This window comes from Vanessa atalanta, chromosome 7, assembly GCF_905147765.1.
Source record: "Vanessa atalanta chromosome 7, ilVanAtal1.2, whole genome shotgun sequence".
NCBI lineage: Eukaryota > Metazoa > Arthropoda > Insecta > Lepidoptera > Nymphalidae > Vanessa > Vanessa atalanta.
Window position 1 is genome coordinate 4,430,537 of NC_061877.1, and position 72,089 is coordinate 4,502,625.

The 72,089-nt window shown below is 30.6% G+C and overlaps 1 protein-coding gene across 3 annotated transcripts; it reads right to left on the reverse strand.

The window, feature by feature from the left end:
* Positions 1–3,889: 3,889 nt before the first annotated feature.
* Positions 3,890–56,162, reverse strand: LOC125065506 (protein tramtrack, beta isoform-like). 3 transcript variants are annotated; one of them, XM_047673167.1, is made up of 8 exons: positions 55,915–56,019; positions 18,842–19,002; positions 17,635–17,826; positions 16,838–17,486; positions 15,231–15,421; positions 14,464–14,550; positions 12,670–13,099; positions 6,631–12,577 (listed from the first exon to the last, which is right to left on the reverse strand). In XM_047673167.1, exons 2-8 carry the CDS (start codon positions 18,980–18,982, stop codon positions 12,426–12,428), a joined length of 1,842 nt encoding a protein of 613 aa, XP_047529123.1. In that variant the 5' UTR covers positions 18,983–19,002; positions 55,915–56,019; the 3' UTR covers positions 6,631–12,425. The 3 variants fall into 3 exon arrangements, with proteins under 3 accessions (XP_047529121.1, XP_047529122.1, XP_047529123.1); XM_047673165.1 differs by lacking the exons at positions 6,631–12,577; positions 12,670–13,099 and adding an exon at positions 3,890–6,509; XM_047673166.1 differs by lacking the exons at positions 6,631–12,577; positions 12,670–13,099; positions 55,915–56,019 and adding exons at positions 3,891–6,509; positions 56,030–56,162.
* Positions 56,163–72,089: the final 15,927 nt, after the last annotated feature.

The window sequence follows — 72,089 nt, forward strand, 5'->3', positions numbered from 1 at the left end:
GTTGGAAAATGGACAAGAGATTTAAAACCAATGGACTGTTCCGTAGATAAAAATTTGACATAATATTTGCCAAATAAAAAAATCTTAAAATTCCTATTAAAAAGTTTGACGTGTTAAAACTATAAAACAGGACTATCTGTTTAACAGTAATAATTATCTGAAATATACCAGTAAAAAAAATATATTATATCATATAACAGTATGTATTACACTAGCGTTGGCTTAAAATTAAGGAATTTATCCTCCAAACAATATTTTCTATTGTCTTTATGTTTATAATTTTATACATATCCAATGTTAAAATTACGTAATATGACATAAGAAAATCTTGCGAATTCAAGGTTTAGTATTACAGATTATAATAATTATTAGATAATTAATAAACTAAATTTAAAAGTTTTATTTTTCATTAAACATATGACGATGCTTGGAGAATAAATTCCCATTCATAGACATATTGAATTAAAAACATTTTACAACAAAAACCTTTTTTAAACTACCTATCAGAAGTGAGACTAATATTAAAATTTACCACAAGAATTTTCCCGTAGAATCTTTAAGCAATGATCTTGTACCATACGAAGATATTTATTTAACTTCGACATACAATAAAAAAAGGCCATAAAACAAGTTAACACACATGATCGAACACTAACGAGTCGAAATCAAATTAATATTAACTATCTAGCTGTTCCTGTTTCGTTATATTAAATACATAATAAATTAAAATAAGTAACGTTAAAAATACTAAACGCTATTTAACAAAAAAAAAAAAACGATTCTGCAAAATATAAAATAATTATGTACTTATTGTAATCCATTATTTCTACTACCAATTACATAAACCAAAGCTTTGAACGGTTGTTAATAAAAAAAAAACACTTTGGTTTTAGAGACTCCCATTAAGTCCAACGAAATCAACGATCTATAAATACTGGAAAATAATAATCTTATGTAATTATGTTCTTAAACCAAATTATTGCTGTTGTTGTTTGTATATCAAAATGTAATGTGATTATATTTTAATAACTATGGAAGCATCAATAAATAAAATGTCTCTGAAGAACAATTTCTATCACATATCATTACACATTGTAGCACCACGCAGTTAATAGACCCATCTACGATATCTACACTTACCTCTATTCATTGTTTGTATATGGTCATGTATAAAAATCAATACATCTGAAAAATAATTTAAGGTCCGTATATAAAACATTCTGTATAAGTTATGTTTAAAATTAAATAAACTCTCTTATTGTTTTATATCATAAACTATTGAGACTGCGTTTTGGCTTTTAAAAAGTTTAAAATCAATACCTATTAATTAATTATATTACTTATTGACTGCGAAATTTCTGGCCTACTTTATGTCTACCCGAAAATCAGTCTACGTTCGATCGTTGGCTAGGCTGTGGAGAGACTTCAGCTGTCAGACATAGCGCGGTTACAACTAATAGTAATATCACAATATTAGCAACCACCAAGTAAGCATTCGTTGTCTTTCTTCCGTTTAAATATTAGTTTTATACATCGACTACATTTAAATAGTACAACATATCCTAGTTCTCTCATCGTCTCCTGGTGATTGCTTTTTGAAAACCTTACAGAACATTTAAAAGACTTATGTCAATTAAGTTAGAAGTCTCGTCTATCGTTGCTATTCGATGTAAATTGAATTAGAGAAGACACATTCTTATGTTATCGAAAAAAAAACATAACGTGACGTAGAAAATTAATATTCGTTGTATTAAAAATTATTCCATTAAACATAACTTTTATAAATTATAACCAAACGCGATTTTATAATTGGACGGAGATAATTATATAATGTTAAACACTTTTAAAATTGTGCGCAAATCTAAATTAATAAACAGTGTCCTTACACCGATCCCATATAAATCTGATGCTTTAAAAACCTCTCTCGCACCTTGTGTGTTCAATTTAATAAAATAAAAAAAAAACTGAGAGTAAATAATGCCCATTGGCTCACAGTACGCGGTAAAATTATTACATTTGCTTATAATCTGTGGCCATAACACAGATAAAATAAATTCTAGCTCCGAAGAAAAGGACAATATGTCTTTAGTGGTAATCATTATCATTTTGAACAGAATATTCACTTAATCTAATATATCACAATTGTCCTGGTATAGCACATATTTACAAAACATTTGCTGTGCTCGATATATATTTAGAATCTGATTTTAAATTATACATTATAAATTACAGTAATAAGTTATGTGAACATGTATTATAAAGAAGACCACACCAATATTAAAGACTACTAGAATTCAAAATAATCACTCAAAGGTACCTCTCTGTCTGACTGTATTTTTTGTAATTCAATAGTTGCTATGTGTAAAAAATATATATTCCAAAACTATAGTATCGGAGTACATCTGTTTAAGAAACATAACATTTGTTTAGGTTACTTTGAGTGATTTTTACCTTATATAATAAGACACTAATTTACACCACAACATCAAGTAACTACGGCTGATATAATTATAAAAACAGTCAACATCAATTTCGAATGATTATTTTTTTTTTTTATAAATTTGACGTAATGGCAAATATCTACTTACACACAGTTTAATGCGTTTACATTAATTTCGACGGTATTTATCATACCTAAAATTTTACACGTAGAATTGGAAAAAAACGACAATACATCAGACTTTAATTTAGCATGTTACTAATGCCAAATTTATCAATATTATATTGTTATTAGAGTATTTTGGTAGTAAAAAATAAAAAATTCAGAGTATTGCTTCTCGTTTTATACTAGAAGTTTTCTACTACCTAAAAATTACTTATTATAATATCCCTCTGGCAAATTCAAATATATCATAATAAATACGCTTTATTTATCTGTATGTATAACAAAGAACAAAAAAAAAAAAGGAAACTTTTCAGATAACCTTTTCCCTAGGAGTTTAAGGCGAACGTGTACGTTATCTGTAAACGGTATAAATGTATTCAGTTATTGGTCAAATAGCTATTGTCATTATAATTAAGTATTTAATTGAAAAAATAACTTGGATTGAGCATAACTAAGGTGTTCTTAATAACCTCGTCCAGTTAGAAAAGGATATACGATGAAATCTTCATTGTATAAATCATAATGGTAAAACCGTGAGTTCGCTGTTTATTTACTGAGAAATTATTCCCTTGACTGACGACCAAGATGGTCGTTCGCAATTGTACTAATGTTAATGCAGTTTGTAGACAGAAGTTCGAGTATCTCCCTTATTCACGTTACTAAGTGAACTACACCTACACACTCGCGTGTCTAGCAGACTCGATTATCGGCGACGGTCTAAGAACTCTTCAATAATGACAACAGTACTAACTAAATAAATTAGACTATTATATAACCCTAACTTCAATAATAACGGTTACCAAACAGCTTTTTCGTTGCATTGACTATCAGCTTACAAGAAATACGAACATTTTTTTTTATATTATTCTATTTTTGAGTTTATCGTTACGTTACGTAACTAATGCCCGACGGATTTTTCGTGTTTAAAAAATACTGGCCCGCTTACTGGAACAATGACTATTATTCGCTACACAATACATATTATATTCCCTTAATTATAATAATTTAATTGACAATGAGTTGCACTCAGACGTGACACCTAGAAAAAAAAATACTTAAACTATTATTTAATTGAAAATTGAACGCATTCAAAATATATATGAAAATGGCCAGTTGTGTACATTCAAAATAATTTCAAATAAATATTTTTATTATTTATATTCACCTGTAATAAAATTATCGTTTATAATAAATATAATAATAATATATGACTTCAAATAATTTTTATTTTTAATCTGTGTATAAATATTTTATTTTGTTGTATAAAAATATAATGTTGTTGAGGTAACTTTTTTACTGTTAATCGAACTTTAGATGTAAATGACATAACACTATGGAAAAATCCAGTAACTATCAAAAAATCAACACAGAAAATTGGATGTTAAAAAAAATTAATACATTTAGTTCAACACTGGAAAACTAGATTGGCACATTAATAAAGACTATTATTATTGAAGAACGCAACTTTTTGTATTAATAAAATCGTTCCCTTAAAAATAACGTAAGAGATAAATATCGTGTAAATAAAATAAAATAATTATAGTATTAATGCCTCTGTCTTATTATAAAAATTACCATTTCAATACAAGTTTTAAAAGACGAATATTGGTGTCGAAAATCTATGATCGGTATTGCTTATGAATTTATTTAAACGCTATAAAATAGAAAGGATGATTTCACCTGAATGATACGAGTCGTTTTATTGCCATTAAACACTTAGAACTCCTACGTCGTGCACGGTTTATATCTATAAAGAATTATCACAATATCGGCAGTTAACTTTAGTTTTGAAGTATGAAATTAGCGATCTATAACGGAACTTATATTCCAGACGAGCGGACTGAGTGCGGGCAAGTATTTTTTTCTGTTCGGTTGATCTATTTGATCGTAACAGAAACTCGATGACATACCATTAATATGAACCTGCATACAACATTATATGTCAAAATGTGTAAACAATGTTCTCAATTAGTTTATCTACTTCAATGTTTACTTTATGAGGTACATATTTTGGCACAGAGAGATTACTTAAATCTAATATGAATTTAAATCTAGACATTTAAAATTACTTTAAATTACATAAAACATTTTCGATGTTTTAAAACTTGGTGACTGGTCTTAATCATATTAATCACAGCTTTTTTTGCATTCTCTTACCTACCTATCGTCAACACTACAATTTTCTAATTTCCGTTCCATGGAATGAGTTTTCAATCTTATTTAGAGTTTTCAAATTTTATTTATTTATTATTCGGCAACAAATAAAAAATTAGCTTAAATAAATTTATGTTACGTAAGATTTTTTTTGTTGTCAAAAAATATTCTCGTTTTTGAAAACGAAAATCAATTATACCGAAATCGTAATCTATTCAGACTCTCGCTTACTTCGAAAATTTGGTAAAATAATATAATTTTTAAATATAAATAATTTAGCCTTAATTTGCAAGCAGAATGTAGTGTGACGTATGATAAAGTTATCCTTTTTATTACTTAGCAGCAATCATTAGTTTTCTTTCCATTTATTAAACGTTATAGAATAAATATAGAAAATTATTTATTAAACTATAGACACCACTCCGAAAAAAAGCAATATGGTAAAATTCTATTTAGACCTGCTTAAATATATCCACGATAAAGTTGTAAAGATTCAAAATATTTTAAAAAATATTCCAATTTGCTGTTATAAAATGACTCGGTCATTAACTACAGAGGTATGAGAAGATCGAAAACAGGACGGCGCGGTCGATCAGCGTGCGTTGTGAACGTGCGTGGTCAAGTGCTTGGAGAGGTAGTCGGCCCGCGCGAAGCACTTTCCGCACGCCTCGCAGTGGTAGGGCCGCTCGCCCGTGTGGATGCGCAGGTGACGCGTCAGGTCGCTCTTCCCGCCGAATGCTCTGCCGCAAAACAAACACACGAACGGCCGTTCACCGGTGTGTTTCCTCACGTGTAGCTTCAAATTCTCCTTCGATCTCACACATTTACCACAGAACGGACAAGCGAATCTTCTTTCTCTGTCTCTCTGTCTGTCGTCGTTTTGCAGAAATCCGAGAATGCCGGAATGTGAACTAGAACTTTCGAGTTTACTATCGCCACGTGACTCGCTCTCGGAGCTGTCTGCCATGGAGCTGACGCTTGCGAAGGATACGGGGACGCGTCTTCTTTCGTTTGTGACGGACTCATCCCTTTTTGTTTCGCTATCTGCGCTCGAGTTCCTGCAGTCATTGGAATCATCGACGGTAACAATAGAATCAGTGGGTCCGTTCGAATCTACGGTACTGTCTTGTTCGCCATCGACAATGACATCGATAGGTGGCGTTCTGACGACGTCAGTTCTATTTTTCTTCTTCATGGATAAATCCATTTCTCCACACTGACCGATTAAAACTTCATTAGTACTAGTGACTTGGTCTATACCTTCCGGTTGGTCAGTGTTTTTAGTATGAAGTCTTTCCAAAGTATGATTGAGGCGATGTTTTTTAAAGGATTTAAGATACCGAAACTGCATGCCGCACACGTCACAAGTAAATAACTTATCAGCTGGTAATCTTGCTCGGTGGTTTTGTTCTCTATGCTTTACGTAAGCGGATCTATAGCGGTAGCTCTGTCCGCATTGTTCGCAGACGAACGGTTTATCATCGGTAGAAGACTGCGACGCGTGTTGAAGAGCGGCATGACGTTCTAAAAGCCAAGTCGAGGGAAAGGAAGCAAGGCAGACGCCACATCGGCGCCTTTCAGAATGAAGTAAATGGCGGCTCTGGTATGCCATACAATCATCGCTAAGATACCTGCGGAGACGGCAAGCTTGCAGGGCCAGAAGCGGCGACCACAGAGGCAGTGCTGTTGGACTACTGGGAGGTATGGGGCTTGCAATATTCGGAGACCCACATGTCATATCCAAGCACATCTGCAAGAAAAGAAAAAACGAAAACATAAAAAATGCACATAAAGATTGTTTAATATTCTGTGTTAAATGTCGTACGTACCTGAAATTCTGGTAATGTTGAGAAAATGAAATAAAAGAATAGTTCTGTAATGATTGTAGAGCTTTTATTTGTCAAAATTGTATTTTTACAGCTATGATATGCTTATATTTGTTTCAAAAGTTACAATGATCAACAGCGATGGAGTTGTGTACTGTTGCATTTTCAATTGACGAAATACCAATTCGATCCTCGACCTTTATGATATACTGTAACTATATTTCAACAAAATCGTACTGCTCTCTGTTACAACATTATGTCCTATTATTAATGATAAGGCAAAACAGATTTCACTAATCTAAAATGTCAACAATGAAAGTTAAATAAAACAGCTTAAGGGAAAAATAACCGCTGACGCTTCTATGAAGTAACAACGATTTAAGCTATATAATAATATAAATAAAGTGGACCTACGTTATTTGAACTTGTGCTGATTACAATTAATTTTACAGCATAATATACAAAAATTCGTACGAAAGCCCACAACTGGGTACTGACGTTTTGTAATATCGAAACATTGAACGGTCAGTCACCCAGCGAAAACAGTCGTAACTCAAACAAATTGTATATGTATATCATGCTCTTAATCACGAAACTTAGTCTAAATAAATTATATTAAAAAAATCATAATCATTAAAACAAATTGTACCAATATATAATAATCAATATACCTACAGGAACTTAGAAAAATTGCAATATAAGTTATATATTTATGTATGCCACTTAAAAATAGTAACATAATCACAAGTGACCAATGAACGCTCATTGCGGTTCAGGCTTTCCACCTTCCGGTCGGTGAAGCTTAACAGTATTATCTAAGATTATACAAATAAAACTATTGTCCTAGTATTGGTCATTAAAATAATTTTGCACTGGTTAATTTTAACTGTATAAATCACAAGATTGGAATGCGCTAACTACGGAGGTGTTATCTCGCGTGTATGCATTAGTCAGGTGTAACGGTGTATGCCATGCCATGCGGCATACGTGCGTAGTCGGGTATTCCCCGACACGTCCAACTGTAAGGCTCATGTTGTCGCAATTGTTAAAACAAAAGTCACCTGTTGCAAGTCACATATCATAACGCAACGTACAATTTTCACCATAAAATTACACATATTTCTCTATAATTCATTCCCTACATAAACTATGTATATTCCGTGATTTGCAGCCTTTATATAAGTCTTATATAGGCAAGAGGCACTCTAAATATAAAACTGTGGTCACAATTTATGTTATAAAAATGAATCTAAGTTGTATCTATCCAAACTTTTTAAACAACTTGTGCTAATCTCGACTTACATGCTTGATAGGTACTCAGAGAAAATATATCTACATAAAATTCACATAAATATCGTATATAACTATTTACTTTATTTTGTGCTAACGGCGTGTGAACTTCGCAGGGACGTGGCAACAACTGGCGAATGTTAAAATTTGAATAACTGCACTTAGGGGCCATATAATAAATACTATTGTATATAACAATCATCTTCTTCAACAACCTCATACTGCCTATATACATGTCAATACATAGAAATATGTATAATAATAATAATAATATTATTTCATTAATAAATAGTACCTCTGAAAGTTAGGAAACAAAAATAGCATTTAAAATTGCATTCAGTTCTATTATAAAAACTATTTCGATAAAAAATCGTACTTTGTTTAATCGCATCTTTACTAACCATTTAATTATTGCTATTAATTTATAATGTATATTGTAAATATTCAATCTTTCTTAAAACAAGAAGAGGAACATTAATCAAGGTTACATATTGCTATAAGTTTGGTAACGTTTGACTCCGAAAAATAAGATGAGTGCAGCTTTTCAAATAGCAACATTATGTGTTTCTAATTTTTTTTTTTAATTTTACTCCTTTTCCACCATTCTAGCTCCGGAAAGTAGCGCATCTACCAATCTATATCCTAAATATGCATTTACATGTGCCTTTTAACAGCAGACCAAAATTAATTTTCACAGCGAATAAATTCATGGTAAACTCTATAGAAATGTACGCAGATATATATAAAAAATCACCTCTATTTAAACAATAATATATAACATATTTATGAATGGATGTTAAATTTTACGTAAATTTCTTCAGCGAATTTAGAAATAATTCAAACTCTATTTTCTTAGAATTCCGAGTGATTTGGGCGTAAATTTTAACATCCATCCTCCCACTTGGAATGTTTTATTATTTTAGTATTAAAATGACCAGTTAGACTATGTTAAATGATATTCATGAAATTAAGTGCGCACAAATACTGCATAGTCCATGCCTAAATTATATATTTTGCGGCTTTCGAAACAGCCTCCTATAGACTACAAATGACAAAATTTTCAGTACGCCACAACATTTTGAAATAATTAAGATAACACTTTAAATATGCCGCGGTACTCATCGCTATGTAACATTCGTTAAAACTCATTGTCAATTACACATTAATTTATTCTAACATTTTTATTTTTGACGAAATATTAAACCGAGGACGAAGGAATGTTGAATTTTGTAAATAAACATACCAATTTTTAAAAGATTTTTTTTTAATTCCGTATTCCGAAAAAACCCGAATTCTAACCAAGAAAACTTATTTAATGCGTTATAATTTTAGGGATTTCGTAGGATAATCAGTCAAAATCCTATGACAACTGCAAAGGATCGGATGATAAAAATCTATGGAAGGCCTTCGCAATCATTCAAGCTATTTTTAGAATCGTTGCAAAAACCGACGTAGGTAAGTCATGAATAATCACTATATGAGCGTTGATTGGCTGTTGTGTACATGACGAATGCGCTAATTGGCTAACGACTTCATTAAAAGGTATTTTGTTATTCTTTATTATAAACCAACTCTTAAATTTATTGTTAGCCAATCTGTGTTCAAGTTTCCTCATTGTCTCAACTAGACGATTGCGAAAACTTGCCTTAATATCCGGTGTTTTGCAAACGCTCTAGAATTTTCGCGGTGATTCGATTTGTCCGAATATTCTGCGACAATTATATTAATCAATAGAATAAGTGTTAAATATTAACTATTATTTTCGAACAACACTATTTTTTGACGAAGTCAAATTTAAAAATGTGATTGTCATAAAGTAAAATTGTCATATATATATTTTTTTAAATATTAAGCCTTATTCTCTATGACATTGAATCCTAACTCTAAAAGCAATGAGATCTGATAAGAACCATCAAAAAAAAAATTTACAAAATATGTTACGAATCGGAAAATCTTTAAAGGAAAATACATTAAAGGATTTTTTTCCAAGAATGTAATTGTAGATTATCATGCTGAATTTCATTACTTTTGGCCTAAATAATATTAACTGCAATTAAGCTCGAAATACAATTTGAAACTGTCATAAATTCGAATGATTTCTATTTACTTTTAGACCAAATGTTTTTTTTTTTAAGTTGTTTTAGGAAGACGAAATGATCATACCACTGCGTAAATTTCAAGTGCATCGTTAAAAATGGGAATTAAGACTTTATATTCCTAGTGCCTGAAATTATACTGGCTCAGACGGCAGAACTAACAAGAACAGAGAGTAATGATATGGGCGAAATTTAAATAACGAGAGAATGGTTGATACCCACACATGCATACAAGAAACAATCGGTAAATTAATTGTAAATAAGTAGACATAAACACAAAAATAAAATCAAGATATGTTCAAATGAATATTCTTACAAGATTTAGTACTTTGATACTTTCAGGATATATTTATATGTATCGAAATCATTTTTATTTAATAGCTGAGAAATGACGCTATGGTTTTTTTCCTTTCATCTTTCTATGTCTTACAGTGAAATAATAATCACTAAAATTCTGAGATCGAAATTTTACTCCCAGATGTAATACCTTACTTTATATCACAGACCATTTCTTAAATTACCATAATACTTTAAAGGGTTAATCCAAATATTACATGATAAAGAAGAAATATTTCTCTATAATATTTAAATTTAGAACGAATTCAAAACAATTTTTTTTTTCATTATTTTCTCTATATCTTTCATTACACCAATGTTGCTCCGATTTCTTAAAATGATATGCACGATTTGAAATGATAAGGTACATCCTATTCTAATAGTAGTTAAAAAATTTCATCTACGATCAAATTGCAACATACACATACAGCCAGAGTACCGTCAGCATATCAAAGTTAAACTTAATATAAATAAAAAATAATAATCAGTCGTCCAAACGTAGTCTAAGCTTATTAGCGCGGCATAACACATAATTTAATTTATGAATGAAATGACTTACATGTTAACAATGTTTAGGCAAAAATAACTTCTATTCCAACCGTCTATAAAGCACATTATCGTGACCCAAAGCCATTACGATTTGCCGCGCTCAATAGAGCCACCATTCAATCAAGAACAAATCAAAGCTTTAGTAATATTTTTTTTCGGTTGTGACGTCGATGACAGTTCGTGGTTTAATTATACATATTTATGACAAAAATTTTCATTTATAATGAACACTGTCGTCTTAAACATGTATCTGTGTAAAATAATATGTTATCTATCTGAAATGAACGTTATAATCCATAAAATATCCCTGTATTTGACTCTGTTTAATTTCTTGAACACAGCAATTGTGAGATGACATTCAAATGCTTTTACTTTTACCATTTTTTTTATTATAAAATGTTGTGTATATATGTATAATATAACATGGAATACATATAGCATTTGAAACGTCGTATAAAAATAAGAATGAGACAGTTAATCTGTATGAAAATAGATAAAAAATTTCTACATGGGTTACCATGCCTCTGACATCCATAATCCTTTTAATGAAAGGCAAAATTATTCCTAGTTATTAAGACCGTAGTTACGGAGTAGCATATGTCGAGTGGACTTGGACCAAGAGGCATAGTGTTCTGTTCGAACTGAAACGGCGCTTAAAGCTTTGATTCCCATGATCACACATCCACAACCCTCCCCATTTAATGACCTACTGAAGCATTATACTCTAATAAATTTCCTAAAAATCCGATATTAGGTACCAAACTATATGTATTTACATTTTATATGTCGTAATATTGCTTTTGAATTACCTCGGGGAGCGTGCGTCGTTTACTTCGAAAGACAGATAAAATTACTAAAAACCTCAAATTTCTAATTTATACATACAAACTATCCTGAGTGCGATTTCCATAAACTCTAATAATGTTAAAGCACTCATCGTTAATTTCTCAATTTTGGTTAATAAAAAAATTCTGAGACAAACACTATAATAAATTTGCAAATGTCCAAAGATTACTTCAGCTCTAAAGGAATAATTTACATTAATCGAACGTAGTGTTCATATTATCGAAATCACTAAAAAATTAGTAATAGGCTTATATTCTTCTAAAATAAAAAGCAAAGCAAACGAGATCTAGATAATCTTAAATATAATTTTGAAAAATTTTACTCTCTATTAATCTTTGGCTATGCCAATTAAGGGATTGTTGCTAATAAAATTACTCATTAGTATCTAAGGTAAGTAAGGTAAGAAAAGCGCCTAAATGTTACAAAGTTCATGAAAGCAAAATTAAGGAATCAATCAAAACGCGCTCTTTATCATAAAACAAAAAAAAAACTCAAAAACGTAATACACTAACAAATTTTGTGAGTCAATTATCTATAAGTGAAATATCAAATATTTATTCATATCATTCAGATCACAGTTGCGGCGTTTAAATCACATTCTTAACTAATAACATATTGTCCTCCGTTTGTTCATTCAACTCGCACCATTGACTACTTCCAATAAAAACTTACATTATTGGCTAATATATTCTGATAAATTTGTGCACTATAGCCATCCCATACTCATTGATGTGGACTCTCCTCTTCCGTGTCGACGGGACTCGGCGACAGGAACTTCCTCGCGTACTTCGGATAATGTGTCTTCTCGTGCGCTTTCAATATCGTTGACCGCGAAAACGTTTTGCCGCACAAAACACACCGAAACGGTCGCTCACCTAAAATTCAAATTAAAAAAATCAAACTGTGTAACATTAACGATTGTTTGAACCAAAATAACACAAGATATTTTAATTAATGTTGTGCCTACCTGTGTGCACTCTACAATGGTCCTTCATATGATGCCTCAATTTAAACGCCTTTCCACAAAATTCACACTTAAAAGGTCGATCTCCGGTGTGCACTGGTAAATGCGCTATTAAAGATGATACGTCAGGAAAACTCTTGCCACAAAATTTGCATAAAACGACATTACCAGGCTCTACTGGACCGATATCTAAATCTAGGGGCGACTCTTCCGTCGGCATACTCATATAGGTCGGTTCGCTAAACTGCCCGATCATTGGTAATCCCATAGGCCTGCCCATTAAAGCGTCGCGATACTTCAAAGTGTCGAGAGTGTGTGTCGTCAATATATGCCTGGTTAGTTTGCTCTGATGTGGGAACGCCGCTCCGCAATGTATGCAAGGGTACGCCCTCTCCCCTTCATCAATTCTCCCCCTACCGGACCCTTCGTACTCCTGCAACCACAAAAAGAACATCAACTTCTTTTTCTCTTGTTCGTTCTTAGCAAGGACCAAAATGTGTGCAAAATCTCTACCACTACTTTCTAAATTGAGATGCAATCTCTGTATATCTTTAGTTTCACTATCTAAGTAAGAAGTTGACGCTCATTTTTGCCCAAAAAATGTGCAGGAGTGAACCCGGGAGCCGGCTACGCGTAATGCCTTGTTGTATAGCATAGCAACGCGCGCGCGTACTGAATCTAAGATTCGTACATATATCGTATGCAATAATATGGCCAAAATTTAAAATAAAACTGCCCAAAATATATGAAACAAAATGAATGTATGTAAAAAAATGATGGCCAACAAAATGAAGGTCAACTTCTTGACAGCAAGGCATAGTACTCGTTGTTAAAATAGCGCAGCACATCAATAAGCATGCAATTAAATACAAATCAACTTCCACAATAATCGCCAACCAACAACAATGATGATCAACTAGTACTCTTTTAATGCCGAAGGTTGGCGTACTCATAGATACTTATTCATAAACTTTGCTCTAAGTGGGAATTCTGTGATATATATATGGGTTATTATATATTTTTGAGACTGCTAAATGCAAATATTAATATGTTAATATAAGAAGGTAGATCTACCTTGGAATATATGGAATATTCTAAATTGAAATAAGTTTGAATATTTCAGGACTTTTATACTTTACTAACTATAAAGTATTATAATATTTAAAAATAAAAGTTGTAATGGGCATTTTATATTAATTTTTTAAGAAGGCTTTAAGAATGTATGTTATATTATCTACTGGAATAGCATAGTAAATGATATTACATGAATCAATAAAATAAAGCATACAATAAATTTAGGAACATTGATATTTAATTTTAAGCTTTTCAAGCGAATACTATGGCTCACCACTTTGGTATAATTTTATTAATGTAAAATAAATATATAAAATAAAATAACATGCAATAATGTGCAAAACAAATGACATGCATTAAATGTATTTACTTAAAATGAGGTTTTATAAAAACTTTACAGATTAAACATTGACATTGGGCAAAAATTAAGCAAAGTCCAATATATTTCACATGTCACATTCAAAATCTAACACTTTTGCATCGATTTTGAATAATAATTCCAACTTAGATTATAAGTATTTTTTCAATTCACATTAACAGTTATTGAATAAGTATATATATTTGATAAGGATAAAATAATAATACCACATTGGTAACCAAATTAAAAAAAGCTATATATACACTTAATAAGCAACTACCTAAAGTGAATTTTGAAAAAATATATTATACAAATCTACCACAACCACAGAATGTACAAAATACAAGAAAAATATTTATACATACAGATTCATGCTGCATCCGGTACTCCGGTGCTGACTCCACACTCTTCTCCTCGTTACTCCTATCCCAATCTGCTTCTTTTTTCAAGGACTGAAATTGTATTAAATTAACAATGTAAGAAATAAAAAAATCACACTGTTCAATTAACATAAAATATTAAACAAATATAAAACTTCAAAGGATGCAGCTCATTTTGTAGAAGGTTTGAGTACATAAAATTATTACATAAGTAGCTACACTTCGCAGTTTCACCAACTTTAAATTTAGACTTTCGATATGACAAGCTAAATGTGAATTAAAAATTATAAAAGCTGTCAGAACATAAAATAAAATATTGAAAGAAACACAATTAGCGCACTACAAAACAGTTCTTTTTTTAAATATTCTAATCATATACTTGAATGAAATAGATAGTGTAGAAAATAAAATAAAATAGAAGTGTGAAAGCCTACCCAGATTACAGCTCACTCATCATTTTTATTCTACTAGTTGAAATAAAACCAGTACACAGAAAAACTTTATATTGTTTATTTATATACTTTATTTTTGTCTGCCTTCATTTATTAAATTTAAAAAAAAAAGGTTTAATGGAAATGTTTTTATTTCGAGAAACAAAAATAATCATTAATTTTTAGGAAATGATCACACATTCAAGAGATTATCATGTTCTAAGATACAGACCTGAATATAATATTTAAATTTATATATTAAGAATAAAATAAGCATGGTTTAATAACTTGACCAACATAAACAATTTTAATTAATATTACCAAAGGTACTTGTTGAACAGGAGGCAACCCGGAGGGGCCTGCTATAGGTTCATTTCTTGGACTCGACAATGAACTGTGTGAGGGATGAGGCAATCCAGGATGCGGTAATGTGTTCAGCACACTGAGCCTTTGTTCTACAGGAGAGTAGCGCGGTCCCAAACCACCATGACTGTTTATTATCATATTTATGCCTGTAATTTGAAATTACTAACTTTATTTCTCTCCAGGATTATCTATGCTATATTTTAAATAATGCACCCGATAATATTTTTATTTATAGTATTACACCGTATAATATTATTCAATAACAAAGTTTCAATGATAATTATGAACTAACACTGCAAATGCAACTGACTAAATTCATTTTATTAAATAAAGAATTATTATTGAAAATGAGAATCTTGTAAGGATACCTACATTAGTAATAATTTGATTAATTGTTCGGTAATTGTCATAAAATGCATTTTAGGGACAGCCATATTATTTACTTTACACTTCTTTGTATAGAGAAATACAAAATGCATTTTTGTAGAATAATTCTTCCTAAAAATATGTAAACACATATTTGACACAATCACAATTGACAATCGACATCAACTAAAAGTAAACACGTTTTGAAACTGTCAAGAGTGTTTTTTAAGTTTTTCGTATCGGTTGCGTAGGCAACAGCTGTACATCATACAGCCTCACCGTCATCTTTTATAACCACATTAATTTACCCTATTCATAATAGATACTTGTTGTCTTATACGATATAAGACTATTGTGAATTTGAGACATATTCACGAGTATGTCTCAAATTAATTTAATTAATCATCAACAATAATTGGTGTCGCTTAATTATCAATAAAACTTTTAAGCAATATCACCATCACAAGAATATCAATTTCTTTTTTCTAATTGTCAGTAGAGAAATAATAGTGCTTGCTACTTATACTTAACATATAAGTAAAAGTGTAATGACAGACCAATTGTTTTATGGCTTAAACAGCGTTTGTTTACTATGTTACAGGCAACTAGTTTAATTAGCCATTCAATTAACAGCCTAGCCTCTTCACCAGCGGCACCGTTCAATCGGCGGCCTGAATAACATTCAACCAATTCATCTTCCGTTCATAGGATATGATAGAATAATTTGCTATAATCTAATCTGACCATAAAATTTTTCCGGGAGATTCATACAAGTCACCGATTAGTAAAATGGCTAGTCTTTTAATTAAAAGACTGATTAAACTATTGGCTGCGACATGAAGGTACATACATTAGTATGTGTCAAGTTAATTTTAAATAAAACCCCCGCCGTTATAATAAATAAATAATTTGTTTTTAATGATCTGTATAATTTAGAAAAAAAGCAACAACTTGATTGCAATCACGATAAACAACAAAGATTGCGTAACATGACACACTAGCGATCGTATAATGACTGTAAATTAGAAAATTATCCCGGTACAATTTTGTTTCTAACCTAATATAATTATGGTTGTTAAATTATCACTCTGTACGTGGCGATATAATTTAAATATAGTTCATAAAATACGAGCTGCATTAGTATCAAAATTATATTTATTAAAGAATTTGTATCGTCAGACACGATAGTGACATACCCACGTTCTCATTCGCACCATTGGACCTAATTGAAACGGAGTCGTCTTCAGGTGATGATGGTCGCATTGGTTCGTCGGGCGGCTCGTCTTTTGGTATAGGTGGATGCGTTAATGTTGGAGTTTCAATTGACGTTTCAGGCCTAAACCGTCTTACAGAAAGTAAGGGTGATATTCTTGGTGGAGAAGCTTCAACGGCTTCCCGTTGATCGCGAGCATCACGAAGATCTCTTGCATCCCTTATTTCACGCAGGTCTCTAGGCTCTCTATTATCTTTAACATCTCGTAATTCTCTATGGTCTCTAGAGTCTCTATGATCCCGCGGGTCTCGCGAATCTCGAGTTTCTCGTATCAAGTCTCGTGGTTCCCTTTCGCGTTCTCTGTCTCTTTCTCTATGCCCACCCAAATCTCTCGTTTCTCGAGATTCTCTATGACCTTCTCTTATATCTTTACAATCCCTTTCACGGATTTCACGACTTTCTTTTGCTTCCCTCCTTTCTTCTTTGTCGCGTGTGTCTCGCTCGTCTAACCTTTCATGCGATTCTGTACATTCCCTAATATCTTGTTGTTGGCACTCCTCCATCGGTTCCGGAACGTTCCTCGTGTCAATGCCGGCTGCGCTAAGCGTAGTCATTTCAGCTAGTCCTTTGACCTTGAAAATAATAAGAGTACGTTACTTTGATGTCAATATACATCACAAAGTTTAGTGCAATAAAAATTTAAATATTTAAAAATTATTAATAAATAAACAGAAAGAAGACAAAACCAATTATTTCAAAACAATTTAATAACTAATTCACCTGTAGGCTCTCAGCAGTTTTAAGGAGAGCAGGCAGTTGGCAATATTGGACGTTAACCTCGCCCTTGTACATGAAGTCTACGAGCGTTCGGAGCTCCTCCAAACCCACGTCCTTGAGGATCACGATTGGATGACGTGAAGGATGGTCCACAAATAGCGAACGGAAGTAAGATGAGCACGCTGATAGTACTACCTGAAAAAAAAAACTTATTTGATTAAAAAAAAAAATAAGTATATTAATTTAGATAGATTAAATATATTAGGTATTATTTACGTCACATCATTTTCGCTAATAATAATTAATTTTACTCAGCTTTTGCTCTGGAAAGAAAAGTATTAATTGTTAAGCAAACTAACGTGACAATAAGCATTGGTCAATATCTGATTGGTTTTTCCACGTTAGGCAGCAAGTGTGACTCACAAATCAAGTCAAACCCTTCAAAAGTATCAAACAAATGTATTAAATATTCTAAGCTTTTTAACTCATGACATAAAGATTTTTTTTATTCTCTATAATATTTTTATAATAACATCTTATTTTGTATGTCTTGTTTCCGAATTTTTATTTGTGAAATATGTTTTGAACAGGTGTCCCTTCAAGAGTTACAAAAATATTTCTATGACCTAAAGCTATGCACCAAAGCTAGCTACATAAGTAGGGAAATACAGGGAACCTTGCCACCTGGCCTGCTCGGCGCCAGATCATTCTATAACAAAGACTTATTGTATACACCCGCTTGACGTATTCACTTACGCTAATCATCTAATATTTGCCAATAAGCGACATAATTTTTAATTGGAAACCTTTTTGGCATTCATATCTTCCATTAATCTTATTATATGTGATGTACAATAATTTTCTTGATGTCCCTATGTGGTATACCGTATATAAAAGAAGACGCATTTGAAGTTCCAAATAAAAATAACTTATTAATAAACAAAACAACATGGACTTCCTATAAATATATTTATCAATTCGGTCACTGAAACTATGTCTAAATCTATACTGCCTTTATGGTCTTAATTTAACTATTTTTGATAGAAAAAAATGACGTACAGATGAGAAATACATATTCTCATTATATCGAAAAAGAAAAGAAAGATCGTTCTACAAATATGATTGTTTAATTGATTGCTTATAATGTAAATGGCAATTTTAACCATCACTATAGGACTTTCACGGACTTGTTACTTTTTTAAATACCTACCTTATGAGCCCGGATGGAGGCACCTTCGGAACAGGCGAGCGTGACGTCCACCAAGCTTTCGTCGTGTAGCAGTTGGCTGAAAACGCCGAGCAAGTTGCTCTGATGATTGTTCCACCTCAGGCAATAGTGCTCACTTCCCATGTCTGAGCTAGCTCCCGCCGCTGTCAAATGAAAAGATTTATTAGAATATCAATAGGAGTAATTGACTATCTGGCTTCCGTTAAAATCAATATTATATTTTGTTTTTAAAAGTATTACACAGTAGTCATTAACATTATTACTAATATTATTAATAATACACATTTATGGCAAATAATGACCGGTCTCTGTGCTTTTAAAGTTACGTCGTACATTCGACCAGGGACTTGTCAGGAACGCATTCTCTTAGCGACCAGAATTTAAAATGAGAAGCCCAATAAGCTATGATCGAAATTAAATTAACTAATTTTTTTTATCATTAGTTATGAGCCTCTACATTTTATTTTAGTATAAAATAGAAAAACGTATGATATTTTTTAATACAAAATGGACTAGGTCGGAAATTCCACAAAAATGTGCGAAAACTTAAAAATAACTCTTAGAAAGAAACAATTACGTAAATAAACTAATATTAAATCAAATATTTCATCGGATTTGGCTAATGAACAAGTGCTTAGTGTTACCAAAGTCTACGTAATAATCTAACCCAGTTTATAAAAGGTTAGAAGTTTCTCAGAGAAGGATTTTATTAATAAGAACGGATAGATAAATATGAAATATTTACGCACTTGTATAACAATAAATGTTTTTAAAAATGGAAGGGAATCATCATGTTATGGTGTATCATAATAAAGACATAAATAGATAAAAAAAATAGCATGTGCCTTTGTGTGTGTGAGTAACAATCAACGCAAGAATGATATCTAACAGTTAGCAGGTAATTGGTAGGTTTGGATGTTTGCCAAATACATCCAGCATATATTTTATTATCAGGCAAAGATAAAATAAAACTTCCTATTTTCTGATTCAATTATGAACAGTTCTGGTGTTTTTATTAAAAAGCATTAAGTACTACTGTTTATAACAGAAGGTGATTACAAACATAATTATAATTTCATCAAGATGTATATTTAAAATTGAAACAGATAATATTCGAATTTTAGTTGCAATCGATTTTTGAAAGATCTTTAAACAATATACAAGCAAATGATTCAGTTAATATTTGGAACGGAAATATAGAAGAAATGGCAGGCGTAGGAAGCGAACATGACGTCGGACTTATGGAAGATACCGCAAATAGCTGTATAATAGACCTTATCCGCTACAGATAGTACTTTTCTATTCTTTATTCGTAGATGTAGAGAACATCGTTACATTAAAAATATTTATGCATTTTAATATTGAACGTGACACGATAACTTGCCGTTTCCGAATTGTGGTAAGAAAAACGCTCGGTGCCATTTCTAAAGTCTCTCTATTCCAAGTCTAATGTTACGTCAACATTCAACGTCATTAGCAAGAACATTAAATACGAACTTGTTTGAATTAGTACATTATTTTTGTTTGAAAATCTTGTGCGTAATTAAACAATATACCTACAAGATTTTTGGATATGGTAGAGTTCTTTGTTAGTAAAAATTTAAAATTATTTAATGTGCTCTAGCTTGGAGATTATTTTACAAAAAAAGTTATTAAAAATTAAGGCGTATCCAGTATAGTATCTACTTTATTTGCTTCATGTCTGTGTTTTTTCTTCCAAATATGTATAATATACTAGGTATATATTTTTTAAAGGACCTTAAAGATAAAATACCAAGTTACCAATGCTCACAGTTAGTAGTAAGACGGTTATAGATCAACGGTCACACGTCCTACGCAATTTGCGATCTAAAATACTTTTAACTACTGTTGTGATTTTTAGATGATTACGCAATAATTGCATATGATTTTAATGCACTTTTTATTAATAATTAATATTGAATTATTGTTATATTATTCGTTTAATCTGTGACTAATGTTATATTACATTAGCTACCTGTAGAATCTATATAATCTGGATTAAAACTTTTATGTCGCGATACATATTATAACTCCAATGTTATATACCTACAAGGCGCAGGTCAATAAAACTTCTAGTCGCCATGTTTTTTTTCGACAATCTTCGACATATTTCAAAAAAATTGCGTTAAATCCTAATACACTCGAATTATAAACCCTCCTTATGAATTCTTCTCCAGATTCCTTCGGTGAAAGACGAAAATTCGATCAGTAGATTTTGAGTGTATAACATTCAGACAGGTTTTGTTTTATGCTATGTAGTGATTGGAAAGCTGAAACTTTTTTCTCGCTATGCAAGTCCAAGTAACAATGTTTAGTATAATTAAATCTTTAATAATTACATTTTCATCTTTTTGTATCGAGCAATGTTTGTATAGCCAAAAAAAATTACCGATTTTCAATTTGTCTAATGTCACGCATACTTTCAAAATATGTTTTGTAGTACGTCTCTAAAGGCTGACAATAACATAATATATTTTTTGTTCCGTTCCGAGATACAAATTAAAGTTTTTGTTTGAATCTAATCTGTGCAGTAAAAATTAAGTTTTGATTAAAATGGCATATGTCATAGACATCTTTAATACCTTATTAGGAAAACAAGTAACAGTATATCTATCCTCATACCCATCGTTACGCATTATATTGTAACTCAAGTGTACAAGTAAGGGACATAACAGCCTGTAAATGTGCGTGCTAAGGAACTCACAAGCATCGCTCTAATGCGAGTAATGAATACACATGTGACATAAATATTGTTAAAATAATTTAAAGACATTTTTTATTATAAAAACTTATCAATACGCACTGATATTGCATATAGTCGATGTCTCTTTTATTACATTTTCTATGTTATGATTGACCAATAACGCTGGTTTAAACATTAAATAGTAAGTAACATCTACAAAGTAATCACTATTTTTCCTCATACATCCAGGCCCCAACAATAACCGAATGTCACTTTTTATTTCGCGTTGTGTGTACACAGTTGTAAAAAAAATAGTTAAAATAACATACTTGAAAAAGTTGATGACATAATACGTAAATCATATTTCATTTTGTTGTAATCCTTCTAAGATAAAATAAATTATAGTCTACGACGATGAAAATATTCAAGAAAATTATACTACACACGTTTTATTAGTTGAACTCAATGAAACCGTGAAGAAAAAGCAAATTATGTACATAATTAAAAAAAAACACCTGATCGAGCATAAATTAAGAACGCATTAGTCTTTGCCTCGAATAGAGCAGTATTGCTATAAATTAAACCGCGTGTATTCAGTTCTTATCAGCACAGGCCTATTTCCTGCACGAGTTACGACTGATTAATAATATGCCCGCTCGCATGCGAATATCTGACCTGATTCATGCGGTCCACGCATAAGAAATTTACTAGTAACAATGCAATAGGACCTCAACCTTCTTCTTATCATTTTCAATTAATTTTAATCTTTTAAAGATCTGGTGTGGCCAATGACATATTTTCGTAGAGGGCTATTGAATGAAAAACTTTTTATTAATAATTAATATTGAATTTATTGTTATATTTTTCGTATTCTATTTAATAAAATGGAATGTACGTAACAAAATCATTGAACTACTTATTTTCGACAGATTACAATTGAAATCTAAAGATCATGCCCCTTAGTATCCATTGATTTTTAATTAAAATGCACATATTTTTTAAAATAAAGTAAACGTTAAATAAAAAAACTGTTTAGTAGACAATTGTCTTTTTTAACTTTGAATTGTCACTTTAAATAATTTTGCATGGGTATATTTTATACTAACTGACAATAAATTTATTTTATTAATTGGTTAGTATCTATTCATAAAGTATGACATAAATACATATAATTTATCTTCAAAGTCTTATTCATAATTTAAAAATATATCTTTCAAAATTGTTGATATTGCTGTAAAACATAGACAGACTCATATACTTCACGTTAATATTATAGTTCTTTGAATACCGTTTCGCACCTCCATGCGGGAAGATAAATATAGTCGTGAGTGTATTTAAATGTAGTGTGCGCATACGCGTGCGGGCGCGACGCAGTCAAGATCAAGGGCGTGCGATTGCGCAAGAGCTGGCTGTCGCACCGCACTGCAACTCGGTGTGATGTCATCCCGTCTGCGCTCCCCCCCACACCTCTCATCACGATCGTTTCAGAAAGGCCGCGGACGCGGAACGTTCTATTTTTAAATTTTGTAGCAACTAGCCGGCCTTAGCACTATCAACCTTAATATCAATTTTTGCCTAAGCACTAATTGGGCTAGAGACTAATTTAAGTGTTAAAAAAAATATTAAGGAAGTCTTTAAGGTTAGACAGGTAGGTATTATTAAAAAATATTCGTCGATTGAATTTTTCACTGCTTAATGATAATTTCGTTACATAAATTAATTCGTAGGTATATACTTGAACACGAATATGCAAAAAGGACTCGAGTAAATCATTGCATTTCCTGCTAAGCATTCAACGCGACCTTGTCTTGGGAAATCACCTTGTGCTTTTATAACCTATCATTTGTTATCGAGCGATAATATTTAGTAACTACCTATGTAGGTATCTCGACACGTTATATAGGTATCAATATTCGCGATGACTATTGAAATCAAATTCATAGATATAACGAGAGTTACAATTTTCGTTAGACAGAAAATACTGACAACCAATTTAAATCTTGCGATAATAAAATTTATATATTGACAATACGTTTTTAATGTTCATCTTTAAAATTTGTTACGTATATACTCGTATCCATTAATGTACAGGCAAATAAGACTTGCTTGCCAACGAGAAATAATTATAAAAATAAATATTGTATTTCCTTTTAAATATACTTACAAATACTTCTATATACATTTAATGTCTATTTATAATTGTTTTTACGCTGTTTTTATTCGGAAAATCCTAAATAAGTTGTTTATTTAATAAGCTTATATCCCATTGGTTTTTCTAAATATTATGATATGCCAATAAGATTTCAAGGCGTTATACATAGTAGTAATAGGTACATACGAGTTTAGATTGCCATTATTATTATGATAAATTAAAATAAATAATAATTAAATAATTAGTTTTAGGTAACATTTTAATGTTATTTATTTATTCTCAATGGCATTCTATTTTTAAATTCAGTTTAAAAATAAAATCCATTTCGAAATCTAATTTATACTAATTTAATAATTGCTTGTAAGTTTTATGTGCGAAATCGAAAACGTTCTTACCAATAAACTTCTTTAAGCGCCAAAACGGTAAATCGTGCGCAGATGTCTCGAAAACGTCAAAAACACAATACAATTACAAATGCTAAATTGCTCTTAAAAACTCATAGCTTAATTGATTTTCAATGATAGTATAGGTAATGGACATATCATGAAAACCGATGTCCCTCAAAGAAGTAGGTAAATGGATGGCTAGTTATTTAGTTGTGTTTGACCTTCGCCGCACAATAGAGGAGCTGGCGTGCACGGCGTGTTTAAGGATGAGGACATAACATCACAAAATGCATACTATATTTGTATACTTAGCTGTAAGGCAGCGCCTGCGTAACTATTATGTAATTTTATATCCGTGTTTTGATATCAAGACAACTTATTTATTTTTTATTATTAAAAATATTCTACTGTATAAATTATTGAATGCGTATGAATCGTACCTAAATATAAGTGACGGAGTCTGTTATAAAATTATTTTAGATATTTATTGAATTATTTTGATTCGTATATAATCTGCTTTGGAATAGAGGTTTGTGATCTTGCCCTAAATCTACATAGATCATTGCAGTTCGCATGTGGCTACACTAATAATTATAAAGCTGATTTCATAATTGTTACTATGATTTTCTCTTTTAATCGCCAGTCTAGAAATATATCAAATGCTTCTCAAAGTTTTATTGAATATCATTTTATTTATCATGAATTTATCTTTTATTAATTGTTCCTACTTCTCTCTTGAGAAACTTTCCTATCTAAGAGTGTAGTTGAATGGGACTACTTATGATTGATAATTTCTTAAACATGCTGATCGATTAAAGATAACAATTTTCATCACTAGTAACGCCACGCATCTACGATCTCTAAACTTAAAATATAAAAATATTGTTAAAAAAAAAAGAAAACAAATAGCTTAAGTATAAAGAGGTTACTGAAAAAAAAAAGGTTTTAATTTAATCTTAGAAGAAACTCTGCCCAATAAACAAGTTTTGATTTAGAATTTAGTATGTACACACTTTAACTAACTTTTGTTCTGGTTTTAAAAAAATCCTTTTTGTTATTGTTTTAAAAACTATCTATAATGTCTTTAATTAATATTCACTAGCTTTATTGCACTAAACTGCGTATGAAAACCATGCTGTTTATCTAATAATTGTGATTTAACTTTTGATTTAAATACCTTCGCTCCAATACAAAAATGGTTCAGGACAGGAGCAAAAAAGCCTTTACTAAACTTTAATCACGTCAAGCTATTTCTTTTTTTGCCAGCTACGAAGTAAATTCTAAAGCTAATAGAGGCAGCACTAACCACAACTGTATGGAATTAGCCTTAAGATACACGCGCAGCGCTGCGCGCGCTGCGTGGGGATCAAGGTCGTTTGAAATAACGCACACACTACATGCTAGCCATATTACTTACGTATCTCTAAACTTGCCTACCGATCGTAACTACGTAACCCGTCGGCTGGACATCCGGTCGCGCCTAAAAGAGCTCTCGAATGCGATAAATACCGAAATGTGCTGAAAACTACCAAGGTTACATGTGCGCATCACCAATGAGCATATTGTTATCTTAGGTGATATTCATAATACAGTAATAAGGACAGCGTTGTATTAGAGCACGTTTGTGTGTAATTTACACATTTATGTACCTATGTTTAAGTTTAAGCATATAGGTTGGTTTGATTTAAATAGTCGACCGATAACTCTTTCAACGTAATGAAAAATTCTTGTTGATTTTTTTCATTAGATTTTAAATTTAGAATCGGTGTTTGTTTTATGTACATATATGCAGACATAGACGAACTTTCAACTATTGTTATTTAAATTTGTAAGCATAGTATTAGTTAGTAGTTATATATGCAAAATGTTTCACATGACAAAGCTGTCTGCAATCGGATTCGTAGTACAATCAAAGTGCAATATTTATAATAGAAAATAAAATTAGCTTATTAGTTAAGTTTATTATTTTGAATTTGTATGTTGCTCTTAGTGGCGTGAAAACGTTTAACAGCATTGCAATTTGTTATTAAGAACTTAGTAAAGTAGTTAATAAATATGAACCTGTACCTGATCCACCTGTACCTACTGTTGTACGTCTTACAACAGAACCCCCATATATTCTCCTTTAATGAACTATCCTGTAATATCCCTAAACATACTGACCGATAGATTGGATATAGGCAATGGGTATGCCATTGCAAATTCCAGGTAGTGCGAAACGACGCGTATTTTTGTTAATACATTAAAAGTACTGCCACTTGAATTATTAATTATTGATGTTATTATTTATTAATTATTTACTACAAACACTACTACTATTGTTTTGTATTTGCTTTTGTTATATGACTATAATGTTCGGCACGCTCCATCTGCTTTTTATTTTACAATCTGAGATGGAAATCACCAATATGATTAGTAAATTTAAAAAAAACCAGCGTCATAAAAATTAATGCTCTCACATTATTGATTCTTAAATGAATAATATATTTTAATGCCCTAACTTAAATTAAAACGTGTAAGCTGTTAGTTTTTAATGTATTGTTTAAAATTACCCCGGTTTAATACGGATTGATAATGCATGTCAGATATTTTAAAGTAAAGTTATCTAGAAGTGAGAAGTGAGCATTAATATAAGCTTCTTTACTAATCAATCAATTTAGACGAAAAATAAACGCGATATTGCTGTCTGTTTATAACAAAGCTTATGAATCATCATTGGTTGTCACGATATTTATATAAAATCCATAAAAAGCATACATTTATACAACTCCTTCGAGCTTAAAAAATAAAAATGTTATATGCCAAAGGAAAGTATATATAACTCCATAAAACCTATTTCAATAGAATTTAATTTATTCAAATCGGTTTACCTTTTTTCGCATAATAGAGGAAAATTCATATAACTCATTGGATAAAACACACGCGACACCTGTATAACTTCCTCCCATTTTTTTTTAAATAGAAGTTTGACAACCAATCCAAAAATAAAGAAAATTATACATCACACGAAAACCGGACTTATTATGATACGGACAGATGTGATGAACATCACCTTGTTAGCTATAAAATTTACCTGAAATACAGTACTTATTACCCTATATTTTAAGAATAATAGACATTGTGAACATTTAATACCTATACCATATCCATAGTCAATATCTGAACGACCAAGTCTTAGATACATATCTATAATACAAACTGTTTTAAGGATAAACTTTTTAATATTCAAGACTCTTCAAGATCATATAAATAAAGGAGTCGCATAACGTGTTTATAACAACGTGCTTTATTATATAGTGATGTAATCTTCTTTACATAGGAACTGTACCATGTAATTAATCCAATCATTGCATATAATCAAACTTTACACAACATAGAATGTAATTCCATTTTCAAAAACATTTCATGATCATATAATTAGTTCGTAATTCAAATTTAAGCTCAAAACAAAAAAGAGTTTTTTTTTTTTTTTAATAAAGTATTAGTCATAATTACATCCAGCTAAAATGAGAATGCCTAGCAATATTGCGTGATAAGATAAGGAATGAGTACATATATGAAGAAGTATGTGAATGGCATTAAGCATAGACGAATTAAAAAGTAATCATTTGTCGTTGTTTGGTCATGAAAAGAAGCAGGAAATATGGCATTTGACTTTAAGAGTTTTGAATATGACTAATGAAGGATAAGAGAGAAAGACCAAAGAAGCTTACAGTTTAGGTGTTAAAATGAAACGGTGATTATGCCTTGATTTATTTTTAATATATCAATGAAATCAATAAAATCTATGTATAAATATATAAATAATGACATGACCGTTTTGAGAATTCCTTAAAAATGATATCTTTGTAATTGAAACTATTAATAATCGGGATTTATTAAAAAAAATTTACCTAAAGAGCAAATAACAAAAAATGCACTGTGGGAAGTAAGCTCATTTAAAACACTGCATGTATACAAAGAATAAGCATTTGTGACTATTAAAGTTCGTATTCCAGACGCACGTAAACGCGAGGGAGGATACGCTGCGCCTACGCAGAATTTTTGCACGATACACTTTCTATCGTCGTCTGACATCGTCGCAATAAATCGAATATTATTGTCCGGAAAACCATGTCAGAGACTGGGCGTGACAACTTCGATTTATGCAGCTTAAGTTAACAATATCAGATTATAAAATTTAAATGTCTATATATGTCATATATCATATTTTATGGCCAGATTCAAAACTACATCCTACATCCGGGTGACATCGTTAAAACATTTGTAATGTCTACATATGTATGTTATATTGAGAATAATATTAAGCTTATGCTTCCTTTCGGCTATTCAGTCAATTATGAATATCAAATTAAAATCATTTTTGTTAATAATATCGTTCTTTGTTTATATTTCCTTTAAAAAAAAAAACAGAAAAACAAAAAATCTGTTTTAAATATTTTTTTAAATAGGTTACCAAAATCAATTTTAAGAAATCATAAAGTGCATTATCATCACAATTTTATGGAATCTTAATCTTATAATTATTATAATATAATCTTAATTATATTGATAATGCCTAATTAATAATTTCAATAAACCGACAAAATATTCCGTGCTACTGGAATTGTTAAGCGATTACATCCATTTTATTCATACCCGATAAATAATGCTATACCTATTAAATTATTGTATGTACATATTTTATTAAAATATACATCGAACTACTATTAATTGTTTTTTGGTGTAAAGTTAAATATGCGTGCATATGAATAGAAAATCGTTTCAATGAATATTTATTGAAAGGCAATTTAATTCAAAAAAGACGATGTACTGGACAGTATCAGACTAAAATACATATTTTAGTATTGTTTTAAAACTATCATGGTCAAAATTAATTCTAACGAATGACAAACAGTACGTTAGTTTCGTTTCGGTATGTTGAAACTATGCTGCCGCTTCTCTGATTCGTGCCGAGGAATACTATGTGGCCGAGCTTGTCAGGTCATATAGGAGTCAGGTCATATAGGAGGTGGGTGGTGCGTTGACGTATTTTTGTAAACGCATTTTATTTCTTACAGAGTCAAAGACATATACTATCAGATAGTCAATTTGTTTGCCTTCCTACCTCTTAAAAGAAATCAATAAATTATATTGATTTTATTAATGTAATCAATGAATGTTCACATAATTGTGAGTGGAACGACTTCATATTATTTATTGAAAAAAAAGAGCCATGATGAAACTGACACTATCAGTATATGCGATCTTTTCACCTAGAGACGTTTGAATAAAAAAACATTCAACATCACAAACGTTCTCTGTATTTTAATAAAACTTTAATTTACACGAAGATGAATTATTTTCTAAAAATTATGCTATTTTTCAATTTCAAATTTACGTTCAGTTAATCGACATTGTTAACGAAAGTAAACTTGAATGACGAACGAACATCAAAATGTTTAAGACTTTCATATTAGCAAGACATTAAAATTTAATGCGATATTTTAATTATTTTTTTGTTGCATGACGCTTCTCTAGACTTAATACCATATAATATTCGAATAAAACTCCAGACTGTCGAATTCAGTTATATTAACGGTATAATTTCAAGGCCAAATATACTGAATATTTATTATTTTTGTATTAGAAATTTTACTTACAAATATTGAGCAATATTAAAATCACAGTTAGCAACGAATTAATTATGAATAAATACACAGGAAAGCAACTATACTTCTTATAAATAACGTTAAAACGTTCTGAAATTAAATATTTCATATAATTATGATCTTTCTTCATTGTATTAAGGATATCTATTAAGATGAGATCAGATCGATTAACAAAATAAATTAAAATTTTAAAAGGTTAATATACACTTTTACAGCATCATACACACAGTAATCTATCTGAGAGCTAACATTATAATTAGACTACTAGTTTTCGCCCGCAGTTTCACCCAACTTAATAAAGCTTAATAAAGGTTTTTGTTAATTTTCTATATCTCATTATATCTTCATTGACAATGAATTATTACTAATTCGTTACTGCAAGATAAATATCATTTCATATGCTTTATGCTTAAAAGTAAAATTTGGTCCTCTGACACGTTTTGAATAGATCACATAGATTTACAGTTTTCACTAGAACCTTCCGCCACATTTTATCAATTTTTAATTTGTCGTGCTAAGTCGATGTTAGTTTCATTTGTTAATTTCGAAATCGAGTTACAGAATTTTAATTAATTTTAATTCATCAGATATTCTACCGCCAAATCACAGTACACTGTATTGTTGTGTTCCGGTTAGAAGGGTGAGTGAGCCAGTGTAATCACAGGCACAAGGGAGATAACATCTTAGTTCCCAAGGTTGGTGGCGCATAGGTGATGTAAGGAATGGTTAATATTTCTTACAGCACCTTTGTCTATGGGTGGTGGTGACCACTTACCATCAGGTAGCCCATATGCTCGTCCGCCAACCAATGCCATAAAAAAAGTCAAATAATACAGTTCTCACTGAAAATTAATTCGTATTACTTACAATCTTACAAAGTGGCAATAGTGTAGATATAATTCGAGTTTCTGAATACCAAAGTTTTCATTAAAAATCCCACACGTGGAATCGAAATATAAGTTTATGAGAATCACCTTACATGTGTAAGAAGGGATGTTGATAGTTTTATATATAAAAGTTTATGTTTGCTTGCTTCATACCAAACTTTATCAAAGTCTTCTTAGCGGCTTAGCCATGAAGTAACAGACAGACAGACAGAGTTACTTTCACATTTATTATATTAGTATAGATAGTGTTCGCTGCATCATTGATTTATTGAATAACTTAAGAGCTCAAATTACAATACGCCGGGTTCGAATCGATGCAGTCAATAAAATGTTTTTGGGTTTTTCTGACGATAAACTCTCAGTAACAACCCGTTGTTGGGCAATGTTACACTGTCGGCCCGCGAAAAACAACTTAAAGCCATTGGTCCTCTGCCTAGTCTCTCCAGTCATTTCATATTTATTATAGAGAGTATATTATTTATATCCTATGTTGCAGATATACCACCACGAAGGCTTAAAATAACGAATAATTACACTATTCGTTATAAAAAAATAATGTTAATTCACTATTTAATAATAAAAAAAAAACTAATAATCTATCTAGGTTGGAAAGGTCAAATAGCTGCTTCTCTTAAAAATTGGTAGTCTGCCAAACCAAGATATATGCATACTCAGAGAAATGCAGCCAAAACGCAAAAGAAAGTTAATTTTGTTTTCTAGATAAGCTTTCTAACCTAGTTTCTGTATATTACCATAAATATATCATATTTTACGATATAAATTCTAAATAATTTTCAACGCAGGATACGTATATTGTTTTAATTTAAATGCAAATTAAATTTAAAAAAAAAGTCACTAAACCGAGCATTATTTAGCGGAAATAAATTCGAATTCTCATAAAAATTTATATTATAATTTTATTTTTATTATTAATTTATAAGTGCAAACTATTACATGAAAGATTTATCGATACACTTCTTTCGCTTTTGTACAAGATATAATTTCATTCTCTGTTAAAACATAGACTTGATTACTATTTTTTTGTTTTTTCTTACCACATAAAAAGATTTTTACATCCGAGACTTTTCCTTCGTGTATTATATTTTAATGTTTTATGTCTTCGTTAAATTCTTATACGGATATAAGCGGGTGCCGTTTCGTACGGGTGAAATGAGAATACTAATTGATTTCCTACAGCAGCACTACTTACTGGGTCAAATCTAAGCCATCAAGAGATATACAATTAAAAAATATCGTCAAAATCGGTCATTCATCATCATTGTCGAAGGACTTCAGTAACACATACACGTGGTGCTCGAACCAGCCGGAAATTCAATCGGTACGATCTTATCCCATTGCCGATTTTGCACCAACTCACCTATCGATTTTGTTCTCACAGAAGATTAAAAGTGATCGAATCAGACCGATCAGAATAAGATCGTAAATTCGAATAGTAGAAATCTCACTCCATTGTCGACCTTTTTTTTTCTTATGCAGTGGAGACCTTTAGCAAAGAAACCGGGTTATGTAAGATTCCTATCTACTAAAACCACTACGATTGCCGTCCTCAGCACGGTTTGGAGAGGACTGCTGTGATCTGTGATCGTGTGGACATACCGCATCTGTGGCCACTCCCGTGCGGAATAGGAAACGTGAGGCCCCCACTTTACGAGTCCAGGGCCCCGGGATCATGTCCTATCTTTTAAGCCCCGGACGAATGTGGGGCTGTTCCAATCTTATCCCAACTCATCCTTTAGAAATATTATATGAATAAAGTTATAATATTATCACATAGAAATATTTGTGAAGATATATATGTAAAGTAACAGTGGATTGCGACATTTTACCCAGTTTTTTGTAACTATCTTGGGTGCAGTAATAAACGTAATCTTCAATAATGTAACTAAATAAATTGCATTTACTTGAAAAATGTTTCGGATAAAATTTTGCCAAGTAACGTGGTATAATAAGCTCCAAACCTTCTTCAGAAGAAGAGAGATGGTTTTTGCTTTCTTATTTTTAATTATACTTACTACGTTTCGTTCAACACTGAAGCATTAGGAAAGATATTCTATATATAGAATTTGCGTTGTGCTTATGGAAAAAAAAGTATGAAAATATGATCTACATTATAGACAATAATTAGTGAATAAATTTACTCTGTATATGTTGTGTTTTTTAATTTGGGTGGTAAGGCTTAGATCAATATCATTTTATCAGATGGTGCGTATTAGACAACATGATTTAGAAGTAATCAATAGCTGTATAAGCGTCTACAGAATGACAGACTTTTCAAAGAGTCGTATAGTTGTGATCGTGTAATAATTTTTGTATGCGGATCGATTATATATGAATTTATAACTCAAAATTAATCGCTTACTTGGAGTGAAACGTAATGCCGTAAAATCGAATTATTTTTTTAATCGATCAAATTCGCATTTTACGTCAAAGCGTCGTGTACGTTTGTAGAACAATTATTGTAATTAGTTTTATTTCCTATTTATTATTATTTTTTATGATATAGGTTGGCGGACAAGCATACGGGCTACCTGATGGTAAGTGGTCACCATCGCTTTTAGACAATTGCGCTGTACGAAATATTAATTATTGCCAATGCGCCACCAACCTTGGGAATTAAGCTGTTATATCCTTTGTACCTGTATTTACACTGGGATACAACAATACTGCTGTTTGGTAGCAGAATATCTGATTAGTTGGTGGTACATACCCAGACGGGCTTGCACAAAGCCCTACCACCAAGGAACCACATCTTAGATATTTCATTTTATCACATTTTATCAGTATAGTAGGTATAGTTTAAGCTGTGTGTTTGTAAGTTAGGACGTTGCATTTTTAAATATATAAAGATTTTCATTATAAGACATTTTATTTGCTCTCAAATAACAAATAAATAATATGATTTTTTAAAAAAAGTTAAAAACGGATTTAAGATGTAAGAAAATTAAAATGGCGAATCGTATAACTGTTCTTTTTTGAAACGATGATCTTTTTATTTTATAAATAATAAAAACGATTAGTGCTTGTATTAAACTTTCTATTTAGTAAGTAACTACTTTCAAAATTACAACAGTTTTTAGATGCGCTTACATCCAAAATAGATTTAGGTCACAAAAATAAACAGATAGTAAGATAGCTGGTATTTCCGTGATTTTATTTGTCTCGCTCTTCTTAAAGACATTGTAGTTAAGCATCGTGGGGATTTCCCAATCTCAATCTGCAAAAAGATCAGCAAAAACGAGTTCAAAGACCCTAAATTTATTTATCGTTAATAGTCACTCTGCTTTCAACGCTAATTTAGAAGCTCGAGCAAAGGTAGTCAGAGATTAGAATATTTATAATCTTTAATATGATTTTTCGTATATTTTTCTATCCTATCATTCAAATCACAACGTCATTCATTTAATTTATATTAAGAAAAAAAAAACATAGAAAGTTTCACGTAAAGTTAGGATTTGAAATCTATATTCAAAGTTATGCACAAGACTTTTTTTTTATCGAAACATGATAATCTCGAAGTCAAAATATTTTTAACAACGGTTGGTACTGATCAAGTTTCGCAGGCGTAATATCCGTTCATGTCAACTGTAACGTGGGTGTTTCCTCCAATGTATCTTCGAGTTCTAAAAGCCGTCATCGATTCCGGTTTTTATCGTTAATCTTACGATAATTGTTAACTTTAAATACGACTAAATTAAAGTAATTGTGTCACGGTTTTGAATTACGTATTGAATTATTTGAATTATCCTTGACTGATTGATGAATTATTCCTTGTTTACATTTGAGTACAGTATTAAATATAAGGCTCACATTCATATTCAATGTGTATTTGTTGTTAATTATTAATATTTTTATTAGAATATTAAAAGTTACAAATGAAAAATGTAATTATAATTTCAGTGAACGCAATTTCAGACCTAAAATTAATTAGAAAGACAAATTATTAACCATTACACTTTTTTAAAGAAACTTCAATAGAAAGTTTAATTATGAAAATAAAAAATACACACCGGTAATACTTTGGAAGCATTGTCCCTTTATAAAATGAAAGGAAACCTTTAATAGACATCAACGAGCGCTCACCCTTTCTCTGCAGGAGTAATTTTATAAAAAGCCGAGCATCAATACAGTAACGGCTCCCATCGTTTGTTCATTACAAAAGTAAAATCATTATTTTAATTATTTACTGGAAATTCAGAGTCCAATTACGAAGTCAAATATATCAATTTCCTATGTCTAAGCTTGACCGGAAATATTATTAAAAAAAAAAAACAAAAAAACATCCGAGGTAGACGTTAGATTTGCCATTAAAAATATTTAAGAACCCGTGTCTCCGACGCAGACGATACGCCAGACAGTTGTAAATTATTTCAAATATATCGTTAATTATGAAGATAAACACCTTGGACCGGTTCACTGTTTTATTTTTTGTCAATGTTACGAATACCGTATCATATAATTATTAAACCAGAACGTTTGTACAAGTTTTAAATACCAGTTAACAAGCTTTTTGGCGTAACGAAAAAAAAAAACAACTATGTTTTCATTGTTTGTTTGAATTATATTTGTACAAGCGAAAATGTTGATGAAATATTTTTAAGTAAAATTTTCGTTTTCGTTTATAAACTATAAGCGCATGTTGAAATGAAAAATTGATTATCGACTAATAGACCATTAATATATGAAAAAAACACAATTTTTTGAAAGGGGATTAACTTCATATAATATAGGTTTAGGTATTCATATATTCAAGCCTGTGCGTCTAGTGTCTCAACAAGACTATTATTTTGTTTTCAAAAATTTTAAGTATGATATTTATTATTATACGTTCGAGTAAGAATTCCTCCTAAGAGATATTATCCGTGCCATTGGTATATCTATTGTGTGCTTTGTTTTTATTTTCCTAGATGACTACAAAACGTTAGCTTTTAACACTTTGAATTACTTAATACATAAATAAACAAACAAAAATAATATTGGTTATCGCAAATAAAAGCGCAAAATAATTGATATTTATAATTTTATATTTATATTGATACTTAAATTGTAATTTGACTAGGTAGCGAAGTTACCGATCCGGCAATGACATTATTTTTTTTTTAGTAGCATCAAATGAACAAATTTTAATTCTTAAGTTTGGCACCACTACGGGTAATTTTAAGACATTTCACAATAATTATATTATCATATGTAAAATAATATTCTAAAATTGATTTTCTGTCTAAAGGCTGCAAGGAAGGGACCCCCACTTCACACCTAGAGGAACTTTATACATTCTGATAGTAATTTATTTATTTACATTTATATCACGTATATAATAATTATTTATTAACTTAACAGCAATAAAGAATAAATATATAATTTAGTTTTAAAAAAAGTAATAGAAATTTTAAATATTTCAAATAAACTATCTTATCATAAACTTTATAAATGAAAAAAAAAAAACTATTTAAAAAGACCTAAAACTGGATAAGAATGCCGAAAAATTTACACTTATAGATGTCAAAACAAAATATTATTCATTGAAGTACGCTTGGCTTACAAACACTTGAATCGTCTTTTTGTAAGATAAATTAAATGTTCCCGTTCCGATTGTAGATTCTAACGAGAATAACCAGCAAAAACTCAGCAGTACTTTATTCATTAATCATATAAAGTATATTAATCATAATTATACAATTAGATTTATATATCCTGCATGAAAATCGGAGAATATTAACTTCACGCTTATTTACCATCTATTTATCTGATCTTGTATAGAATGATATGCCTTATTAAACGCTCATTTCAAATAATTTTATTATTTCTATATAAAATACCAATTTTATTAAATAAACAAATACATATCAAACGTTTATCAAAAGAGAGAAACGTGACAACGCCATAATCGTAACATTTGGAAAATGAGGTTTAAAGTTTGGTGAGTAAGCCCCATTTTCAAAAAGCACCATTTTGGCGTTTGAGTCTTTCTACCGTTCATTGCACAAAATAGTTTCAACAGACTACAATAAAATATCAAGTCGTAATATATAAATGGAATTATATTAATTTAAATACTTAGTTATTGATGAAAATGAACAATGCCTTAAACATGTAATTGGAGCATTCGTGGATTAATGTCCAACAGCTCGTTAGAATTAAGTAGGTTGAGTGCGATCCCAACGGTACGACGCATTTTATATGCACATTTCAAAATGTTGATTCGATACAAAGTACACGTATACCCAGATGAAAATTACTTTTAAAAATAACTGCTGTGGAAGGAAACCTAGGTACAGCTAATATAACTTGCTACAACTTACAGCTGTGATAACTTTTTTATTGTGTTCCTTAACTGAAATATTCCTAAACTGCTCTACATAAAACTATACTAGAAGATAAAGGGCGTTACGTCATATTTGGTAGACAATATTTGCCGATAGCTTTGCTTATTATTATATAAACGCCGTGTCATTCCACCAATAGTCCCAATAAACCCATGCGAGAGGTAATAGTTAAATAAAGGATGAATCGAGCATGTAGATAAATAATTAGGTATTATAAAGTAAACAATCCCGGAAAACTGAATATCAAAATAATTCCTAAGGAGGCAGGTCAGGCAATAAAAGTCGGTTATTTTTTTTTTATAATACAGTAACTGTTTAATGTATCACTTCTTTGTGTATACATTATGACTATAAGTAAATCTAAGGTTTCTTTCGATGTCTTGTAATAGCATTTGGTCAGTATCTGTGATTTAGGCTACTAGCCTACATCCCAATTATAAGAAATAATGAGATTCGAACGAGTGAGGAAACTTTGTGATTGCAATAAATCCGACTCCCGGGACAATATCACAAGATACTTTTACATAGATAATTAAATCAATTCACCGGGCAAACGCTAAGTTTTTAATTGTTTATTTTCTGCTTGTAGTTTTGTTACACATTTTCATTTTGGTCATTTATAGTATTTCCTGTACAATAATGCCCAATTAATTAATAAGTTCTATACACCAAGAAAGTGTTGTGGAATATGAAATAACACTAACAGGCAGTTATTTTACCGTTTTAAATTAGGAATGAAAAAAATATGAATTAAGTTAACATTTAAATTCAGGACGTAATATATTGTACATGTTTCGTCATATTTGTGTCATTTTGAATGTGTGTGTGCTTTAAATGTACTTATTTTTATTGGATTTGATACAAAAATAATTCTACAGTCACTACCTAACATATTTAATAGTTTTTTTTTTTCATATAATATTTGGAAACTGTCTGTCGTCAGTAAGTCGTAAGAATCGGCAGCCATTTTTAAAACATTCAAGGCTGTATGAAGATTAGCAAAGTCTGGCTTTAAATAAAACAAAAGAGTTGCTCTACGTCTAGACATTGTAGAGAATATTATTTATTTTTTGGACTAAGTCAACTATAAAGAACTTTTAATTAGGTACCGTTATTGAGTTACAATATACAAAACTGCACGTTGACAAGTGTACAACAGTTGACTTAAAATCCTATAAACTCAGACAGAAACACGCCAAATCTCATTGTTTTTTTTTTATCACAGAGATTTCTTTTCTCAGAATTCTTTAAATTGTCTTTGATATTTCTATGACCTCGTTCTTCGCATAATCGTCCAGGATAAGTAAAGATTGCTTTAGATAATCAGTACAAGCACTGAATAAAAATATCGCTATCAAGAGTGGATAAGAAACCGAAAATGAGACAAAAAAAACAGTAACACACCCACGTATAACATTTTGCGTATATAAAAAAATTCAAGTAACATGTAACCATAAAATATTATGGTAAGGCAATAGTGTGCGTTAATAAAAAAAAATTAAAATTAAATGCATCGCTGTGTATTTGAGTAATAAAATTCATAACGCAAACGTCGCTTGAGGTTGTAGTTATTTCAAGAAATAATATTATATTTTGCCACTACACCCCACGTACTACAAGCATGCAATCGTAAAAGGTAATTGGTTTATCAAATTTTTATCAATGCGCTAATTTATCTAGTATAATGCAAGCGCTCAAGGGCAAAGCATGCGTCCGGACATAAATGTTCGCGCGACTAGGTCTTACGTGTGTGCGTCGTATCGTTATATAACCTAGGTAACTATTGTGAGTCATGTGTGCATGTGTTTGCGTTACGTGCATGTGTGCGTCGCCGACGGCGGTTGATTTTTCGATTGCAGATAGTTGCTATGCCCGAAATATACGCGGATAAATTTCGCGCCAATGTTACGCATACTGTACGAATAGATCAAAGCTGACCGTCGCTCACTAAAAAATACAATTGTACAGATCAATGGATTGACGCGATGCGGTGACAAGGAAGCTATTTAATATGTTATACCTATAGACGCATTGTTTTCTAGACTCCTTTTTGAAGCAAGCGCTTGATCGCTCATTTTAATAATAATGTCACGATGACGTAAATCATAGTTGTAATTAATCTTTACGAGTCTAGTTGTTCTTTCTAAAACTCTCATCCATCAGCAGCATTATGGTGCTGCCACACTGCATTGATAAAACGTTATAAAACATTAATAACCTTTGTTCATTAAAATTTTTTCACAATAATGTTACTACCTCAGAGATCCAAACTGATAGTTATCATTGTATGGAATACGAATATGAGAGTATAGAACGTTTGTAACATCTTAAAAAAATACGTGACACAATCGAACATATGTTCAAAAATGTTTTAGTGTTAGTTAATATATTAAAACCATTTTATATCTCCAGTCTGGCAGCACCATTACACATTCACGGAAAACTTTATTCTTAATAGCTGCAAATTTATTATTTAATTATAATATCCTATTCAAGGTCCCATTTTAGTCTAGACTTAAATATATTCAAATGAAGTATTTTTTTTTTCGATTTAAATGTGGAATATATTCATACATTTTTCTTATGTCTCCGGTCTCGGAAGAAACACAGTACACGACTTAGAACAAACTAGCCGATATGTTTTTTCTTACAATTGTCTGTTTAACTGTTTCTACGCTTTGCAGAAATTTATTGTACGTTAAGAAATTATAAATCACATTATCGTTTTCAAAATAGATTTTTGATTATTACGTATACGTAATAAAGGTAAATAAGTTAAGTAACTGCTTAAAAATGTATGCATGTATTTTTTCTCTCTTTTTCGCCATCAACGATTTCACTTTAGAAAAAAGAAGACAACATCATTTAACTAATTCTCTCCTCAGAAAAAAATGCAAGTATAATCGTTTTTTTTTTTAAATATTATTTGAAATAGTAAATCCGAGGGATAGCTGATTTTAAGATCATTATTTATCTGTTGCGTATTAATATATTTTTATCAAATTTTACATATACATCAACCCTCATTGATCAGATAATTGTGCGAAACGATAGTCATGCTCATGATTAAACAATATTGATGGCTTATTATTTTTTTATTTTTTTTAAAGCAATAGTATACATTTTTTCAATTTTTTTTTTATTTTCCTTAGAGCAAATGTGCCACCTGGTGGAAAGTGATCACCTCGACGACACTGGCATTTTAAGAAATATAACCATCCTTCATTCGTCCTTACATGGTCACTATTATTGAGGTTTTTAATAAGTTTAGGCAAAATAATAAATATATTGCAATATTTTTGTCTTATATCCTGTGTTTACATTTCGAACTGTACAAGTAGCGTTGCGTTATTCACAACAAATAAGTTTGTTTTCGTCTACACCCTTCCTGTCCCACGACATCACTATGTCAATTTTAGATATAAATACTGACTCATACATATAAAATAATCCCGTATTATTTTTTTCATATATCTTTTTAAATTCACATTATAGGGTTTTCTAAGTTGCCAGTAAGATAATTCTACCAAAGTCACTAATATTCATAATTTAATAATAATCTTATGAGAATAAATACGGTTTTTTTTAAATGAAATGATATTAATAAATGAATAAATATTGTATATAAATCGCTAAGTGTGCACGGAACGTTTATATTTGTCCAAACAAATAACGAACGAGCGATCGAATAACCAATAGCTGATAGGTACGAGTATATATTGAACCCATAGAGAATCCAAAGAATATAGAAGTGACATGTTGTGCATGTCAACAGGCAGAGTCAACCAATATATAAAAGTGATATTCTCTTTGAAACTATTTGAAAAAAGAATAATATGTGGTGTCTAAAATTATTTTGAATACTTTATTTAGATTGAGAACTTAATTATTAAGCTGTTTGCTTAATGCTTACGCTTATACACACGAAAATAAAAAAATAATCCAAAAAAGTCCAAATCATGACCGTGGCATGCATGTTGGCAAAAATGAGCCCCCACGTGAAATGAAGTGAAGCAAGAAGCCCGGATATTATTATATTTGAAATATTAATAACTTTACAATTTAAAATTTGATGACCATATACTTATTGCATTATTACTTAATAAAAATAATACTTTGCAACAAAAAAAAAAAGTGGTAGGCCTATTTTTAAAAGTAAAAACTTTTTAATACTAACAAATCCCCATAGGTTTGTGGTCCAATCCTTTGGTATCTTTCTATTATTTTGATTGACTTTATTTTTGATGTGCCTTCGTGTTTTTATTTCGAGGCAGCATCACCATCACTGCCGAAATGTTAGGGTGCAAATTTTATTTTTATATTTATATTTTTTTTTTTTGCGATTTCTATATTTTTGTGTACCACTTGTCTTTTTGAATACTAGAAATACTGAAACTCCACCTCGATTAAAATTAACGAAATCGACATAGGTTGAAGGCTAGGATTTGAATATATATTTTACATTTAATTATTAATTCCGTAAAATAACTAACAATATATGTTTATGCTATACAAAATAAATCATGTCATGAAAGGATGTAACGACACGATTAAAAATAGATTATAAAAATGTTATAAGCTTGTGTAAAGGATTAAGTGGAACATTTGTCGTATACAGCTATTAAGGCTTGTGAGGCCAAAAGAATAAACTTGACTTCTGAATTAGTCAGTGACATCGGCCCTTCGTTCGATGCTATTTCCGATACATTCAGTGTTCTGACCTTGCATCAAACTCGTCAATTCACTTCATCGATATGTTAGGTCGTTTTATCTTTCTCGTTCGTTTTTTAGTGTCAAACGTTTACTAAAAATCAAATCTATTTTTTTAAAAGTCGTTTCATCTTGTGGTTGATTTATTTATTTTTATGATAAAAAAAAATACGTATATTTAATTTCTTCCAATTTTATTTATAGTTTTTATAAATATTATAATCGAAGAATTGAAAAAATTTGGTGGAATCTTTGTAAGTGTTTAGGGAAACAAGACGGATCAAAACATGTTTCGTAAGAAACTTTTTTAATTCTGGAGCATTATTCGTATGACGGTTACAAAAACTGGTGGGAAAATAAGTAATTCTATTCTTAAAAATAAAAAAAAAATATCCTGACCAAATAAAATTAAATTCACTGTTTTAGTTTAAACAAATTTACAAAAGAAGATAAAGAATATAAATTACTATATATATTATTATAATTAATTATAAAATAACTCCAAATTCGAATTATGAATTTTAAAAATGAGGTTTACGCAGCGGCTTTGGCACCATGTTATACGCAATAGGAAACAAAATTAAACAAGCTACGGTATAAAAAATAACTATAGTGAATCTATTCAATAAACAAGGTCATGCTAATTCTAATAGGTGAAGCCACAGGAAGTAGGTAAGTAATTATTTAAAAAATAATATAATTATTAATAAAATTTTAGAGCTCAAATCCTATTCTACATTAAAAATACGTCAACGGTTTGATTAATGATATCCTTAATTTAAATCATCTTCAAAACATTTTCCGGTGTTCTAAAGAATTTTATACAATTAAATAAACGAATTTTCGAAATAATTACTAAGAACTTTAAGTAAGGTTCAAATAAAAAACAAATAGATATATTTTTTTATTTAGTTTTCTGATTGAAAAGAAATTTGGTAGAAGACCAACTACTGATAAGGTACTGATAGTATTCAAGATTTTAATAGATGTCCCTGATAACAGTTCTTTGGTCCAACTCGAGATTAAATCAAAATTTTGTAATTATTTTTTTAAGCTACCGGCCAGCTAATAAAATTAGACCAAGGAAGCAGTTAAAAGCTCAGACACTTAACTTTACACTGGCTACTGGGATGTGCAACATTTTGAACTAATCACAGACCAACGATACATTAGCAGGCTGTAAATTTTCCCACTGCTGGGCTAAAGGCCTCCTCTCCCTTTGACGAGAAGGTTTGGAGCATATTCCACCACGCTGCTCAAATGCGGATTGGCGGAATATCCATGTGGCAGAATTTCGTTGAAATTAGACACATGCAGGTTTCCTCACGATGTTTTCCTTCACCGCCGAGCACGAGATGAATTATAAACAAAAATTAAGCACATGAAAATTCAGTAGTGCCTGCCTGGGTTTGAACCCGAAATCATCGGTTAAGATGCACGCGTTCTAACCACTGGGCCGTCTCGGCTCTTTAATTAAAATATACTGTAGCATATCTATGAACTATCAAATTAAATTACTTTTGATAAATCTGAAACTTAAATAATTTTATTTATTCTTATTTTTTATAGAGTGTATTTAAAGTATATTTCATTATGTTTATTTCATAGCTTTTTTTCTGTTCGAGATAAATGATATACCGAAACATAATGATCATTATCATATCTTAATGATAACAACCGAAACGAACGAACATTTAAAATTTTCATAAATAAAAAAATAATTATATTAAATTTTATTAAAAAAAAAAAACAATGTCTAATGCTAATTCCAGATGTATTTAATATTACAAACATTTGCAGTATTTTTATGCGCATACTAATGAATTCGATAGTCATTGTAACGAAGGCCAATTACGCAGGCTAGCCTTCTGTACGAATTTTTTTGCGCTAATACTTGTAATAAAACTAAGCGCTACCTACATATGTATAGTTAAGCTATAATTATGCAACAAATTATTAACTATTGTTTAATATATTTATAATTTTTTTTGTATTTGTTAAAATATATTTCATCAAACAGTTATAATGATGTTAATAGGATGATAGCCGTTGTGTATTTATTGGAACTCTATTAAATATATATTATAAAAAATTAGGTACTTGTTAAACTTTTTTGAGTTGATTATTTATTTTATATTATCATATCGAATAATGGCCACGCTATTATTTATCAAATAAAAAAAAAAAATCGCGTCGTGGTGATTGTACCTAAAAAGTTGACCGAACTTTTGAACAGTTTTTAGTACCGATTTTGTGTAGATCTGTTAACTCACGAAGGCGCGCGCCTCCACGGTAAATTACTATCGGCGTGCATATTTGTTATATTATCTATTTTGTATATATTTTGGCTTACATTAGTCATCTCACGCACACATAGACGTTTTTTAAGCACGAGCGTCACTCATACTAATGCACGCTTATAATTTAACACAAAGGCGCGCGTCTTGGAGAACAGATCTACAGTCGTGTATGTCGTGAAAATCGTTAAAGAATCTAAAAAAATGTGAAAAGGCCCTGAGGTTAAATAGTGTTATGCCATTTTTAATAACAGCTTCGATAAAAATATAACGTTCGATTTTTGAATATTTTCCATATGATCAACAATTGTTTTTTTTTATTTGTGTAAAATTAAAAATAGATAAAAGAGGTTTTAAAAGTTAATATACCAACCACAGAATACTGAAAGTATTTAAATTAACCCATATCGAAATTCGTACTACATAGATTGTATAATCTCAGGTGCACCGAGATAACGCGGCTAAAATTAGCTTGTATAATTAAGAATTTTAAGACATATTACAAAGTAGTTAAATACAAAACAATACACTTTAGTCATTATTATAACTCTAAAAAAAACCGGGCAAGTTCGAGTCGGACTTGAGCACTGAAAGTTCCGTAGCACCACACAATACTGAAAGATTTACCGGTTTCGGATTTTTTACTATACCTGTGTTATAAGATATTGTTTCCCGTCAAATTTAATGATTCTTGGTCGACGGGAAGTGGCTTATTGGTTCGATTCCCTCTTAGGTCCGCATACATCATTCATTCCAACTTCACTTTTAAATGGTGGACATTCTAAAAGACTAGCTAAAAGCGTAGGTGATATTATTAATTAAACGTGTATGTACACAGGTGCATTCTCAATTTCCTCATAATGCGATTAGATGGCAATCCGACACGACTGAAAGAGTTCAAGCTCAGGACAAACATCGTTACTAGCTTTGCAATACTACGTGCAAGCAAGTGAACATTGTCAAATTTTGAGAATTTCATAGTACACTAACCTTTTACACAACTTTTTATTGATCTGACCCGGGATTTGTTATTTTTTAAGTTAACTTCATACCTTTTTTATGTGATAGGAAATAGGATTGGCAAATGTGCATTGGCACTGTAAGATATAATAACCATACCTTAGATCACCAATACCCCACCACCCTTACACACCACACCAATACTGAGTAAATTTGACGGTAGAATATCTGATGAGTGCGAGGTTTCTAGCCAGACAGGCTTGCATGAAGCCCTACTACCAAATAAACGTAAGTAATACTATATACGTGCATATACGTGCAAACAATTTTTACTTCGTAAAATTAAAAGTTAGTTCTGATTGCATTTATGAATTTGTAAATCAATTACTTATTTCATTTAAATGCATGCACGGATCCTTAAAAACGTTAACATGCAGTAATTTAAAATACCATGTATGATTGATAATACCAAAAAAGTCATAATATGTTTTTTTTTTTTAAATAAAATTATATATCTATATATATATAATTTAAAAACACGATTTTGCAGTTTTATGATGTTTAAAAAATAGCGACCTTTAAAGACAGGATGTGTTTAGTAAAAAATGCATCCAATTCTCGTTTGCTGAAATGTTATCTGATAGGCAATTTATTACACCTGATAACCTTGAACACAGCGAAACATTTTATCAATAATTTCTTATCTATTTTAAGATTATATTCACTCTAGCTATTGACAGTGGCATCTTCCCTCATATTTCATATTATTATCAGAAATTATACTTAAATTTGCAAAGTTATGGCTGCGATGAGTACTTTAGAGTTAGTGCGATGCTAGTGCATTTTATATCGTAAAATTTAAGTAAATTGTATTTCATGTATCAATAATAACAAATTTTAAATCATTTTATATGTTTGTATGCATTACTATTATTATACATGCAAGTCTTCTAGGAAGCCAAAACATTTTTTTTTAGAGGAAAAAAAAAGACAATCCATATAACCTTTTTTTATCAAATAACGAGGATTGATAGAATATTTTAAAATGTTTATCGTGGCATAATAATATAATTACAGAAATAAAAAAAAAATTAAAATATCTTATCAATCGAACAGAAATTGCATTGATCTTTAAAGGATATTAATCGATAAGATCGTTCTATTTAATATAAATCCTTAATTACCCGTAACATAATCAAATGTGGTATTTTTTTCGTTTTAAAATTTGCATAATTATGAAATTTTAGCAGGTCCGTGTGCTGTTATTATTCTATGGAATGATGATAATGATTTTGTCCTAACCGATTTCGGCTACGTTGCCCAATCTCAAGCGAAACCAGCCAACTACGCAGGATAATTTTAGTGTAGCTCAGGGACACTCTCATAATCCGATGGGAAGGCTAATCCGAATCGACCGGAAAGAGTTCAGACGTAGTCCTTCGACCGTACGTGCTTTTCGAGGCAAAGGAGTGTTTACACTCCTTTAGTCACTTTTCAAGTTTTAGACTCCGGGTTGTTATTGAGATTCTTCGATAGTAAAATTCAATACCTTTTTATCGACTCTATCTGTTTAACCCAGGACCTCAGGAGCTGCAACGAGGCAGTCAATGGAATAAGTTATTATTGTATAGTATATTTTAATAACATATACTATGAATTGAACTCTTTAAATTTTCGTTGTGCCGTTTATCTTTCGTTATTTGGGTTAAAAGTTGAATTATGTCTGTGGTCAAATGTCAGCAGTTTCATCTGCTTTAAAATTACATACATTGACGTGACGTGACGTGTAATCAGATAATTTAGAGCGTTACTATTCTTAAAGATCAAAAAAAGTACACACTATCGACTTATTATTTCATTAAATATGTGTAAATAAAAAATAACTAAATTCTTCTTATGATATATATACATATATATCAGTCATGTTTACGTTTTCAACCAAATATTAAATGAATTAAATGTTTTATAAAATACGTAAAATCACTTTACGTAACATCGTTATTCTTAGTCCGATCACATATCACGAAGTTCCTTCGACAGCTGATTATGATGTGAGGTAGGTCAGAACGAAATATTTTAATCGGCGTATTTTTATATATTATAATAATGTTCTTATCTTTCGTATACGTATTGATAGCATTTTTTTTTTAATTTATGCTGTGTATTTTAAACGGAATGTTGTCTAATTCCTGCGATTATCTCGACTGTTTAAAATGTCAAATTACAAAATTTTGAATTATTTTACGTTGACGCAATATGTAAGTTCAACTAGAGAAGTATATTTTTTACTACGTACTGGGTTATTTACTATAATAATCCGTAACAGACAGACACGTTATTTTGGATATAAACATATTATGTTTAGGTATATGAATAGATATATAAATAAAAATAGTTGACCTTCATTAAGCGACAATGTCAAATACTTGTATAAAAATATCGTCTAAAAAGTTTTTATTTGATTTTAATCCGACATATGCAATTTGAATGTTTTTTTTTTTCATTTATTACAAAACAAGCTGATGCTGCGTCTTTACCCGCGCGAAATTTATAAAGCTTCACCTATATCTCATACATCGTTACACACCATTTTACTCCCTCAGGGAATAAATAAAAAAAAAGTAGCCTCTCTTTCGCCGGGACTCAAACTATTACCCTAACAAATTTTATCAAAATCTCTTCAGTGGTTTAAGCGTGAAGATGTCACAGACAGGAGTTCTTTCTCATTTATAATGTTTGTATAGATAGTACAAATGTACCTAATTAAATTATTAATTTAAATTGATATCGAAAAGCTATTGTTGGGAACATTATCTATGCTGTTAATAATATTAGCATTAATAAAACCACATGACAACAGTGCGTTTGCTATAAACATATATAACGCATTACTTATCATAAGTACATAATTATCAAAATTATTTCCCTGAAAAAACAACTCATTTTAAAATACAATTACATTTCAAGACCTCTAAAATTGCTTACAAATTCATTATTGAAGATCACAAGACACGTAACGACATCATTTAAAATAGTTTTCCTCCTTTCGCTAAACTATTGATTATTACACTATTAATAAGTACGTGAAAGTTTGCCATATGACTTGACGACATACAATAATATAAAAGCTACATACAATAGAACGATGATGTTACAAGTGCCGATCGTATTTTTATTAATAATTCTCAAATAGTTCCGTTCTCATTCAATTTATCTTAAGATAACTTACTTAAAAGCATTATATAATATTTAACCTGTATCTACATGACTCGGTAGCCAAGTGGTGAAAAATTCAAAAGTGTTATTAATTGAAACGAGTTTGTATAGACTTTGTGTCAAAAGTGACAAGAAGTAACATGAAATCTTCTTGTTTCTTGATTAAAAAACTCTAGCCTCTAATGTGACGGTGATGGTAATGATCATTCGTTCTGAATGCTCGAACTAGTTCAACAGGCGTCGATCCTTTAACGAAAAGCATACGGTAACTTAATAAAAAATAATTAATTATGCTCCCAAGTATTCGCCCGGTAGTCGAAATTCGACCAGAATCATTATTTTAAAAAACGCGAAGATGAAAGTCACGCTTGTCACCTCAATAGTCCCAATTTAAAATTTAAAACTTTGAAGCGCAGCTATTTGTATAATAATTTCTCCTAATATTATATAATCTCATAATACTATATAATAATTTCTCCATAACGTGCTGTATTTTTTGATATAAGTTTTATGTATATTGCTTTCGTACATTTTACCGTTACACAAACGTAAAAAAAGTCTTCTCATCTACTAGTCTAGACTAGCACGTTTGACTTTATTTAGTCTTATTTTCAAAATATTTGTATTGAAACCGATATAACTCGTTAACAAACAAAATAAAAGATGACCAGGAGCAAAACGTACTGCTATTGGAGCTATTTTGTCTGTATATATTTGTTAACAGATCAAATTTAATAGTTTTACTGACAAGACCCTGGATTAAATTTGTATGAGCTAGCTATATTACTAGACCGAGGCAGTTAATGGCGGGTAATGCGTCTAGAATCACCTGTCAAAACATTCTACATACCATCACGAGTTTATAAACTTAATATCAATTGCATAATTTATTTAACTTTATATTGCATTTATATAACAGTTTATTTTTTATTTGTGTAGAATGACGAGATAGTATACTAGATGAGTATGTTAAAGGGGGTCTGAAAGTCTGTCTGAAGAGAAGAACCCGTGAAAGAAATACTAAACGTACTAAAGTATTAAAGACATAATATTTAAAAAAACATACAACGGGATCTCATGGAGAAATTAACTAGTTATAACATAAAAAAATATATGGTTTTTTTAATAAGAAACTACTGAAATTATTATTTATTCTTGTATATTATTATTTATCACTTAGAATGTGCGATGAAAATCGTCTGAAAAAAATGAGTACTGGTAATTTTCTCTCTGACTACATTAGAATTCCTACATATCAAACTGTATCTAACACAATACTCATCATTTAAAACACAATAATCCACTTACAAAATATTTCTTCTTCCTAAAAATAACACAGTACGTACGTTCAAGATCAATCGTAACACGTCATTTTGCAGTAAGAGACATGATTAACCGTTTATAGTGCTAATATATTCCGTTCAAAATAACATTAACGTATAATATTTTTACAGGTAAACCAGTTACGCATGGGGCTATTGGGATAAAACATGGAATTTAAGTGTATCGATGTTGTATGCAATGATTAATATTATTTACACTGGCAATATCTACGTAGTGTCCACTTATAAGCAGGTGACTTATTTGCCAGACTGCCTTCCTGTATTTAATAAAAAAAAGAATATAACGACTCAAGAAAGAATATTTAGTATTACAGCTGCAACCCTTTGAACATCCACAATTATCGTCATTTATCATTTTGTTTATAAAACTAGCTGCTTCTCGCAGTTTTACCCTCTGCAACCTTTACTACTTCACCATACTGGATCACAGCGCGAATCTATAACCTTCTTTCTATAAACGTTTTTGTCTAACGTTAATTAGATTCTAAGATTAGAGCATTTAATCAAACGACCAAACAAACTCTTTAACGTAATAATGTTTTTTTATTTATTCTATATTAATTATACCTATTTATTTTACCTTATATTCATTAACATACCATAAACAAAGACTAAAAAGATAGACAAACGGATGACATATGCAAGAGAATATGACTAAGAATAGATATGAATGAATGATGAATGAAACAAACGTAAAAGGCAAGTGAATGATGATTTATAAATTGATTAACGGCTAATATTAATATTATATTTATGATGTGTTTTTTATGTAAATTTATAGTCCTTTACAGAATTTTAATTTCGTGTCTTTTGTAAGTATTTTGTGTACTTAATATGTATTCAAATGTAAGTTATAGTAATTAATCCTACAATCCGGGTTTCATATCAATCTAAGATGAAATCTACGTCTCAATAATGACATTTCACTAAAACGTACCTTTAACGTCATATTAGCTATCATGCAATCTTATTTTTTAATTTAAATTTAAATTAGGAATATATAATGCTAAATTTACGAAAGGTTTTATTATTAATTAAACATTGTTTAAAACATGAATAATTAAAAAAAATAAAATAACGAAAGTGGAACGAATCAATTTAACTTTGCCGCGAATACCATAATAATAGATGGTTATTGATGGGAATTAAATTAAATTTGCATACAAAAATAATTCCTAATCCGACTTTCAAAGATATACTATTGATTTGACAACGGATTGTTCTACTTTAAATCTATTTATATTATAAACATTATTAATTTCACTCGTAAGTTCTCTTTTTCCCATTAAAATATATTTGTATCTCTCTAACTACACAAATACTATACTGTAATAAAATTACACTATATATGGTCATAGATATAGGTAAATACTTGAAGTTGAAGGTCTATACGTCGTTTTAAAAATGAATATTTAATTAATATTTTTTATAGTACGTCTGTCTTTATTTTAAAGTGACTATTTAACTTTTTGTATGTCTATTTCCTTAATATTCTACACAATGAATGCAAAATTGCATTTAAACTTAAACCACTAATCTTAAATTGTAGCCGTCTAGCGAACTTTTTGTAATAACGTTACTAAATATTTTCTTTTTTAATTTTATATTTAAAAGAATTATTTATAATAATTTTATAGATACAAAAAAATTGTTGGAAATTATATTATCTTGAGTTTATTTGTTATTTTTTTAATTTATTTGAAACTGTTCATTAGACATTCCCAGTATTAGAAATATCAACAATCCTTTCATGTATCATACCACCACCAATGCACCACCAACCTTGAGGACTGAAGTTGTATGTCCCTTGTAACTGTACTTTAAGCAACAGAACTAAGCATCGCTGTTTGGCAGTAGAATATATGATAAGCGGATGGTACCCTCTCAGACGAAACAAAAAGTCTTACTAAGTAATATTTAAAAGGCTGGAGTATGAGAATAATCCTTGTGATACCATAAATACTTAACCGAAAAGTCGAACGCCAGACTCCGGACTGTATAGTTTCAGAAAATTCACAGTTGCATCGACATTTCATCTGCTTAATCACTTATGACCGTTCTTCAAGCCGCTGGTCTGCCTATATCAGTTCACTCACGAGCCTTCTACTTATAACCGTTAGAAAAGCCGGGGACCAAACGAAGTGGAAGGCGCTACAAAGGTACTAAGTAACAGACTTGACTTGCTATTATATATACGACTACGAATAAGAAAGAAAATCGTATTCAAATAAAACATAATTTTTTAAGCATGTCTTGATGAGTATATACTGTTATGTACCTCAATTATCTGTGGCAACTTACTTGATTATTAAGTATTTAAATAAATATATGAATTTAAAACAACTGCACTTTTTTGTGAATTTAATTTGCACATGTTCATAATTATATAAAAATATATCCTCGGTAAATAAAATAAAATCTATCGTAGCTCATAATTACTTAAAGCATCTTTTAAAATGCATTGTTTAAAAAAACTACATTAAAAATTCAAATACTTATGACAAAAGTACTATTTATATATAGTACTATTACGACAAAAAATTAAATTTTAAACTGTGCTCAGTGAATTATTATTTCGTATATGTTTTTTGGAACTTTGTGTTTGCTATTATTTGCAAATATATGACATTATTTTTATTATTTATTATGACAAAGAATAATCAGGCATTACTGGTTTATATGTAAAGTTATAACAATGGATTTATAGAAAAAAAAATTTGACCACTGTCCGCTTTCGTGGCAAAATATTTACAGAGATAGGATCTGTGGTCGAAATTAATATATCAAACGGGTCTAGAGAAAATATATCGGAATATCTAAAATAAAAACATATTATTTTCAGCTTAAACACAACAATACCACGAAATTAAATACGGGTAAACCACCTGTATGTGTCGGGCTTAGAATGATCTGTTGAGTGGTCGATTTATTAAGTAATAAATAAAAATTAAAAATAATAATTAAACCGAATTAAAAAATTATTAACTTCATGTTTACTAAAGTATCTTATAAAATCACAAAAATAATAATCTGCCAATAATTATATGGATATGAGTTTAATCAAGAGGATAAGTAATTAAAAAAAATAACATCAAATTTCAATATTCTCTTGATGGGTTTGTGCAAGCCCATTTGAATAGGCACCACCCACTCATCCGATATTTTACCGCCAAACAGCAATACTAAGTATCATTGTGTTCCGGTTTAAATGGTGAGTGAGCCAGTGTTACTACATGCACAACGGATATAACATCTTAGTTCCCAAGGTTGGTGGCACATTGCCGATGTAAGGAATGTTTTATATTTCTTATAACGCCATTGTCTATGGCCAGTGGTGAACACTTACCATCAGGTAACTCTTTTGTTCTTCCACATATATAATTAAAAAAACCAGTCGTTTGTTTTGTTTTGAATCGATCGAAATCGATTCTTATATTATTGAGAAATAAAACAAATCCATTTTAAACATACAACACATAGCATAACAGGATATAACTCCTGTTTATTATTGTTATACATCAAAGAAAAATATATGAAATGACTTGGAGACCTACCTCAATAGAATATAGCTTAAAAAAAAATTAAGCGTCAATTTTTTTTTAAGTCGATTGAATTAGCAATTCATTGCGTCTATATTGCCAATGTATTGAGTATAAAGTTATGTACCGTGATAAATATAATTTGATATAAATCTAAACACATTTGTATAAATTTGTGTACTAACTTGACTGATATGCGTGTGTTTTTTTTAATACAAAAATAAATATGGGAAATTTAAAAACAAAGGCCTTATAAATATTCAAAATAATAATTATATATTAACTATGCGAATTAATTAGCTATTCATTAAATACTTAGTTGAGAATTATTAGTTAAGATTTAGTATTTTATTGAACAAAAGCCATCAAAATTATTCGAATTCATTATATTCAATTGATATTCTTAATTTGAATACACTAATCATATACAAACTTTTTATATTCACACGAAACCATGAATACAATAATGGAAATATATTTGCTATATTGTCTTTAGAATTTGAATCACTTTCTCGCGCTAAGCAGTTTTAATGTACCAATAATTGAATAACATTCTTTATTATGATTCATCGCTGACGTCTTTCTCCCTCCACCCCATCTATAGATACCTATATTTCGTATAAAGGAGAATGTAAATACTCGCCTAAGCCAATACAAAACTAATCTTTGATTTATCTATAACTAATTGTCGTCCGCGGCTTCTCTTGCGTTTTTGGAATTAAACTTCAGGTGTTACGCATAAAATAGTAGCCTATGCCTTTCCTTGGGGTTCAAACTTGCCACCAAACTTGCCACAAACTTCATACCGAATTTCATAAAATTCCATTTAATGGTTTGGCCTTGAAAACGTAAGAGACAAACAGACAGAATTACTTTCGCGTTTATAATATTAGTAAATATTTGATTACAGACGTATTCGTTAAGATGTCACCGTAAAAAAGTAAAAAGTTATTAAAACTAACTTCAATATTATCTTGACAGTGTTTTTTTTTGTAATATATTTATTACTGCTCATAGGAATAAAATAATAATGACGTGTTATTACATAAATAACCCTACTGCTATAAAATAATTATTAGTTCCTTTTCATAAAAAACAATATTAGCTTTGAAATCAATGCAGAGAAACAGACTCTACACAAAAGAAACCAAGACACAACTTTTATATGTGTACATCACAAGACTTTTTTTCTATAAGACGATTCTATGAAAATATAAATGAATCTTATTTCTATTATCTTTATAAAAAAAACGAGTAAATTCGAATTTAGATGCACATCAAGTAATTTTTAAATTTAGAATAATTAAAAATGAAATAAAACATCCGAGCATTTTTAAATTACAGGCGGTTGATACAGACACGACAAAAAATAACCACCTTTATCGAATACCAACATTATTATTATTAGTACAAATAATTAGTTAATTGCATAATACATGCAATAAGGAAGTCGATTCTTAAAATAAATAAAAACTATATTCCTTCTATAGACGAAAAGTGCATATTACAAGCTACTATGACAGAGCGTAGCGGATTAGGTTTCAATTTAGTTTCAATATCTCTGTTCCGTATTTAATTATTAATATTATATTAATAATAATAATTAAAGTATTAATTCACTTAATTTTAAACAACGCTTGTTTACATATATTTACGTTTTTTTTTTAATTTAAACTCTGTGGACATTATTAACGCGGTGTCAACTCTTATTCTATAGTCGATGAAGACATGTAGCCTTAGCAATATGAGCTATAAACTGCTGTAAATACAACTAGGCTATAAATAAAAACATCATTGATAGCTTAGGTTATAGTTATAAATTAAAAAAAACTATTATCAAAAATCGTACCTTGCGTTGTACTAAAACAGATTTGATATTCATATACCTAATATACGTCTAATGTGCCTGCTTAAATTGTAAAACCCGAAACTCATTATTGATTTTATTTTGATTCATTTTTACGTTAGGTATATGTACCTAAAAGTTTTACAAACGTCTTTAAATGAACATAGACCACTAAGAACAGTTATTTAATATTATTAAAAAATAATGTTTATAAAAATAATTTACCTGAATTGTAGAAACGCCTTGAATTATGCACATTTCACGTTATAAAGTATTAATTAAACATATTACTTTAAATGAACTCTTAAAACTAACACAAATCCCCGCAATAATTTTCAGATATGATTCAGATATTTTGTGAATTAAAATGCAACTAAAGTAAAAGTCACACACGACGTCTAGCAATGCATAGAGTCGCTCAGATAACCACTTTAACTATCGAATAATTATTTATTTCGGTTGCAAATAAGTTTGGCGCATACACGTAGCGAATTGGCTTTATTGAAGCGCATCTGTCTGCAAACGTTCATTGTAAGTCGGGAGGGTAGCGACGTAGTCGAGACGTTACGTGTCCTTTACGGCACGTGAAGCACACTTTATTCTAACCACATATATTTTCCTTAATTATCATTAATTGTTATTTATAAGGCCTAGTGCGTTTCAAATAGAAAATAAACGCAAATATTGTAAACTAAAACTATACCGAGATTTAGTTGATTTAATCGAAATAATTATTTTATAAAGTTAACTGATTCTTATGCATATTTATCAAATAATAATATTTAGAATTTAACAGATGATTTTTTTTAAAAAAGTACCAGTTGTTATGAAGTTTATTACAAATAAATTTAAAAGTATGTTGTGTTCGGAGTAAACTTGTTCTTGTGCGTTGAGTTAATCAAGTGGAACATGATTATGTTTTCAATAGTTGAAAATTTCATGGCGAACTCGATAACAATGATGTAAGCCGTAGGCTTATCGAGTGAATCACTAGTTTTCCTGATCGTGTTTCGGACCTACCTATAAAATAACGGTGTGCGGAGTGCGCGTACGGCTGAAGTGCGAGGTTGCGCTAGGGCGCTCAGGATCGACGGCGGGCGGCGCACAAACACTCACATTCAAATATTCGTCTAACCTTGATGCGAATCGGCGCACTCCGGGTTCCATCCGACGACGGTCGTCGATACAGACGGGTCGAAGGGCTCGCTTCAGGTGTAACAGTGAAAGCGGCACCAGCGAGGTTCGGGCGTTAAGAGTATCGAAGGGGCTCGTTAAGCGTAGCGGCGCGGGCGTCGGGCCGGACGGCAGGCGCATCGGCGCGCCGCCACCGGCGGTGTGGTCGCGAGGCTGCGGCGCGACGGCCGCGCTACATGTCACGGTGCGGCGAGCGCGCTCTTCGCGCCGTGGTCACCGACTCACAGTGGCGTCGCCGTCCTACTGTCTGCCCGACGGCCGGGACGGCGGCGCGCGTTGCACCGCCCCGCTGCACTCCGCCTGCCCCCCTGCCGCTGTGCCCCCTCCGCCCCCTCCTCCCGTCGCGCTTCACCCGCTCCGCCCCGAAGAATTTTCCGCATCGGGTGGGAAAAATCGATTGTGCAGCGAGCCCCGAATAATTTCGGCAAGACGCACGGCGCCCTTGCGTCCTCCTCGTCGCCGTCGCCGCGGCCGCCGGGGCCGCCGTGGCCGCCGCGCCGGTCAAGCGCAGCGCGGTAGCGGTCGCTTTAACTTTAGCAACTTTATGAACAGCTTTACTGACTTTTTTAAAGACACTATTAAGTACACTTAAATTAGAAATAAATTCGAGAACTTATATATGATATATATGTATTATAAAAGATGACTATAATTTACAAAAGAAAAAGTAATAAATTATATTTAGACTTAAAATATAGTGTAATGTAAAAGTGATATCTATTATTTTTTCAGCATCATTTTATAACTCAAATTCAAAGTTTTTTAGCTAACATAAAAAAAGTGTTTCTAGTCTTACTCGTATTTATATATTAAACATATGCACCTCACAGCCTTTAAAAGTTGACACAATAAGTTTATTACTCACATTCCGTAATATTTCACTAAATTATGACACGTACGTTTATTTTAATGACCTTATTTGTGCACAATATAACCTGTATTATTCCAAGTATTTCTAGTTTTGATAAGTTTTACGAATTCAAGATCAGCAATTTACCGGTCAATTTGAAATTACTTTAATTAATTATTATTTATTTTTACAAACTTTATTTCTTAGAAATAGTTATTGAGCATTATTTTTCTAAGAAAATAATTAAAATTGCATAAAAATTATGCGATTCTTTTATTTTATATAATATTTTTTTTTGCAGAATGTTTTTTTTTTTTAAACATTACGGACACATTTTTGACTTAAAACACATTACTGGATTAATTCGTGTTTATTGTGTTTTACTAAGACAACTGCATATTATTTTGAAACTTATTCAGATTGATTTCGTATCTTAAATTAACATGCCTTACATCAACCTAATTACCTAAAATAATTATAAAATTTTAAATCATTCAAATCTTTCCACTGGTCATAATAAATACACAACCAAGACTCGACACAGACCTTCCTATATAATAATTTTTCACGAATAGGGATCGAATTCGTGAATCGAATCGAATCGTCACGTTAAAGCCAGATACAGATCTGTCAAAAGTGGTTAGACCAGTGACAGTCAGGTGCAGTACGAGTCATTTAGGAATGATTATTTTTTAATTTAATATCATTGCCATATAAAAATAAGCAAAATACAAATCAATCATACTTATACCACACAGGTTTTATTATGGAAATAAATCGTTGTAATTTTTTTAACCTTACGCCAATCATACGTTTTAAATATAAGACATTTCAAGCATTTTACTCATCTTTGTACAAAATTATGAGGTTTTAATTCATGATCGTAACTTGCACGTCCCTCGCACGAAACATTTAGCTGCTGGGCAAAATTGTCAACACGATAGTGAAAGCAAAAAGTAATTCTCTATTAACCCAATGTCATCACTATAATAATCATTATATAACAAATATATAACATACGCTACAGTTTAAAATAAGTATAACTTAATATATATGTACATATATATTAATACTTAATATATACATTACATAAAATTAGAAATTATTTAAGACATTAGGAATTCTCTAGTAATATTACTAGAGAATTCCAAATTTTATTCAAGTTGATTAAAAAATATATATTTATATATATTATTGTATAAATTATACAAATAATTAATGTTATCAAAATAATTAAATTTTCATTTACTTAGTACCTTTTTATATTTACCTAATAAACGAATTAATTTATTTTATTATTCTTTGAATATGTGAACGTATGTAAATAATCATTATTATTTTTTTAATAGATTTAGCGGCTAATTTTTTTTTTTTTTCCTTACTTAATCAAATCTATAAAAAATAAATTCTACGTATCTCAATGCCCTTCCAAGTGCATAGTAAAATTTAAAATTACTTTGAAAGTTGTGACATAGTAAACCTAAAGAATAGAAACTCGTAAGCTAGTAAGTTAGTTGTGTTATTGCATGCACTTGAACTTGGTTAATTGTGAGGGTATCTTGTGCATGGTATACACGGAGCGCGAATTCAAATCCAACCTTTTGAAAGATGTAATTTCTGAATTTAAAGTTGGTTTTTCAACTTTTGTTTTATTGCAATATCATTTATTTAAAAAAGGAACGTGGTAAATATTCTACACAAACCTTTATATAATTTATAAACAGACACATTTTTTTTTTTTTGAAGCCCTAATTAATTGAATTTATTTAGTGGTTAATTTATGCTAAACCTATTTGAGTATCAGCCAGTAAATATCCCACAAGTGGGCGAAGACTCCAGTTAAGTAAAAAAGTATACAATTTTAACACTTATAACCTATCTTGACATAAAAAAAGTAAAAATTATTGCTGCATTGCAAGTTTTCGAACTTCTTCATTTCATATCAAATAAATTTTAATTAAAGTTATAATGATATAAACAGTTATCAATAAAATAAAAAAAAAGAGTCAGGGATAATTATTTTTAAATATATATATTTTTAGACATAAATGATTGTCAATAAATAATTTCGATAAAATTAATGAATATTACAAACTTGTATAAAATATTCATTAAAAAGATTCATGACATGTGTTTTTGTTTAAGTTAAACGGTCTAAAAATGTCAAATTCGCTTAAATTAATTCACATTATCGAAGCAAGCAAAATAATGATTCTCAGAATGTTACATCAATGTCTGTTAGTGGGTGTTGTGTTTCTATTATAGGTAAAAATAATTAGCACTGTTATTTGTCGACAGTTATGGTTTTCGTATGATATTTTATACTTTATGAATTTAGGGAATATAGTTTTTATTATAATTACGTAATACTCGAAACTCGTGAATGTCCACAGATGGACAAAAGCCGTTTCTATTCTTAAAAAGATTTGTGGCTTACTCCACCAATCTGCTGCAATACGAGATTTTTAAAATTTATCATAAATAGGCACACTAGCAAATACCAGCAACCACCACCAACCATAGAGAAAGTCTCTGGAAGTATTTTCCGTCAACGCATCACTGACCTTTTGAACTAAGATATTTTGTCCCTTGTTACACTGGCTAACTGACCCTTCAAACTTAGACATAATGACAATAAGTATTGCTGTTTGGCGGTAGAATAAGTTGTGTCATATTAGTGTATAAACTCGTACCGAAATTAATCTAACACATGCAATTTTCTTACGACGTTTTCTTAACCGTTGAGAGTCGAGATGAATTATAAACGCAAATTAAACTCATGAAAGTTCGATGCTTGCCGAGATATGAACCTGTGAATATTAGGTAATATTCACTGGACTTTAGCATTTCTTAAGCTAAATTTCTTAATTTTATTTATAATATTACAATCAGTACGATAACAATCTAATTAATAAAAGTTAATAATAAAAGAAGATCGGCGGGCGTATGTATGCGTGCGTGTATAATTGTGTGTGTTTGCTTGTTTTTACGTCTATCTGTTATAGTATCTAGAAAAACAAATAGATAAATGTGGTATGATTCGTAAACAAAATGAGCTATAATATTTCAATTACTATTATTTATACATTATTGAATCAAAGGTTAAAACATGAAATTAAAGTTATAAAAAAAAATATATTGTATTTATAAATGCCATAACTTGTACCCACAAATTAATATTTAAATACATTTATGACTTAGCAAATATAACGACAAATTTATTTGACTCCGCGTTCGTACTTCTATTATGAATATCTCGACGGAAAAATCTAATATTTTTTTTGTCCAAATTAACCACATTGAACTTGCTCGGATTTAAAGCAATCTTTGACTGAGATCCGCGTGTTCAATCCACGGGGCTATCACGGCTCAAATAAAACTAAAGCCTTTACTAATTTGCAAAGCTGTAATTGATAATTTTAAATACACAGACAACCGTAAGCAAACACAATAAATGTATTACTTTCTATGATATGTAATTAGGATATAATTTTATACAAAGTATATCAACTTACCGTAAAAACCTGTTTTGGCCAAGCTAGCGCAGGTACAATGTCTAGACTTTTCCTTGACTTTTACTTTGTTTCCAAACGTAACGAATAATATAATCGCTCATATTAATATTAAACTAAAAAAAAAGATTAAGTACAATAAAACACAAAATATTTTTTTATGATTAAAAACTTCGTACGTCTAACTTTACAACGAGCGTCTGTGACATATTCGATCAATATACTGTTTCTCCGAAACTAGCCGTCGTTGCATTCGCAAATCTGCGGTCATTAGGGTAGGTCAAAGCTCTAAGGGCTTTGCCCTGAAGAGTTCAAAATACGTTTAAAATTTCAGCCTACAGCCCGAGGTTTATAGACGTCTGGATTGAGATAGCATTGTTTGAATAATGAATAAAAAATTATAACGATATTTTATGCTTTAATAGAATAGATTAAATTAAATACAAATCAAAGACAACAGTAATAGATTTGCTTGTTATTTTACAAATACAATTATATTAAATTTTACTAGAGAATCAATCGGTAATTTCATTAAAATGACTGTCTGTTTCTATCCCACAACTGGGATAAGTAACGATTCTTTTCCATTAAAGGTGATGGTTTGCAGCTTCCGCCACACCATAGCGGTTTGGTCGAAACTCATGTGGTAGATTCTCATCCGGAGTATGCGCGTTTTCTGAAAGGTTAACGGTTAAAGGGTTAACCTGATTTGTATCCGCAATCTTAGGTTAAGATTCATGACTTCTAAGTACTGAGCCATCTTGAAACTCACCAAGCTAAAGGCTAATATTCTTTCCAGTAAAATTTTCGAAGAAGTTATGGAGGTACATACCTTTTTCATACTATAGCCGAAATACTTATAACTATTAATAACTCATAAAGCAATATAAATTATTATAATTATATTCTATACATTTTAATGTAATTATATTTTAAAACTAATATTACATGCAATTAGTGAATTTAAGTCAGATTCTGACTTAAGTTTACTTATTTGTAAAATTATTTTCTTAAAAAGGTTATATTTTATTATTTATTAATACGTTAAGGTCGTTCAAAATCGTTAAATTCACTGGCTAGATAATACTATTGAATATTTATGTATTTTTTTATACCTCTTGATCATTACCTTTTTAATAATATAGTTGTTAACTAAAGTTAAACTAAAGCTATAGCTTTAAGTATTAACAAATTTATTATTTTTATATGATCTATACACACATCTGTATGATTCTTCTGTACTGTAGATGGCGCTGCGATCGATTATTTTTAACAAAAAAAAATCATATTTCACTCGTTCGAATTCAGTTTGAAATAAATATTTTTTGACAACTTCGCTGATGTAGTGGTTATAAGGCTGCAATTCCGAGGTTGCTGGTTCAAACCCCGGGTCAATAAACAAACTTTGAGTTGTTTTGTCAAGAAATGATCAGGTTTTCAGAACTCGTTTCGGTTGTATCGGATTGGTATCCTATCGTATTCTAAGAGTAAGGGAATGGTGGGTGTACTTATATTTGCACAAAAACCTTTTAAGTTGACTATTCTTTGTCAGAAAGGCTATCGTGACTGAAATAGGTCAGTAATTATGTAAAAAGTATCTCTAAATTAATTAATTATTAAAAAATATACTAATATGGAAATTATATTTGACAAAGTTTTTAAGCACACACATACATGATATACAAGATACATTGTTTAAGTTTTCTTATAAATAAATTTAAAAACTTTACGGATAATAAACGTGTAGTTAGAATTCATTGATTTCCATACAAGACTAAAATGACAAATGTTGAGTTTGTTTCAGAAAAAGACTAAGTATTGAGTTTCTTACAGATTCTTCTTGGTAGAATCTACGTCGAACCGGCTGCTTTATATTTAATTTATGATTATTGAAAAGTTTTTATAAGAGCCTACTTGAAGAAAGATTATTTTGAATTTATATTTTCAAATAAAGAATGTCGTAGAAAAGTCCTTGCGTTAATGAGTTCGACGCATCGCACTTACTAGCATTCGAGAGATTCATTTCAATATTTTCTTATTTTATTTCATTAATTACCAAGCTGTGTGCGGGTTTCGCTTCATACTGGCTTTATACATTTTTCATATCATTCTCCATTTTGACTGATGGTTATGATTACTACAATGCTATTACGTAGACACTCACTTCGCATGTCACTCGTGAAATGCTGTAAATTAAGTTACGGTGATACGCTATTTTGATTTGTGTATTGCGTATCCTTAAAATTATTGTCAATGTCACGTAACTCTTTCTGATATTTCTGTATCGTGTTGTGTGGTGAATTTCGAGTTTATTAATTCAGAGTAGTTATTCTGATAGCTTCTTATAAAAGGATTGTGTAATGCTTTGTGAAGTATCCAAATCGATTTCCAAACTTCGGAGATTAAATATTAGAACTATGCAATCGCCAGCTTTATTATGTACTTAATTATATTAAAGATTTGAGATGGCCCAGTGGTTAGAACGCGTGCATCTTAACCAACGATTTCGGGTTCCATCCCAGGCAAGCACCACTGAATTTTCATGTGCTTAATTTGTGTGTAATAATTCATATTCATAAAAAATGTAAAAAAAGCGATGTTGTATGTTTCATATAGAAATAATACGTATGCTAAATATTTCTTTATGATTTTAATTAATATTTTTAAATAAAGTTAATATCTTAGTAGTATTTAAAAAACGTAATATAATATTTTATTTGTTATATATTATAATTTAACCGAAAAAAAAAATGTATGTACCGCGAATTAAAACAATGTATTCGTATTTCCATATTTAACTTTTAAAATATTCTGTTTCTTTCTTAAAATTAAACATAATGAATAAAACGGAATGGTTATTTGATTTTATTATTATTAAGATATAACACTAGTTAGGCTATACAAGCTCATGAGGTGCCAAATACAAATCCGGATCGACCCAATAAACAGTCTAGCTGATCAGCTCTCGCGTGCCTTCCGTATGCCTTAATAAACTTTTTAATGAAAACAAACCGCTTATTTAGAACACGTGTAATTCTTCGATAATCTCTCTCTTTGTTGACTTTTAATTGAAATAAAAAAAATACACGAACAGACGTACAGAACTTTCGGCTGATATACCTAGTAGTACAAAATGTTAGACAATTTTTAAGAGTAATTATATATTAGTATGTATAAGCAGATAATTTATTTATAGAGCTGCGATTTTTTAAATTTTTCAATATATGTATGTACATAACATATATCATATAAATGATTAAATGAAGTTTCTTTTTAATTTAATTATCGGGAAACAAACAATACAATAGAACAGTAATATTAAAAAAACAATAAAACAACACATAAAATAATCAAGTTCTAACCAAATCTAATATCTAATACAAATAAAAAGTAGGAAGTAATTAATTACAAGATCAAAAACCAAAAAAAAATTAAAAACATAAAAAACAATGATTACATAAGACAAGTTAACATTCATTGATTTAAGAATTCATTTAATGTTCCTTTTAAAACTAAAAAGGGAACATGTAAATATTTTATTTTATTTTCAGTAGGATGACCAACAGTAGATACAATATCACATCAAAATAAAAAAATACATTTCAAAATAACCTTGGCAAATATTCTACTACATATTTAAAGGTAGTCTCATGCACTATCACATCGCACAATATGTATTAAAAATATAAATTAAACAAAATCAATGATTAGAGATAAGAATTATAATACACTTTTTTTACTTTTATATATTAAATAATAATTAATAAAACCAATAAGCATTAGCATTAGCAGCCCGTAAATGTCCCACTGCTGGGATAAAGGCCTCTTCTCCCTTTGAGGAGGAGGTTTGGAGCATATTCCACCACGCTGCTCCAATGCGGGTTGGCGGAATACACATGTGGCAGAATTTCGTTGAAATTAGACACATGCAGGTTTCCTCACGATGTAATCCTTCACCGCCGAGCACGAGATGAATTATAAACACAAATTAAGCACATGAAATTTCAGCGGTGCCTGCCTGGGTTTGAACCCGAAATCATCGGTTAAGATGCACGCGTTCTAACCACTGGGCCATCTCGGCTCTTAAACCAATAAGATATACCATAAAATAAGAAATGAGCATGATTCGATTGAATTAAAAATACATCTATAGTGTTATTTTTTTTGTGTGAGAATCCCTTATCACTTGTCCCGTGAGTCTTACCTTCTGTTAGCTATTATTTCACTTCGTCCGTAAGTAAGTGGGGTCTTGCAATCGACCTTTCAACCAGTTCCACCTAACCGATTGAGCGAAAATTTTGCGAGACAATTTCGGTACTGGGCTTTACAATCTTCTTTATGATGAATCATTCATAATGGCTACAAATACTACTTTTAAAATGTTTCTTTTGAACTGTTACTTTGTACTTCTTGATATTAAAATGCTATTTAATATATATTTTTGTTCCGACATAAAAAATAATTTGGAAGCTATGTTTGTCTATTTTTTTTAAATTGTTGTTACAGTTTATTCAAAAGACACTAATATAAAATATTTTATGATTTTTTATAACATAACCTAATACCACTCACACAAAGCAAATAAACCACTTTCGTTCAGCATTTTAACACATTGACATGCCAGAAATTCGTGCAACTAATATATTTTGTACTAGTGTTAATTACCTCTTTACAGAACTGTAGGCTTGAATTATATATTTTTTGAATTTTTTACTTCTTTTAGAATAACAAATGAATAACTTAGAAAGATTAACATAAAACAGTTAGTGGGTGGCATACGATCTCGTCGTGGCTACAAAGTCAGCATCGCCGTTTCTCGGAAGTATTGAGACGTGATACCCGCTTATATTTTATAACACGCCTTGTGCAATCTATTCGGACAATGATTGTGTTACCACTTAACCAATTGGGGTGACAAATAACATTCTTATAGTGTAATATTACTTACCCGCTTTTTACTCGACTACAGAAAAAAATACGAATCAAAAATCGAAATCAAAATATACTTTATTCTTTAGGTAAGTAGGTTCTGACAAGTACTTTTGATAATTATGTCAGTTTCAAGGTTAAATTTAACGTAATGTTGCTGTTAACATACTAGATTCACTGGTTATTCATTTTCATCGAGTTGTTTTATTACATATGGTTTTTATCGTGGTGTGCGTTGATCATGACATCTTTTAAAAAAACAGTATTTTGTTAAAAGAAGTCATAATCAACGCACACCACGATAAAAACCATACCCATACCATAACCTACATCAGCTAATTTCAAGGACAACTCTGCCAGCCATCAGAGGTAATTCTATAATAATAATAGATACATGATTATATTTTTTACCGAATAATATTGAATTCACGTTTTATTATCAAGAAATTCTTCAATGAGACAATTTTTTACTGCTGAAGTTTCCAGAATAAAAAGTCTCAATTTATTCAAAGAGAGTGTAAATAGTCTAATATTTTACACCGAAAATCTTTTGATAACAATAAGAAGACGAATTTTAAATTACTGATCGAATTTCGAAGAATTTTGCAACGGTCGCTAATGTCGGCCGTTGTAAATAATATTTTTTATCAATCTTTGCAAAATTAAAAACGTGATATATAAATCCCTTTTTTACTTTTAGATATTTTAATTCTAAGAAACATTATATATTTTATACACGTTTTATATATTTTTGACATTGGATTCATTGTAATTGCGTTTACATTTTTTTTATTTGCCTTATTAATTACGATAGTAATATTTACATCGATCACCAAATGTAACGATTTATTTTGGAAGCCTTTGCGCTGAATCCATGACAGACGCAATTCAGCCATCAGTTATTTATTGCTTATAATTCTTTGTACTTTGTATTGTTCTGTTCCAATAACAGAAGTATGAGCTGTACTACGGATATAAAATTCATTATCCTATGATTTATAGTATATTGACAATATCAAATACATGTACGTATCGCCCGCGGCCTCGTTCTGCCTATGTCCTTCCTTGGAGTTCAAGCGAACACACTTTCCTTCACACGAAATTTCATTAAATTTAGTTAGTTTTGGCCGTGAAAGAGCAATTGACATACAGACAGAGATATTTTCGCATTTATAATATTAAGTATAGATTAATGAATAATATACTTTTAGACGTGGTCCATTAACGAAACATCAAAATCATGATAAAAAAGCAATTTTTCTTGAGATGTTTCCGCATTGAACTAAAACGCTGTGAGCGTATGTGAGCTAAAACAACCAAAAATGTAAAAATAAAATTTATTATTATTGTATTTATTTAGATGTTGATCCACGACTGCCACAGCTGCTATACAAGTGTTGTATCCGGATCGAAGTGATAGCTGAAACAAAACTAGAATATTATATATAAACGAGATGATCTAAATCTAATCATAAACAGTGGAGTGTTGTTATAGACAAAACCAATATTGTGATTAAGTTTTTTTCCTACTATTTACGTACGCCTCAAGTGCGGGAAATACCGCGAAGAGTTCAATAGCTCACAAAACAATGACGTCATAAAGTTTATGATATAAGTACTATCGCATAAATTGCAAATTGCTTTGTGTAACAATAGGACAATTAGTATAAAAATATTATCTAAGAACATACGCAGCTATTAATAATAAAGTGTGTTACATCATTGCATATAAGTATAAATGATTGTATTATCAACATCATCTACTGCTTTCTTTATCCTAGTATAGGATTATCTCTCCGTAAGTCATCTGCCTAGGGCCTGTGCCAATCTGGTCCAGATTTTGACCCAGACATTGTATTGTATTGTAAGTAAATATCTAAGCATCTAATACACTGAGTTTTGCTATTGAATTGGAATTTTCTTTAAAACATTTTAAAACCATATTGTTATTAGGTAAAAGTCTCAAATATAGTAAAATTTATTTATCACAGAATAGTTGTTATAACGTTGTTATATATTTTATACAGAAATAATAAAAAAAACGAGGTAAATTTTTCTGCTCTTATTAGGATTTTTTAAATAAGATTCTCAAATGGGTCACCAGTAAGTGGTCACGACCGCCCATGGACAATGGGAATGCAAGAAATTTTAAGCAATGACAACTAAAATGGTATGTCTTCGGGCCTGTAGAAACACTGTATTGCCCTTGAAACCGGAACACAACAATCAAATTTATATAATGATGATTGTTGTCTATTTTTATATAATGAGTGGGACATCCCACTAATATCCAAATTCATTAAATTCCCAAATCTTTGGTTGAACTTCGTGAAGCTCTTTCGGGGCACCTACAAAACCAGGCTTGCACAATGCTCTGCCAACTGGTAAATATTAATAAAAAAGAATCTCCAATAAATTCTAGAATTTTTCTTTTTATAATATATCACTCTCTACCATAAACATGTTATTCGTGAGAAATTATATATGTATTCTGTCATTGAATGGGAGCAAACATTTCAAGTATACCAGAATCATGTGTATGCGTATGACGTTTTTCTCTTTCTGACTTACCGCAGGGTACCATTCACCTGTTGACAGGCTCGTTGACATTTGACACTTATTAGCGTTTGTGGATATTGCTGCGAAAAGTTCACATAACTTTACTCGAACAAAATTTGTCGTTGAAATTATACGAAATCAAAGCTGCTAACATTATTCAAGAATAAAAATTAATATTTCGAACGATCCGTTTAATACATCTAATAACATTTAATTAGGTAAACAAAATTGTGGCAAAAGCTAATAAAAATACTGTAAAAGATCTGTCTCACTTCAGTTTTATTTAGAAGCCGGATAGAGAATAAGGTAAACGAAATTTACAATCTTATATTGCTTTTCCAGGCTTTATAGGTTTAAAGTGAATAAAGAGTTTTGTCACCTTAATAAAACCAAGAAATATTAGAGTTGTTTGGATAAATATGAGCAGATATATCTAATGCTAATATTTTACATTTGTATCAGATTGGCATCAGACAATCAATTCTTAGACGAAAACCAAATGCGTGAAAAAAATACTAATAATATTAAGATAAGACTTCCTACTGCGATAATGCATATTTCCCAACAAAGTTTTCAGAAAAAGTAACCAATTCAAGATTTCATCTAAAGGAATACTCTTTTCAATTAGCAGTATTCGATTATGCCATACAAACCAAAAATGTCAATCATTACAAAACAATCCAGGAACTGTCCAGTAGTTCGGGAACCTACTAAATAGATTTTATTACGATCGAAAACAGTTGAATCGAATATAGAGCTGTACCGAATAATTTATGATTTCTAAATATCTGTGTATTAACAACACACTTCCATTAAATATCCCACGGCCTTGGTACACACTAAGTAAGTTAGAGTTAAGTAAGGTACTGCAGGACAAGCATTACAATGTAAAAGCAGATATATGTACAAATGCTCATAGATATTGATATCGAGGAAATTTTAAGCATTCCTTACATCGCCAATACGCCATCATCTTTAGGAACCAAAATGTTAACTAAAAACAACAGCATTACACTAAATAAAAGTGACATACTTCTAGTCAACCCACGCAGCTGACGCAAGCTGGGAATTCACCTCATCAATTATATATACCAGACAGGAATTCCTGAAAATACATCACCAGCAGAACAAATTGAAAAACATTATGTGACTCAAAAGATATGTCAATGTGTATGCCAACCTTTAACGACGCATTTTCTCAGACAATGGTTTAGGATGTATATATCTTCATCACCTTGAATACTTTTAAACATGTGAAGATGATATAAAGGTGGATAGTTGTAGCACAATCAAAGATCTGCAGAAGAATTTGATCAATCAATCGACAAAAATATGCCTTTTGCCCTTTGGGCGGTTAATAAGATGTCCACAAGATTGAAGGATTGAGGATGGATTGATAAGATCAAAAACTAGAGCTATTTTTGTAGAGAAGTTTAGGGATAACTTGGACAACCTATAGTACTCCAATTGGTCGTTACCTTATATGATGAGTGAGCAGTAGATCTAAAACTACTGCCGGAAAAGAAAAAGAATCTTGCTAAGCTGTTATGAAGACATTTGATGCAAATTTTGTACGCAAATAAGCCAGTTCTACCTACAGCGTCACAAGTGGAAGTGTTCTGGGGTTCATAAAATTCTTTTAACCTGGTTACAGAAATCATATAGTTAAATATTTGTTTGGCCACGGTTTTTGATCACCACCGCCCATAGATATTGGCATCCCTTACATCGCCCACCTGCCAACAACCTTGGGAAGTAAGATATTGCTTATGCTTTTAATTACACTGTTTCTCTCACCCTTCAAACCGAACCGCAGTACCAAATACATATACATATTTGTCGGTAGACTATGTCATGAGTGTATGTTACCTACTTAGTCGGGATTGCTCAAAGTCCTGCTACAAAGTAAATGTAAATACCGTTGTAAATACCGACGATTGTCGTTGTAAAGACTATTTTGAATGGGATGTAAGGTGACCATATACTATCTCGTAGTAAGCTTGTTTACAGGTATGCCTTACTAAAATCAATTTAAAAAAAAACATCGACTGCACATAGCCGATAGCGCTATGCTTTTGAATAACTGCAGTATGCAGTTTTAAATACGACGCACCCATTCGTGCTAAGCGACCGTGAGACTTGCAAAGTACGGAATATTTTATCCACGTAATAATATCATTAAATTCATATTTATAATCTACTATTGGAAATAAATACTGTTTTTTTTTTCATATATTTAAAATATTGTAGTTGAGACTGCCAAAGCTGCCTTTTTACAGAAGTCTGCATAAGGCGTTAAAACAGTCTTAATATTATAAAATTAAAATTATGATTTTATGGTGGAAATGTTATTAAGAAAACGATGGGACTGTCATATATTATTATATTAGAACGCGTGCATCTTAACCGATGATTTCGGGTTCAAACCCAGGCAGGCACCACTGAATTTTCATGTGCTTAATTTGTGTTTATTATTCATCTCGTGCTCGGAGGTGAAGGAAAACATCGTGAGGAAACCTGCATGTGTCTAATTTCAACGAAATTCTACCACATGTGTATTCCGCCAACCCGCATTGGAGCAGCGTGGTGGAATATGCTCCAAACCTTCTCCTCAAAGGGAGAAGAGGCCTTTATCCCAGCAGTGGGACATTTACGGGCTGCTAATGCTAATGCTAATGCTCTAAGAAGTAAAACAAAAAAAAATCTCACCTTTGGCTTTTTGTCTATATAAAGTTTAAGTGGTTTCTATTTATAAAATTATTGAAATCAATGCTTTTCAACTTGAACTTTATAAATAATTTGTTGGAAATTTTCATTTGCCATGAATTTTCTTACACAAACATCTCTGAAATTATATTTATATATTAAATATCAGTGTATAATAAGAATACCTAAAACAGTAAAATATAACAAATTCGTAAGAGCCCATACCAGCTACGTGCGTCCCCCTGCCGCCCACACATAACAGTAATCTTTAGCTAAAGCTCAATTTCACTTTCTATCTCCTATATAATATATATGTAGTTCCATAGACGAAATTCAGTGTGTGACTTATACTAAAACAACTTAGGGTTTACCCACACTTCGATTAAAATGAAAAACAAATTGTTATTTTATTATTTTTTTGGTATAGTTATTGTATTGTTATACACTTTTGTGGAATTTATTTTACAGATGAAATCAATAAAACTAAACTATCATGCAATATAGAATTGGAAGTCAGACGGAATCCACCAGTAGGTAAACTACTAACACCTGCTGACTTAGTGATGGTCGAGTCAGATGTTATTTTATTGCAAATAAACTAAACAAAGAATCTACTCCCCCATCAGTTCATCAATCTCCTTAAACTAATCTACAAAGTAAGACCCACTTCTAAGTATCCAGATACTTTAAAAACCTAGAAATCAACCAACGATCTACTCAACCCGTTAATATTTTGAATCCTTTTTGCCTACGAACGAAAGATTCAGCTCAATAACTCTCATTAATGAGCAATGCAGGTCTTAAGATCTTATTATTAATTCATCAACTAAATGCACCGTATCACGAAGCAAATACCCAATGGCTTCGCTCGCATATTCTTCTAGAAAACGAATGCTTTCAACTTGGATGTTAAAAACGCATTTGACAAAGTGTCACTCAACGGCCTGTTATTGACGAATCACTGCTTACATTATCAAGTACATGACACTTGATCTTCCTCTTGCATGGAAAAAAACTAAATAGCCCCTATTATGATGTCTTGTCAATGTGGATGATCTGAAAGTATATCTTTACAGGAGAAACACTTAGGACTTTCGTTTCCATGAGCCCAAGAAGGCCGTAAGTACGACCTTCTTTTTTTGACTAAATTTGTAGCTTGCTGTCAATGACGCTATCTAGGTAAGAATACACAATATCAATTCACAATTTCTGTAAAAAAATACAACTGATTTATTTCGTGCTTTTGTTTCGTTACTTGGCGGTAATGCTTTGTGAAAGCCCGTCTGGGTAAATACTACCCACTCATGATGTATTTTAACGCTTTATCTTTAATATTTTTGTGTTCTAGTTTGAAGGGTTCGAGTGCCAGTGTAACTACAGACACAAGTATCTTTACATCTCAGTTACCAAGGTTGATGATGCATTGGCAATGTAAGAAATGCATA

Coding starts and splice junctions, on each gene's coding strand:
- LOC125065506 (XM_047673165.1), bottom strand. CDS start 18,982: ATGGGAAGTGAGCACTATTGCCTGAGGTGGAACAATCATCAGAGCAAC. Junction 15,422..16,837: donor TGGTGCGAATGAGAACGTGG/GTATGTCACTAT, acceptor TTCAAATTACAG/GCATAAATATGATAATAAAC. Junction 6,510..14,463: donor ACCGGATGCAGCATGAATCT/GTATGTATAAAT, acceptor CTTTTCTTGCAG/ATGTGCTTGGATATGACATG.